Consider the following 71,731-nt stretch of genomic DNA (forward strand, 5'->3'; position numbering starts at 1 on the left):
ATCCCTGTGCATAGGATAGCTGACCCTAATAAACTGGGTATTATGCTGCAGGCTGCCTTTTGGTGTGTTGTGTGTGTGTGTGTGTGTGTGTGTGTGTGTGTGTGTGTGTGTGTGTGACATTCCTTGTGTGGTGAGTGCTGTCAGGATGTGCCCTTGCATTTCAAAGTTTATCACTAAGCCACTATTTACTAGTTTAGCTGTTCACTAGTTTCTGCAGCGCCCCCCCCCACGTGACAAGCATTTATCATCTGCTGTTCAATAGCTAGAGGTGGGCAGAAGATCTCTGAGTGATTTGCAAATGGATTAAGCAATTGGCTTCCAATTGTCTAAAAAGCTTGCCCTACCCTCAAACTAAAAGAAGAAGAAGAAGACTGGGGTGGGGGTGGAGAGAGAAACCAGGAGTGAGTTTCTGCATTAATTTAAAGGATTTGTGATCTTGGTTGCTGGTATTGATCAGAAAGTCCTGCTCTGAGCATGTGCACGACTTAGTTCTAAGCGTTTGTCCGCTGCCTGAGCATTTTGCACCTGGCTCCCGTGGGTGGATCTCCAGAGTTTTAGTGGCAACAGGGAAAAAAGCAGATCCCGCAAGCCTGAAGTCTGCCCAACCCCTGCAGTAAGTAGCCTAGCCGTTTTCTTTTACTTCTATTGTTGGAGGGTTTTGGAGCGGGCGGGCGGTGCTTTTGCAAATCCTCTGCTAGGAATGTGTTCAGGAGCAGGCAGAAGAGGAGGGGGCGTGCCTGAGATTCAAGGTGGCGTCCTGCCCTGCTTGCCTATGGCAGCCTTCGTCAACGTGGCGCCCTCCAGATGTTTCCGACTACAACGCTCATCAGCCCTAGATCTGGAGGGCACCGGGTTGGCAAAGGCAGAGTTAAGGCTTAGCTGTGTTTTTATATGCCCCATTCAGAGGTTATCCAGATTGTGAAGAGCCTTGCACCCGGAGAGGAATACATACGGAGCACCAACGTAGTAAGCTTTTTTTTTCCACAGAAAAGGGGCCAACGGTAAGAACAGCCCAGTGCACATAGGATAATAGAATTTTTAGAGCTGGGAGGCACCCAGGGGTCATCTAGTCCAACCCCCTGCAATGCAGGAACATAAACCTTACCGGAAGGAGCATTGGCCCCTGATTTAGAGGTCTAAGAATTGCACAGGTGAATTTTTAACATGTATGAGCACAATCTCGGAGCAGAAAAGCCTCTCCAGCAGAAGCCGCCTGTCAGGCGAGGAGGGGGCGGCGCCTCCTCTCTCCAAGCGGCCACCGAGGTAATGCCAGTAAGCAGCCGCTAGGGGGAGCGTGGTGGAAACGAAACGCCGCGCATAGTAACTTCGCTGAATTGTCAAACATTGTCACGGTTAAAGGGGCTGAAGAGAGACAGTGATCGCTCAGGTAATGTGAGAGCCGCAGACTTTCTCCTCCTCGTTATTTCCGGGCATTCCGATTAGTCTCGTTTGAAATGGTTTAATTCAGACTTGCTTGGGAGCCTCTTCCCCCCCACCCCTGCGCCCATCTTGCCTTTTTAACGTTTTTCTAGCCGCTCTTAATAATAGTAATAATAATAACAACAACAAATAAAATCCGATCCAGGCTGCAGAAGACGGTGGGATAACTTCGAATAAAGCAAAATCATTTTCCCACCGAAAGAGAGAATGATTAAAGCGTGGCCATAAATATCCTCGATGCTCCTGCTTGCAGTCTGGGCTAAGAGCTTTTGAAGCAGCGGGGGGGGGGGGGGCGGGGGCGCGAAGCCCAGGAGCATAATTTTGCAGAGAGAAAGTCCATTGAGACTGCAGTGCTGCTATACATGTCTGCTCAGCAACTGAGGCCTTTGAGTTCAATGGAACTTGCTCTCAGGTAAGTGTGGCTCTAGGATCGCACCCTGAATAGATCTGCTGTCAGGTTAATTACGAGGCTTGAAATGTGGCAAGGCGGATGTAAGGTTTCTCCTGACTCGTGCAGAATTTGCCTGGCCCTGCTTCAGAAACAGTTTGTGGACAACAGGGCTTTGGGGGAGGGGGGGGAGGAAGAGAAGCCTCTAGCGAATGTTTCAAATAACCACCACACTGTATTTCTAAATCATATTTGTTTTCAGTATGTTTGAATACCTGGAGCCAAAAGCAAACTTATGCAACTCAAAGACAATTTAAAAAATAAATAAATTAAGAGGGTTGACGAAGTAATCCACCCATTTTTATTTTATCAAAATGGTGGTGTTTGCCATACATTCTCTTTACTCTGTCTCCAAATTGTGCCAAACACTTTGTACTTTGGGGGGGGGGGGAAGCATGCTTAAGAGTTGCAATCCACTTAATCCTGAGAGTATGTCCCATTAAGATCAATAGGGCTTACTTCTGAGTAGGCATGTGGAGGATTGCACTGCCAAAGAAGTGAAATTTGCTTTAAAGGCTGTTGTTGTTGTTGTCTTGGCCTCATTGCTTGCCTCTAATTACTTCCTTTGAATGGGCTTAAACACCCCCCCCCTTTGTTTCCAAAGGATAGAACAGTATATGTTGAGGTAGAAAGGCTGCCTTTCAATACAGCTTGCAGCCCATCTAGGTGTGTTATTCATGTGATAAACTGTGTTAAAGGTTGTGCTAGTAAACAGATGTTTTTTGACAGCATTGGAGATTTCTGTCTAAAAAGAGCCATTGCAAGAGTGGCAGGAGCAGGAGGAGCTGGTGGCCTTGCACCCCTCTCAAATGCAGTTGCCCTCTTTTTGTTTCCCTTTGGGTACAGGCCTCAGAAAGCAATTCTACACAACACCAGGCAGAGGCCTTCAATTCCAAGAAATCTTTGGATCTCTTCCCCAACCCTTCCCCCAATCCCACAAGTACAGTACAGACACCCAGTAGTAGCTTTAACCCTTTTTGTTCAAATTGCTGTGTTTACTTATCAACCTTCCTTTTCTTTTTTAACTTCCTTGTTGTTTTTGCCAAAGCAGGCCCTGAGAGCGGCCTGGTCTTTTGCCCATTCTATTTTTATTCCACTGATTGTGACCAAAAGCAAGACTGCTGCTGAATCATGATCCTGGTTTTCTTACGGAGCATGTTTTTTAAAAGCATTTTATTTGACGATGTGATGGGAGGCGGGTGGATACTTAAGTTCCCTGGTCTTGAACATGTTATACTTGGAAGTCTAATCCCCCTCCCCGCCCACATAAATTTGTGTTGCTTACTTACCTATGTGGATCAAGGTGCCAGGCAGATTGAACAGATGCATTAGAATACTAAACTATCCTCCCTTTTAAATTAGCAATTCAAAGCCTATGATTGTATGCACACTTACTACTAGGGAGTAAATCCTATTAGTGGGGCTTACTTTTAAGTGAATATGCACAATACTGGCTGCATGTAGCAACCTTGCAAGTTAGGATTTTGTAGCTACACTGCCCATTCAGAGTGCCATCTGTTGCGCCTAGACAAAGTAGTGGGTGGACTGTAATCTGGTTTTGGGCCGCTGTCCTTAACACCAAAGAGGGAGTAAGTCTGTTGAACACCCTGAGACTTGCTTCTGAGTAAGCATGCATAGGATTGCACCACTGGGGGGAAAAATATTCTTGTAAATGTAACCCTGTGCATGTTTACTCAGAAGTCAACCCCACTGTATTCAGTTGTGTTTATTCACAGGTGAGTACATATAGGGTTAAGGATGCTTGGCTGAAAGCAAGCAGCACCTTACTTCTGAGTAAATGTACACTGTTAATAAGACAGAGAGCTATGTGGAATCTGTGTCGCAAAGAAGAAAGCAGGTCATAAATCTGTATTTCCAAATGCAGGCGGGTTGAGCTAAAGTCATGCATCCTGTTTTGGGATGACTTTATGCCTTTTGGGAACAGCTCATACTTCATATGAAATATCTTGCATTGCAGCTGGCATTGGAAATTTCCCATGTAAGTTGGAGAAGATGACCTCTTGTCATCACACTCTGTCCACCCTCAAACTCTATAAAAAGGAAAAAAAGGAGCTCAGAGGCTGGCCTGCCCACCAAATGCAAACTCACAGCTTTTTCTACCGTCTGTTTTAAGCCAACAAATCCGAGGACTTTGAATTGTGCTAGTGGGAAATGTTTCTGTCCATGTAGGCGGAAAGTTTGGGGATTTGGTTACACAAGTCCTTTGTCCCATGACATTTTGCCCAAAGCACCATTGAAATGTACAGCTTCACCTGGAGTAAATGGTAAGGGCTGTATTCTCGACCTCACTTACCTGGGAATCAGCCCCTTGCAATTCAATAGGACATACCTCTGAGTAGACAGGGTTAGGATTCGGCCCCACTGAACTCAATGTGACTCATTCCTGAGCATGCCTGGCTACTTCCCAGCTTTGAAAGGGCGAAAGTGGTGTTAATGTATTTATCAACTTTAAAGGCAACTCGAACACACGGGCCCCCAGGTGTTGAAGTAGTCAGAACCTTTGTCTCCTCTGCAAACCAAAAAAAAAGGTTGCCCTTGCCTAACCCAGGTATCTAAAGGGAAATAAGAAATAATTCACTTTAACTATGAGCTTGTTCGGAAACCTACTGGACACAGAGAGGCGTGTGTTGCAGTGTCACCCACTCCAGGTAAATATCTAGCTTGGGGGAGGAAATCTCATGTTTTCAGCCACTGTTATCTGTTGGGGTGGGGGTGGGGAATGCATGGAGGTTAATCTGCTTTTCCTGCTCTCTCGTTTGAAAACGTTGCAGTATAGAGACGGGAGCTGTTTTAGCTCTGGACGGTCACTTGACCCTCCACGTTACCGGTCTTGCGCGTGGTGCTTGTGAGCACAAGTGTGGGGGCAGAGGGCAGTCCTTTCAAGGGTCACCCCGTTTAAAGTGGGGCGGGGAGGCAGAGGGGGCGGGACACAAAAGCACCCCCTTGTTCTATAATCAGCACCTTAATGTAGCCAATTGTTTCAGGATTCCGTCGTGGAACGTTCCCGGGAGGGAAGCATTGTGACGTCAGCGCACCTACTAATCCTCCCTGCTGAGGGGGAGCCTGGAGCCATGAGGTCATCGCAGCGGCCACTGTAGCAGCGCCAGCAGCAGCTTCAGAGGCCGGCGGGGTTGGGGGGGAGGGGAGCCGGCCCGAGCAAGGCCGCCTGGGATCCCGCAGCCGCACTCCAGTTGCAACCCGAGGCTGCCGCCGCCGCCGCCGAGTTCCTCCGCAAAAGCATGGAGGAGGCCGACGCGAAGGAGCTGCAGGTCGGCTCCTGGCTACCCGTGCTGGTGGAGCAAATGGTCAACGACACCCTGGTGGTCACCTTGAGCTGCGGGGAGAGGCGCTTCACGGGGATCCTCCTGGATTGCACTAAAAAGTAGGCACGCGAATTGCTTTATTCTCCCATTTCCTCCCCCCTCGCCCCCTCCCCGCCACCGCCACTGCACGCGCAAAACTTCCAAAAACGCGGGGGAGGGGAGCGGGGATTGCAACGGAGAACTTTGCCTTCCCCGCCGGGGCCTGCTGCAGGGCGAGGGCAGAGCAGCTGGGCAGGAGGAGGGATTAGGCCATAATCTGATTAAAGAGTTAAAGTTGCATGGCACGTTGCAGTGGGGGAGGGGAGGAAAGTGCAGAGAGAGGGGGTGGGGCGGGGAGGTTGGCTTTTCTTGCCCCTTCTGAGCAGCAGGTTCTGGTTTCATTTTCTGTTCGAAATTCCTCGTGGAAGAAATATTTTCTCCTCTCTGAAAGCCAGTTTTCAGATTGGTGCAAAAGGCTTTCGGGTCCTCTGAAAAGGTTTCTGCAGTGAGCCATAATTTCTGTGGGTGCATGTTCTTTTTGAAAATGTACATCATGTAGTGGAGAAGCATTGCCTTCACCTTTCAAACCAGCAAACTTCTGTGTTTCCTATGTTGGAGGGAGGGGGGGTTGCCTCCAAATGTTGCAACTTTGCTAAAAGTTTTTTCCTCCTTTCCCCCCTGATAAAGCCCCACTTTGTGCTGCCTATGGGTGGCTGCTGGTGCAGCAACATGATAACCTCATGATGTCACATGTTGCCATAATTACAGACTTCTTTGTTCAAAAATATTGCACACTTCAGAAAGCCTTTATCTTGAGTTGAAACAGCCTCAGCTTGTCATTTTTCTTTCTTTCTGAATTTAGCAAAAGTACCGACATTGGAGAGAGTGTGTGTGTAGGAAGGAAACCTCATAGGTACATAATATAAAGGGGAGCAGCAAAGCCCTCCCCCCCTTCCCAATCTAGGGTTTATGTTTGGTGAAATCCCTGCAAATGAACAAAGGTTGGTGCTTTGTGTTTGTAGTAGAGAATAATGTTATCCACATGTATTATGTATAAAATTGCCTGCTTTGCAGGATTATCAAAAATGAAAGAATTTCATGTGCGTAATAAATAAAGCTCCTAATGGTTTGTTAAAGTGCACATATAAGGTCCTCTAATAAAGGAGTCTTGTCTTGACCAAACCAAAGCTGGAAAAGCAACCGATGATAGAAAATTGAGCTTAACCATGTTATTGAAACACTCCTTTCTAAATAACCTGAAATGGCACTGATTCTCTCTCCCTTGTGCACACATTCTTTTGTCCTAAAATAGCCAAAACCTCTTTGGAATACACCCACTACCCCAAACTGCAAATCGAGAGTCTCTACAGCAGGGATCACAGGGCACTCCTCAAATATGGGCCATTCTGTTTTCTGATGAGAAATTGTAAATAAACACCTGCCACTTCTGGAGGCCCCAAATTCATTTTCTGTAATAAGGACTTGATCTTGGTGACAGCTTCGCTGTTCCCCCACCCACAGGCAGTGTGCAGCCATTAGCCTTTGACAATTATCCTGCAGGCGTTATCTCATAATTAGATATGCCAGCAGCCATTAATAGAAATGGCATGTGATTTTAACATACAGCTTCATGTGCATTCCACCCCACCTCCGCAGTGAATATTTTTCATTATTTTCAGCATGTAAACATGCACTCCATGACCAAACAATGTAAAATTTGCTTCATCGGGAGACACTATATTCAGTCTAATGGTGGGTTTCTGTGGCTCTTCTCCCCCCTTCCCCACCTTTCTCATTGTCCAGGTAGCTAAGTTACTGCTTCTGATATTGTCAAACTAGCCACAGAAATGCTTGCATTATGTGTCCAGCCATTGCTGCAGCTGTATTGATTTCTTCCTGGCACCTGAGACTCTGAAGCAAATTAACATGGGCCACAGTGCACTGGGATTTTTTTTGCGTGCAATCCCTGTTGGAACACATTGGAAGGCAGGGGCTCTCTCACCAAAGCCCCTTGAGTTTCCACCAGACAACCAAATGAGCAGTTTTCATGTTTGTTTGTACATTGTGTTGCTTCTTTGCCATTCTGCCTTCTCCTCTGTATAGGCAGTTCTAGCCCTTTGAATGTTGGTTTCTGAGGTTCACTCTTTTTCTCTCCTGGCTGTTGCATTATTTCACGTTACACCACCTCCCTTTTTAAAAAACATTTTTTTTTTAGCACAAAGCACACTACTGTAACCCACTCAGTTTAAGCTTGCTATTTAACTTGGTGCAGAATTAAGGCTAAATAGTTTGATAGCATTGCATCCCCTGTACCCGGGGCCTGTGGGCTCTTGATTGCCCTCCAGCCCTTCTTCTGGCTCATGGGACTTTCCCAAGGCCACACCCCTTAACTCGTTCTGCTTTGCACCCTCCTTGAGTGTTCTTGCCTAGCTGGGATGTGTCCTTATGCTGTGATCATGCTACTTGCTTGGATGGTTGGAGGTCAGAGACGGATGTCCGTTTGTAGAAACCAGCTTAATGTACAAAGCTAATACAGTGGTACCTCGAGTTACAAACGCCTCATGTTGCAAACGCTTCAGGTTACAAACTCCGCTAACCTGGAAGAGTTACCTCAAGTTGAGAACTTTGCCCCAGGATGAGAACGGAAATCATGTGCAGGTGGCGCAGTGGCAGCGAGAGGCCTCATTAGCGAAAGCACGTCTCTAATTAAGAACAGTTTCAGGTTAAGAAACGACCTCCGGAACTAATTAAGTTTGTAACTAGAGGTACCACTGTATTCATGTTCACTGCTCTGCCTTTGGCCCTGCACACCAGTGGCATGTGCCCCTCCTGCACAGAATTTGGCCCTCAGACTGAATAACATTCCCTAAAAAGGTAAAGGGACCCCTGACTGTTAGGGCCAGTCACGGACGACTCTGGGGTTGCGGCACTCATCTCGTTTTATTGGCTGAGGGAGCCGGCGTACAGCTTCCTGGTCATGTGACCAGCATGACTAAGCCGCTTCTGGCAAACCAGAGCAGCGCACGGAAACGCCGTTTACCTTCCTGCTGGAGCGGTACCTATTTATCTACTTGCACTGCGTGCTTTCGAACTGCTAAGTTGGCAGGAGCAGGGACTGAGCAACGGGAGCTCACCCCGTTGCGGGGATTCAAACCACCGACCTTCCAACCCACAGCGCCACCCGCATCCCAACATTCCCTATCCTTGTGCTAAAGGCTACATTCAACCCATATTTTATGGGCTTCATATACTTATATGTATATGAAATGGCAATAAATCAAAGCCTGGCTATTGGTGTATGTACCTGGTGCAGTGTACTGTTGTCTGACTTGCCACACTTCTCAAGCCAGGTGCCTTTGTTATAATCTTTTCAGTCTTTTTAACTCCTCCGTGTTGCATCTGCTTGCTTGCTTGAGCTTATTCGATATAAATAAATGTCTTCCCCAAAATAACAGGGCAAGATCGAGGGGTCTCTGTAATTTTCTTGCCTTGGCTAGATGACAGTTTTCCCTTAGCAGACTTTCCTGGGTAAAGGCAATGTAAACCAGCCGTTTTGGGTTGCTTTTTAATGCAAGGCTTAAATAGCTTATCTATTGTTTTCTTTTCCAAACCTCCCAGGCAGTTCAAAAGCTTGGTGCCTATCCATTTGGAGCACAGTTCCTGGCCCCATCCCCCACCCTCTTCCTCGTCCTCCTTTTCCTCCTCCTGGTTTGTTTAACCTCTTTCTACTCTTTCTTTTCAATAGGACTAAGATACTTCATATTCAGTTTGATATACTTCTTTCCAGCTATCTAAAATGCTTCCAGAATTGCCTTGCCATCTGTTGCAGGTTGATTTATTTGACCGGTTTAACATAATTGCCCTTTTCATACACTCCCTGGTCAAACCGAGAGCTTTAAAGTTGTTACCTGAAAGATTTCTTTGAAGGGGCATCCTGGAGAAGAGCGTAAGATATTGACAGTGCAGTCCTCCTACCCATGTCCACTCAGAAGTAAGCCCCATGGAGTTCAGTAGGCATTACTCCCAAGTAAATGTGCATAGGAGTGCAGAATGGCTGCGTAAGGAAAGAACCCAAAATAAGTAAAAGCCGCAGTATCTTGCTAGACTAGAGAGCAAAAAGGATAGGTGAGAGACGAAGGAAAAGAATTGCATGTGGAAATCAATGCGATTGGAAACGGTAAGGATAGCCAAAGCTGTGTAAAAGATGTAACAAGATACTAGAAGAATTAAACGCCCAAGGAAGGATGCAGAAATATGACCATAAAGAACAGATCTGGGAGAGGGAAGGAAGCCCTCGTCTCTGCACAGAGAAGTTATGGCCTGAATGCTGCTTCATGAGGGTTGGGAAAGAGAAGAGCGGCTTCTCTTTTCAAATGACTGATGTGCGCTGGAGTTTCTAATTTGCACTTATCAAGAGGTTGAAATCGAAAGGGGGAGGGGAGTGGACCTCAGAAAGCAGCTGGACTTCCAGCTCAACCATTTGACTTCCTGATTTATTGTGGCAGACAAATCTGCATGTCCTTTTGCTGTTTTCCTACATTGTTAGATTCAGTATCTGAATGCCTGTATGTTTTACAGTAATTTTTTAAAGAAATGAAACTCTGCTTATATTGCAGCTAAGTATCCACAAATGATGGGGTTGGCTTACCACTTTGTTATTGTTCTGAGGTCCCCCGTCCCTCTCTTGGCACATAGAGAAAACAAGGGGGGGGTGTCTCTCATTTGTGCTGCTGAGGAAGGTAAGAAAGGAGAGGTTTCTCCTGTGTGGAAGAGACTCCTGGCGTTTCTTATATTCTCCAAGCAGCACAGCAAATGGAATCTCTGTGGAGGATATCTGTGTGCTGCTCTCTGTCCTGCTCAACAGAAAGCTGGGGACGCAATCCCTGGCAAGCTGTTGAATGGATTTGCAGTCGCTTGAACATTGGTTGTCCACACAGAGGCATGTTGAGCCCGTTTTACAATGCACCCAGCTGCTTTGCCCTTCACCCACCTGCAACAGTAAATATTCTGCCTATGGGGTTAAATTTTGGATAAAAGTAGGTGTGCTGCCCATCCCTTTCTTTAGCCTTGTTTTGACAAGTATTTGCTTTGGGCAGGAATAATATGATAACAGGGAGGGTTTTTTTCTGGTTCCCAATTGTTTATTTATTTATTTTTCTAAAAAAAGGTTCTGCAATTTTTTGACCAACTACTAAGTTACAATTTTTTGTTGCTCTCCATCTCTATGAAACCACAGATTGTAAATACTTCTGCCTCCCCTCCCCTCCCCTCCCCTCCTGCCATCTACAGTGGTACCTCGGAAGTTGAACAGAATCCGTTCCGGAAGTCCGTTCAACTTCCAAAACATTCGGAAATAAAGGCTTCCAAAGAACGTTCGCAAACCAGAACACTCACTTCTGGGTTTGCGGCGTTCAAGAACCAAAATGGATGAGTACCAAGGTGTTCGACCACCAAGGTATGACTGTATCTATCTATTGATCGATTGATCTATGCAGTTTGTTTACTTCATTTTGCATCTCAGCAAGTAAGTATTGTGAATAAACTTGCAGACTGATCCTGTGTGCCTTTTCTTGGAAGGAAGTATTACTGGGTTCTGTAGGACGTACTGCCCAAGTCAGTTTGCATAAGACTGTAGCTTTATTGGGGCGCTATCAGTGTTTTGTGAAATGTAGCAACTTAGGTTGCAGAGAACCGAGTGAGGTGGAGTGAGAATGGGGAGGAGGGTAGCAACAGGACAGATGAGACATGGATAACATACTATAGTAGGAGGAAAAGCCCTGAGGGTTTGGAATGGCAGAACAAAGGGCTGAAAACTTCTGCCAGTTGAAAGGGATTCTTGGGAGCAGGTACTCAAGAGTTGAATGGAGCTGTTTAAAAGCTGATGAAGGTACATCTTCCTAACTCACTCACCTCTGCTCCAATGAAGTTGTTGCAAAGATGAAATAAATCTCATTGCTCCTTCCAGGCTGTATTTAAGGATGCAAATGTGGTAAATAGGTTTATACGGCACACAAGTATAGATGCTGTGCATATGAATCTACCAGTTGCTAGAAGGCTACATCCTAGAGTTGGAGGGAGCCTTGTAGGCCTCCTGCTCCGTCTCCCCATGTTCAGTGCAAGAAATTCAGGATCCAGCCCTCCGTCCGTTCAGCCTCTGGTTGAAGGCCTTGCGTGATGGGGAAAACTCACCAGTCCTCAAAGTAACTGGTTCCACTGGCAAGCTGCTCTTCTCTTAAATGCCAAAAATCTACCCCCCGTTTAACATAAGCCCAGTACAACATCTCTGTAATGCAAGCATTGCAAGTGTACATATTAACACAGGGACTGATGTGCCCCAAACCCAACACGTTCTGCTCGCTTTGGTGATCTCCAGGGTGTGAGCATATTGGCCCAGAAAGGCAACTGGGTATTTCCAATATGTAGAGACCCTGATGTTTGGAAAGATGGAGGGCACAAGGAGAAAGGGATAACAGAGGACGAGATGGTTGGATAGTGTTCTCGAAGCTACCAGCATGAGTTTGACTAAACTGTGGGAGGCATGGAAGACCGAAGTGCTTGGCGTGCTCTGGTCCATGGGGTCACGAAGAGTCGGACACGACTAAACGACTAAACAACAACAACAGCCTTCTGTGCTGTTTCAGCAGATACTTCCATCATTGAAGAACTGTGTTGGGAGAAGATCGGCAGGTGGTCTTAAGGGCTTTCAAGGTTTCATCCCTCTCTGTTAGCGTGTGATGGCCTGGGAATCCGATTCAGAAGCCGAATTGGAGGAACTCCAGCCTGCACAAGAGTCCCCGCCTCCAGGGCCGGCTGAGCTGGGGCAGGGCCTTGACTCTGAGGCACCTGCACCTGTGCCGGATCCTCAGGAGCAGGCACCAGGTGAATCTACTCTGGCTCCGGAGGGGATTGAGGACACATTGCCTATAGGTGCACCTCTCCCAGCCCTGTCAGGGGAAGGCGAGTCTCCCCCTGGGTCCAGTAACCCTCCAGCCTCTCCTGAGCTGCAGAGGCTCAGGGCAGAGAGGCGAAGGGAACTGGTTTCTCCCAGGAGGAGTGCTCGCCTTAAGGCCAGAAGAGGCGGGTCACCTGGGGGCCGGGACCGCCCCTGGCCTCAGAGAAGATAAAGGCCAGTCAGCCCGGTCCCAGGTTGCAGGAGCAACGTCGTTGAAGAGCTGTTTCGGCCAGCACCCAGTCCTGTTCCTCCAGAGTTCCTGTCCTTGCCTGGCTCCTCGCTTTGGACCCTGCTTCGCCCGTGGAGGACTGTCTGCCGACCCTCGACTCAGGTCCTGGACCTCACCCCACGGTAACCTCCCCCCGGGACCAGCACATAGTGCTAAGAATGGATGGTTGAGAGAAAGAAAGAGAGGAGAGCCAAGGCCCAACTGTTTTGAATTTCCAGGGACCAGTCTGAAGCACTTGCTCCAATGAGGAGAATGAATCTGAGTATGGGATTCTTTCCCAGTTAAAGGGTGTCTTGTTCCAAGCCAGCTTGGTCTCTGGAACATCTTTATTTTGACATTAAGCGCACCGAACAAAACGCAAAATGGAGGCCAGGCCAAGAAGAAGGGAGCAGGTGTTAGGAAAGTGAAAGCCTGCTATTTTAAAGAGGTAGTTAACAGCTGCTTATTGAATTGTCATGCTTAGCAGTGCCCATGCTTGTGTTAGTCATTCATGGAGCAGAGGGAAGTGCCCTTTGGAAAGTCTGGGCTTAGTTATTTAGAAGGCTTAGTCATCTGGCAGGTAGGAGTTCAGATGTGCCCTTGTTCAAGTCTTTCCTGTAGCTATTTAGCTTTGCAGGGATTTGCCTTTGCCCTCTGCCACCCCTTGGCAGCTAACGTTTGGAAGAATAATATTGACTCCATCACAAGATAAAGTCTCTGCAGTCTCTCAGATATTGGGGGGAGGGGCATTTGTACAGGAGAATTTATGAGAAAGATACTTAACTCTCTGCTCACCAGTTCTTTCATGAGATACATCTGTGTTTGGTGGTGCTTGTCCCCCATCCCACTGGATTTACCACCTGTTACCACCAACTTAAGGACTGAACAAATAAAAACCGCCTTTGCGAGGGAGAATCAGCAGTTGATGTAAAGGCTAAGGCCTCTTCTTCCACCAGACAACTCTCCCCTGCGAATGTATAGGATAACACATCATTGGAAACCCTATATACTCTGTGCCCCTAGATTTCAATATATGGCGTGTATACTTCGATGAGAAAAATGAGGCTGTTAATTCAAGGCAGTGTAAGATGTACTAAATAAAGGACTCTGAAACAGAGCTGGAAAAGTATCTCAAATTCATAGTGTCAGTGTGGCAAATTTTGTAGGTTCCAGCCTTGAGGAGGGCTGTGGAGTAACTTGGGGTCGCACTTGCACTGAAATGAATGTTTCGCCACAGATCTTTTTGTATCGTTGTCTCCCAGGTTGACGCTCATTTTGTGGCATTTGCCTGATAAAAGGCAACTAAGTTTCACTCTGTATCTAATGATGTCATCTGAGGTTACATTATTTATATGTATAAAAAAAATTAAAAATTGTCCAGTAGCACCTTAGAGATCAACTTAGTTTGTTCTTGGTATAAGCTTTCGTGTGCATGCACACTTCTTCAGATACCATGTAAATTATTTATATGGTCTCTCTTTCTCTTTCTGGTGTGTAAATTAATTGGCTTTGTTTCCCAATATCGCTGTCTTCTAGGTAAACACGATACAGAATTGGGGAAATAGTGTCCTCGTTGTGATGGCAAACTGCTTTTCATGTTTGTTTGTTTTTATAACAAAAAAGCTAGGTTCGAGTGGAAACTTAAAATCGCAATGAGCTAAATGTCTCATTTTACACGTCTATTTTTAACCATATTCTCCCACCCTTATTCTGCTCCTTAAACACATCTACCCACCCACACTTGCCCAGCCACCGTCACAGATGATGCTCTCTGACTTATTCTAGACACTGATTCCACTGTCAGTGGAAGAGGACTGAGCATTGCTTGTCCTGGGATTCTGATGCTCAGCCCAGCACAGCTTTGCCTCAGCATTAGGATCAGGCAGCTGGAGGCGTGTTAAATACCAGGGCGTATTTGTTCAGCTCTAAGGGCCTAATGGAAAATGTTGTTTTGATGCTGGGCCTCAGCTGACTAAGGTATTTCTTGGCTGCATAGAATGGGCACACCTTCATGAATTTTGCATAAACTAAACTGCATGCGTTTTGCGCATATATACCAAGGCACAGCTGATAACGCATGGTTGTGGCTTTGATGGAAATTGGCCTCTATCCGTAGCATCCAGTATTTTGTATAATGTATCGGAATGCCCTGGTGTTCTCCTTCTTGATTTGTGTTCTAATAGAATTGTGGAGTTGGAAAGGGACCCCAATGATCAACCCCTTACAATGCAGGAATCCTAGATAAAGAATTCCTGATAGATGCCTACCCAACTTCTGTTTAAAAACCTCCAGTGAAGGAGAGCCCACCTCCTTGCGAGGGAGTCCACTCTGCTGTTGAAACACCTCTTAACATCAGAAATGATGATGATGATGATGATAATAATAATTTATTATTTATACCCCGCCCATCTGACTGGGTTTCCCCAGGCACTCTGGGTGGCTCCCAACAGAATAAAAAAGCAATAAAATATCAAACATTAAAAACTTCCCTAAACAGGGCTGCCCTCATATGTCTTCTGGAAAGTTCTTCCTCATGTTTATTCAGAATCTCCTTTTTTGTAATTTTAGTCACCAGAGCAGCAGAAAGCAAGCTTGCTCCATCTTCCATGTGACAGCCCTTCAGATATTTTAGTCTCAACTTTCCTTTAAAATAAAATAAAATATTTCCCTGCCGAAAGGTTCATTAGAACAATCTGTCTAATGAAGTGAAATATCAAGCCAGTGAGCATGCTACTTATTAATTTCTTTTTTGAGGTAGGAGGTTCTGATTATAATTATTATAATAAAAAAATATAATTTATACCTCGCCCATCTGGCTGGGTTTTCCCAGCCACTCTGGGCAGCTCCCAACAGAATATTAGAAACACGATAAAACATCGAACATTAAAACCTTCCCTAAACAGGGTTGCCTTCAGATGTCTTCTAAAAGTCAGATAGTTGTTTATTTCCTTGACATCTGATGGGAGGGCGTTTCACAAGGCAGGCGCCACTACCGAGAAGGCCCTCTGCCTGGTTCCCTGTAACCTCACTTCTCGCAGGGAGGGAACCTCCAGAATGCCCTTGGAGCTGGACCTCAGTGTCTGGGCTGAATGATGGGGGTGGAGACGCTCCTTCAGGTAAACTGGGCCGAGGCCGTTTAGGGCTTTAAAGGTCAGCACCAACACTTTGAGTTGTGCTTGGAAACGTACTGGGAGCCAATGTAGGTCTTTCAGGACCGGTGTTATATGGTCTCGGCGGCCACTCCCAGTCAGCAGTCTGGTTGCCGCTGATTGAGTGTGTTTGTCTCCCTGCTGGGAATGTGTGTGAGGTGAGTGCCCTATCCCTTTACCCCATATAACCCAGGCTGTCCCCATGTTGTTGACCTACAACTCCCATGATTCCTGACTTCTGTCCACGCTGCTAGGGGCTGATGGTAACTGTGGCCTAAAACAGCTGGAGGACATCAGGTGCTCTAGAAGACTGTCTCATCCTACTTCCAATTTGGATTGTGCAAATTGGTCTTTGTAAAGCTTGAGTGCTTGGGGTTTTGTCAGTCAGTACTCAGTCACACACAAATAAGATTTTATGGATGTGTGTGGCCTGTCCTGGCTGCAGTATAGCATGCCCATTCTGGTAACTGGCTCCTCTGAGCATAGAGAAGGAATAGTAGATGTTGAACATCTTCATATTTGATGGGAAAGGAGGCTTGGCAGGTCTATGTTTACCCAGAAGTTTTAAGGAGATGCCTTCTCAACAGCAAGGAGATATCGTTTTGGTTACGTGTGTTAATGGCAACTTTCTTGAAGGAAGCAGCAACAGCCTCCTCTCTGCAAAGCACCACTTTAATTCAAAAATCTCTGTTAAGATCGGGGCAATAATATCCTCTTGGGATTAAAATAGTTCTGGCTGAAGTATTCTTCTCTCCCCCTCCCAGGGCATACTGAGGAACAATTGAGGGTATTGTCCTCTTTTATACTACTGACACTTTCAGAAGTAGACCAGTGCTGTAAGGAGTACAATTGCTGTCTCTGAACATTTACTTGCTGTCCCAAATATAAAGCCAGAGATGGCAACACTGGGGGGGGGGGGAATAATGAATGGGATTCTGAACCAAGAAAACACACATTCTCTACTGTAGAAATCAGATTTGCTCAGTTCTGGCTTCAGTTTTTATTTTGCCAAATGAAAGCTTTGCAAAGGAAATACCCCCCCCCCCCCAAATAAGGGACCAGTGAAAGATTTGACAGGGAACACACTAAATATATGGAAAAGAAGAGACTGAAGTTATGTTTCAGGTTGTGCTTTGTGCTGCAGTGAAGATTCGAAAAGTGATCATTTAAAAAAAAATATTTTGGAAAATGAAAGTTAAGATCTTCATGAAGTAGAATTATTCCATAGGTTCAGTGAACCTTTTGGGTGAAGTTGGTATACTTGTTCCTAGTCCAAGGGCACTAATAAGATCCTATCTGGAAAACCTTTTCATTCGGTGGATGGAAGCAGCTTATAAATGCCAAGGAACAGATGCACAGACCATGCCCTTCCATTGAAATGAATGGAGCTGCTTGCTTGCATCTCTGTAAGCATTTGAGCTCGTGAATTGAATGGCACCCTGCTAATCAGAAGTAAAAAAATACCTGAAATAGCCAAGGCACTAGACTGCAGTTTTGGATGGCAAATAAGGTTTGATAACTTTCAAAAAGACGGTTCTGCATTGCTTTCGTACTTTTCTTTGCGCCCATCAAGGTTGACTAGAAATTTTGTAAAAGCAGCTTTGCATCCCTGGGGAGTTTGTGGAAGCCAGGTATCATTGATTCAAAAAGAACCCAAGTGCCAACATTAGGGTTTTTTGTAGGTTGTTGTTTTTTTTAAAAAATGACCTTGCACTTGAGGCCATATAATGTATCTTAGTAGACTAATTTCCAGGTGGCACTTTTATGGAGACCTGTGACCCATGTTGTATGCAAATCTTTTCCCCAGGCACAGAAACGGCACTCTGGAGTGCTATTGCTGCCTGGATTTGACCCCTAAATTGCAGACCTGAGTACAAAGTGGTTGGTGCAGTCTCCCACGCAAGAGAGCTGAGTCTTCAAAAGCTGGCTGCCAATATTACTTCAGTCTCCTCTACGCTAGACTTCAGTCAGCCAAATGTCGTGCTGGCCTTTTTTCTGGTGTCCTGCTGCTATTGCAACAGCTCGGGAGTTCTTTTCTGTAACATATATATACTTTCTGTATACAGTGATACCTCGGGTTAAGTACTTAATTCGTTCTGGTAGTCCGTTCTTAACCTGAAACTGTTCTTAACCTGAAGCACCACTTTAGCTAATGGGGCCTCCTGCTGCTGCTGCGCCACCGCCACGCGATTTCTGTTCTCATCCTGAAGCAAAGTTCTTAACCCGAGGTACTATTTCTGGGTTCGCGGAGTCTATAACCTGAAGTGTATGTAACCTGAAGCGTATGTAACCCGAGGTACCACTGTAAATGGATTGATTGTAGAAATATAAATGAGAATGGTAAATACTTGATTTAGGCCTGCAACTGGACCAAAGACATTTTGATAGCTCTCTGAAATATAGATTTATCAAAAATGAGTAGAAACAAGATTTCTGAAACAAGAGGAATGCTTTTTTCTTTTTTTAATGATGTACACATGCTGAGTGTCTGGCTAGGACTGGGCAGACCTGGGTTCAAATCCTTATTATGTTGTCTAGCCACCTGGATGATCTTGGCTAGTTCATCACTGCTCATACTGACCTACTTCACAGAGTTGACATGGGGATAAAATGGGTGGAGAACAACGTATGCTTCCCTGAGCTTCTGGGGGAAAGGTGGTGTGTAAATGTAAGGAAAAGAATAAATTTTAGAGTCCCTCCTTTGTGAGTGAGAAATAAAAATGCTTCCCTCCAAGATTACGTGCAACCATGTACCTTTTTCATGGATTAAGCCCCCCCCCCCCAATTAATTGACTGATCAATTAAGCAGAAGCAAGTGAAAACAGCATGCTCTTTAATTCTGGGATTTAAGCTTAGAGCTTTTCCAGTTAAACTGGAATTCGGGAGGAGTGGCAGAGTGAATTAAAAGAACAATAAAGGATTGGATCAGGAAATGCCATCTCAACCTTGTTCCATGAATTCATTTGATTAGGTGTACATAGCCTAAGCACCTGCAACATGTACAGATTTCCATGTGATCAGTAATCTGCAATTTCTTAGGGTTCTAGGTCATTCGGAGAGAGCCATGCCTGTACAAGTGCTGTACACATGCATGCACACACCCACCCCACACAGGTTAGTGTAGACAATTGGGAGAACGAACTGAAGCCAGGAGCAGGGACAGCCATTGCGATCTTGATTCTCTTCACCTCCCTATTTGTTTTGAGATTGCTGTGTATTAAATTGAACAATGTTTTGCACTGTTTGAGAGTTGGGGGCTTGTCTCTCTGTGTTTGTTGGCTTTGGCTCTAAGAGACTTGCTGCCAGTAGGTTTGAACCCTTGGGCAGTTCCACCAGACATAGTGAAGTGAAATTAATTTCAAACAGGCCACCTCCTGACTTGAGTATTTTGGATCCGGTCAGATAATTTCCTGTAGAAATTTAGGCACATGATGGCCTCTCCCCTCTGCAAGGCCAAAGGACCTGTGAAGGTGATCTGCCCTTGGAGGCTAATGGCTTCTGATGGGATTCCTGAATGTTCTTGTGGATTTACTGGCAATCCTGTCTAAGCTCTGTTTACTCTCTGGAATAGAGGTAGATTGCGTGGTTGACACGATCCTGCCCTCTTCCACTATGCAGAGCACTGAGAACTTGGTATATACAACTGAACTGCAGTTGCATTATAAAAGCATGACTTTAGTTTTCTCTTTGTTCTGCGTTGCTTTTAAGAATAGTGTTTTTGTATTTTATCTTCTATTGCACTGTGCATGGCTCAGAGATTGTTAGTTATTGGGTAGATGAAGAAATTGCAAGAAGTAAATGATTCCTTTAACTTATTACAACCAGAGTGGCGGCCATTTTGGAAGCCACTTGAGACAAAGGTGGAACATGAAGGAAAATGGTACATGGTGTTGAGTTGAGGAGCTTCTGAGTAAAAGGTTAGATGGTGACTCACCATCTCTAAAAGAAGATTAGTCAGTTGGTCACATTTAGGCCACATGCCAAACTAAAGAACATTGTACTTTGGCCATATTTACAACATCCCACCTGCCCTCCTACCTTTGCATCTAAACCTTTGACATTTAACGTGAAACAGGAAGGCCTTCAAAGTGGGAGCTTTTAGAGCAAGATAAGTTGCCAAATGAGAAAATTAATGGGTTTAGAGCAATTTGAAATGCCACACATTCTGGCTGCTTAAATCTCATTTGTAGGCCTATGTATATTAATAATTTGGTGGTTAATGGGTAGAATAATTATATATATATTTGTTTTGTTTTTTAACTTCAGGGCAAAAGTAGAAGTTATATTCAGATCTGTGCCATGCACAGATTATAGAGTACAGTGGTACCTCGGAAGCCGAATCCATTCCGGAAGTCTGTTTGACTTCCAAAACATTCGGAAACCAAGGCACGGCTTCCGACTGCCCATAGGAAGCTCCTGCAACCAATCGGAAGCCGCGTAAGCTGCATTAGATGTTCGGGTTCCAAAGAACGTTTGCAAACTGGAACACTCACTTCTAGGTTTGCGGTGTTTGGGAGCCAAGACCTTCGACTTGCAAGGTACGACTGTACAGTGGTACCTCAGGTTACATACGCTTCAGGTTACAGCCTCCGCTAACCCAGAAATAGTGCTTCAGGTTAAGAAATCTGCTTCAGGATAAAAACAGAAATCGTGCTCTGGCGGCGCGGCAGCAGCAGGAGGCCCCATTAGCTAAAGTGGTTCTTCAAGTTAAGAACAGTTTCAGGTTTGGAATTGGCAGAAATGACTGGCAGAATCCGAGACCAGGGAGAAGAGTCGGTGAAAGAAGACTGGAAGAAATTTAAAGACTATTTACAGAAATATTGTAAAATTAAGGAATTTTAGAAGGATGTTGGATAGAAACTAAGTGGTTTCCAGCTGTAATGCTTTAAGAGGTACGAAAAAAGGTTTACAAATGGGTAAAAGCTTAATGGTAAGGATTTGCTGAACTAACAAACTGAACTGGAATACAAAAAAGGGAGGTACGAGGAGGTCCGGGGAAATAAGTGTAAGGAAGATATGTTATGGAAAATTAACGTGTTTTTAACTGTTTTTATTTTGTATGTTTCTTTTTATTCTTCATTTTTTTGTTATATCTTAAAAACTTTATTCTTTTTTGTGTGTTTTGTATTGTCTTGTATTTTTATTTTTTGTTTTTGTGTTCTTTGAAACTTTAATAAATATCATTTTTTTTTTAAAAAAGAACAGTTTCAGGTTAAGTACGGACCTCTGGAACGAATTAAGTACTTAACCCGAGGTACCACTGTATATGGCTTTGCACCAGGCTGTTGAAAATCCTAACTTTCAGTATATCGTTTCTTTAACTCCTTTAACTTATCATTGTAGTGGCTGTTAACATCCATGCCATTTCAGCTTTGGGGATGGCAAGAGGTTCCTTTTGGGCAGTTTGACACAATTTGATACCCCCAAAGCCCCCTGCTCCCTGCTGTGGCACTGTGCTGTTCAGGAAGGACTCTTGACCATTCAGAGAGGCTTTGAGTGGGTTGTAGGGGGACAGGAGAGAGGTGAAAGAGGAGTTTACTTGGTCTTCAGATCCAAGTTGCAGACAACAGTTGCCACCAACCTACTGAACATTAAACACTTTTACCCTAATCCTCCTTGATGCCTTTAAAACCTGCCTTCTCCTCAAGCGGATGAGATAACTGACCGGCTGCTTTAAAATAATTTTTTCATCTCTAAGCATTTTTCTGACCTTCATCAAAAGCCTGCTTCTAAACAAATATTCAGCAGTCTCGGTTGCTTCAAGCTTTTGCTTGCTATTAAGGGCTTTACTTGAAAGAAGATAATACCAAAAAAAAGGTTTATTTTATAAGCCTTATTTTCAACAGTCTGGGTTTATTTCCTGTGGGCTAATCTAGTCTAAATGTGGGGGAGGTGAGCGACATCAAATAGACAAAGGTATGTTTTTCATTCTAATGAAACGGACCCATGTTTGTCCGTCCTCAGTTTACTCATTAATGATATGATATAAACAGGAATTGCATTTTAAAAGGCTGGGTATCTGGAATGTAGAGCATGAACTGAAATGACTGTTGCCCTTACTTCTCATTGTCTTCATAAATTACAAAGAGAGAACACCCATTCCTCTTAGGATGGTACTTATGACCCCCTCGCTGCTCCCATGATGCTGAAATAGTGGGGAGAGAACACTGCCGTCACTCAGATTTGGCTTTGTGATGGTGCCACATAGCCAATGAGGTTGGCCTATATAATGCCTTTGCTCTGATTTGGCTTCAGAAGTCAGAGCTTACTGCCCTCGAGACTGGTGAGGGCAGCAAATCACACCAGGTCTGTGGTCCTGGCAGCAGCAGCAGCAGCAAACAGGCCACAGAAAAGAGAAGTAAGGTTCAATTTCCGTGTCTTCTCCCCGATCCTCCTCTAACATCCCAATCTACCTGTCGCCTTTTGAGCCAGAGAGTTCACTAGAAAACTTTCTGCTCCACCCTTACGTGGCCTGAGAACAGCTAGTTCATTTCTTTCAGGTGCAATATAATTTACAAACTTCAGGATTCCTCATGGGAGCTGAGTAACAGGAAAAGAGCCAGTATGTTCCTTGGGAACCAGTTACTCAGAAATGCTGGGGCACCTAGAAGAACAACTGGTTAATTGCTTGTGTAATGAGTAATGAGTTTTGTGTCTGGTGCAGAAGTCCATCATCAAATTAATGCCCCAATAAATAAGATGTCACAGTCCTTGCTGTCTTCAGTTTAAAAGCTTTTTTCTTCATGGTTTTTTTTTTTTTTTTTTGGTACCTATATATTTAATCCCAACAATCTTCACTCTTCACTCTTGCTTCTTTCTCCACATTCTTTTGTATGTGTGAGCATGCTTCACCACAGGTTGGAATTATTCATATGCAGTTTGTCCCTACACTCGAGTAGGTCCCTGGCAGAGACACATGCCCGATTGGCATGTTCTCTCCCTCCTGGTCGATCGTTCGGGAGCTTCAAAAGCTTTCTTCAGCCCGAACATCACAGCGACTGATGCCAACAGACACCAGCACACTTAGGGATCTGCAGAGTTTGCGCACCTTGCATGACAGACCTCAGCAACTCAGCATTTTGGCTAATCTACTTTATTTACATATAAACACACACGGAGCACTGCAACATGGCTCCCTCTCTCTCTAGCATCAGACAGCAAAGAGAAAAAGAACAAAGGGCGATAGTCCCACTTCATGGAACACAGTAACACAAACATCCTGTCTCCGTCACTTCCCACTCTGTGGAGTCAAAACATATACCGTCATGTGATAAACAACAATCCCATAACTGCAGTCATGGAGCAGGAATACTAACAAGAAGTAGCTTTGTCACCTGGCACCGTAATGACTGCTGTGTAAAGAGGACCACTTTTCCTTGAGAGTTCCCAAGCAACTCTAAGGTGTTTTTTTTTTGGGGGGGGGGAGGCCCACAGCATAAAAGTCTATCTTGAGAACCTGATAGCTATGCGCAATTCACCCTTCCTGCATTGTGCTTGCTTTTCATTGGAACTTTTTAGTGTGCAACACATAGTGTTGGAAATTAGCCAGGCGCATTTTGCACCTGACTATTGTCCACTTTCAACCAAGTGAAGATGCCTGGGTGCCAGATTGGTCCCGGACACCTCCACCATCTGGAGGTGCATTCCTTGGGATAATTGGATCTTGGCTGTTTTCACATGCTAATACCCCATCCTGTAGAATTCTATCACTTATATTTTATCTGCACAATCAAAGAGTGAATTTCAGGAACCAAAATGCTTTTTCTGTGCAGCCTGAGCAGGAGCGGTGAAAAATGTTATAGTTAACTATTGTAGCTTGTCTTCACTTACCATACCCCACTGCCCTGCTCACAGTTGTGAAGAATATTCTTAATGTTATGTATGGTCCGTGTCACCATTAAGAAAAAAAAGGTAGGAATTGGCTAACATATATGTAGACTGCCCCTGGATAAAGTGACTTTTCTTTTAAGTTCTCAAAGCTCTTAACCTAGCTCAAGCTTGTCATCTGAACTAGCCAGATGTCACAGTTGGTCCATCATTTGAAAAATAAAACTTTAGAGCTGCCGGGCCCCAAAATGGTAACTAGACATTCCACTTTGGCGACTATAACCTAGGAACCATTTGGCTCCTAGCTTATATACCTGAGTTTCTAACACTGGCCACACATGAGAGGAATCTTTAGTGCACGGCTTTGCTTAGGCACTCCATACAAAGAGCAAAACTACCTTTCTAAAGTGGTAGGTGATATTCTTCAGAGTTGTAAGATAAAAAGGACGCTTTCAAATTCTGCTGTGGAGAAATATTTTAAAACTGTTCTCTCTGTAATTTTTAGGGATGGTTAAATTGATCCTGATCTTGTGTTTCTCTCCCCCCCTCCCCCACCTTTTGTTCCCTACCCACGTTGCTCTAGGTCTGGGTTGTTTTGTGTTCCGCCAGCTTCATTACCAAAGACAGATGAGCCTCTGGATAAAACTTGCACTAACGGGACGTCTGAAGACAGGCAGTCCATACAGCTGGAGACTGGGCAGTGGCCTTTGGACGAAAAGCCTTCCAAAGTCAATGGCGAGGAACAAGTTCCCCCCCTCTTGCCTCCACCACCGTCAGGCAATGTTCTTCCTTACCCTCCCTATTTTGAGGGAGCCCCCTTCCCCCCTCCGTTGTGGCTAAGGTGCTCATATAATCAGTGGGTGCCTCAGCCCCCTCCAAGGACTATAAAAAGGACAAAGCGACGCTTGTCCCGCAATAGAGACCCTGGCCGGCTCATCATGAGCACCATTAGGCTGAGACCTAGGCGAGTGCTCTGTGAGAAGTGCAAGAACACCCTGAGCCCAGAGGAGGGGAACAAGGCCAGGCAGAACACAAAAACCAGGAGGAAGCTGAGCATCGAGGACAAGGAGCAAAAGAGGCACAGCGAGTCCGACTACGGAGAGAAAAGAGGCAAAAGAGAAAAACGGGAGGAGGAGAAGTTCCCTAGGGAGTTGATGCACCGGACTCCGGTTATAAAAATATCTTACAGCACCCCACAAGGTAAAGGGGAGGTGGTGAAAATCCCCTCCCGGGTTCATGGCTCAGGGAAGCTGTTTTGTCCTCAGAGCAGAGGGGAGGACCAAGAGGAGACCAGAGACTCGGAAGAGGATCGGGAAACCAAATGTTTTGTGGATAAGTCTGCGGGCGGTCAGCTTGCTTCCATTCCAAAGTTAAAGTTAACCAGGCCTGTGCATTCCAGTGCAGATGTTCCACCTCCCAAGATCAGGCTGAAACCCCATCGGATCAACGAAGGGGACAATGTTTCAATCTACAAAGCGGAACTTATCGACCAGATGAATGTCCTTCCCGGTCACAGAGAGTCTCGTGCTGCTTCTTTTTATACCGATGAGTCTGCGGATAGAAGTTTAGCCGAGATGTCTTCAGGGAGCTCCTGTGAAGACGACGACTTCAAAAGGTTTCCCCAAGGTAAAGATGGACACGATAACTTGGCTTTCCTTATGAATTACCGCAAGAGGAAAGCGGATTCTTCTAGCTTATCGGTGTGTAGCAATGACAGCCTAGACGAATCCAAATCTTCTAGCTCGGAAGTAACATCGCCAGACATGTGTGACTTTTTACCTGGTGACGATGCGTCCGTCTCTTCGTCCTCGAAAGATGAGCGAAAGATTGTGCCCCCATTAACAGTTCGACTGCACACGCAAAGTGTCGCAAAGTGTATCACTGAAGATGGAAGGACTATTTCAGTCGGGGATATTGTTTGGGGCAAAATCCATGGCTTCCCCTGGTGGCCGGCCCGTGTGCTCGACATAAATGTCAGCCAGAAGGAGAATGGAGACCCTTCCTGGCAAGAAGCAAAAGTTTCATGGTTTGGTTCTCCAACGACATCTTTCTTGTCTCTCTCAAAACTCTCCCCTTTCTCTGAATATTTCAAACTGCGATTTAATCGTAAGAAGAAAGGGATGTATCGGAAAGCTATAACAGAAGCTGCCAAGGCAGTGGAACACCTGACCCCAGAAATAAGAGACCTCTTAACGCAGTTTGAAACATAATTTTGGCTTCAGTTGCAGGTAAGTGCATTTGGGAGATGGCACGTGCATTACACAAGCTGATTTAAGCACCTGTGTGATTGGAGTTTGTTTTTCAGAGTTTTTAAAAGTGAGAGGGATGGACTGCTTCAGTGGGAATTAATCAAAGGGGCTGTATAGTACACTATTAAAAGTGTGTGCATTTTGGGGGTATCTTGCACTGTGATATAAAAGTTTGGGTATATTAAGGGCATAGTCTTGGTCATTACCAAGTCACCCCAGAGTATCTTTTCCATCTTTTGAAATGTGACTGGAAAGTTTGGAGTTAGAGCTTTTTTGGGGGGGAGGGGTGTTAAGTCATCATTTGTTAGACAGCTTGCCAAATACACTTATAGAAAGACAACTGTAAATTGGTCTTATATGGGTCTTGTTGTTCCTCATGACAAATAAGAACTTGAGAAAAACTTCCCGGATCAGCCAGAGGCCTCTGTAGTGCGGCGTCTTGTTTTCACACTGGCCAATGAGATGCTGACAGGAAGCCTGCAAGCAGAACCTGAACACACAACAGCACTCCCTACAAATCGCTTTGCATTGATGAGATGCATATGATAGAAAATATAATTTAGGGAATTCCTCTGTGTGGCCTGGAGTGTTTAGTTTGGGGTCTTTTTTAAACAATGACAACTGGGAATGAAGTTACGGAAAGTACCATCTAGATACCCTGTATTTCTGTGGCATCATCATCAATAAACTGTTTTTCTGTTGGGTAGCTTTTTCCTCAAAACTTGATGAAATTGTGCTCACACACTTGGGGGGGACGCACTAATGGTGCTCCCCCACCCAGCTCATGCCTCCATGTAGACACTTGCCCGCCTGTCTCATTCCTGCCCTCTGTTATATTCTTTGCTGTAGTAAGGATTGCTAATCCTTTAGCTTGTCAGAGCTTGTTACTTCCCTCCTTTTTTGAAATCCAGGTAGGGAAAACCTGAATACCGGATGTTTGTAGGCCATCAGTATTGCATGACATTGTCTCTGTTTTCTGCAGTTTGAGAAATGCAGGCGATCTTGGGTGTGATCTGCTGTCTGTTAGCTCCAACTTTGTTTAAAAGATGCAACATTTGGAATGTGCTGGCAGGACCTGCACGATGCTTGATTTCTCACATGAGGTGTTGGAGACCAGGCCTGCTTAGAAACAAGACCAGCTATCCTGGAAACCCTGTTTATAAAGCCTTAAAACGTGAGAGCCAGCGGTGTCAGTTCCATGGAGAATGACAGGGAGTTGGCACATGCTCAGTGCATTCCTCTTCATCATTTCTTCACATGCTACAGGACTTGACCCTGGTAATGAAAACAGATTCTGGGAAACCAAACTGCCATTTTGGAAGGGACTTCTATGCCCTTATTTTCCCCCCTTGGGTGTCTTCCTGCTCTCCACCTTCGTATTCATCCTGCTGCCATGGCTTGTTATTTCTCTTCAGCAGCTGTCCATTGTCGCCAGAATTCAGGTAGTGAGTTCAGAAGAAATTGTTCCAAACCAACTAAGCAGGTCTCTGCAAACTGAATTCCTATCTGGGCGTGCATTATTATTAATGCAGAATTTGGGCTTGGTTTTCATGCATTTTTTTCTTAACCCATTTTATATTCTAGCCCCAAACTTACTTAACCAAGGGGCTGCAGGGAATGCTATATTGTTTTCTTTCATCATTTCTCACTTCAGTCATTAGGCTCTGCAAGTCTACATTACCTGTTAAAAAAGAAAAGGATGGTGTATGTGTGTGTGTCCTTATTCTCTTACATCATATGTTTGCTAAATTGCCAGCATTAAATGGCTGCTATGAAATATTTCTATAAAATTGTCTCAAAAAGAGATTTTTATGTATTATGCATCCTGTTGGAGAAGCTTCTTAGCCTCTCTCTTTTTTCGCATTCTTTCAGCATATCTTCCAAAATACTTTTTTTCAGTAATAAACTTAGTGAATAAACTTAAGGAAAATGTAGTCCGCTCGATTAAAAATTTTTTTTTTTCTTTAAGTGGTGTACAAATATTTTCAATTTTATTTGTACACCACTTATATGGACAGTTGCAATCCATTTAAAGGCAAAGGTAAAACCAGCAACTTCTTAAAATGGATATTGGTAATTAAATTATATGTCTGGGTCGGCACATTCACTGTGAGCATTGAGTACACTTGAGGATTCCCCTGCCACCAGCCTATCTAACCTAACGTGCAAAATGGCTGAAGCTTTGCTGCAGTAATTGCGGATTGTGCCTATTTATGGTTCCCCCCCCCCACCTGTGGCATCTGGAAACTGATTTCTAAGCCATAGTCGTTGCAAGTTGCTCTTGAGCCATGTGGGTCTCTGCACTTCTCTCTTGCTTCCTCTTCCACCTAATGCACAGACCCTCTTTTGCAGCCTCTTGGTGCATTAGCTGCCAGGCAACTGGCAGATATCAGCTGGTTCATCCTGTCGGCTAGTTTTCTTCATAGCTTACTCAGCATAAAGAATATGGCTCTGTGGTCCAGCAAGGATTTCTCTGCTGAAAGCAATCCAATTTATTTGAGGTACATGTTAAAGTTTCCCCTTCCCCTTCTGTGTCTTGCTGAGTTAGACCAGGTTACTCAAGGTAGGAACAGTAACAACTGGAAACTCCAGGTTGGGGAAAATAAATATAAGGTAGGAGAAGGGGTACTTAACCCCACCTCCTGGCTTCCCACCCAGCGTTCAAAACTCCCATTGTTCTAGGTGCGTTTTACGACAGGGAATTTCATTAATGCGAGCAGTTTCTGAGCTCTGGGCGCAATACTGCGCCTAAGATTTCAGATTAAAACTGCCACTGCTGGAAGGAAAAGAGGAGCCTTTTCTGTGTCCCTACTTCGAGCCACTTTCTGAAGACTAGAGAAGGGACCCTAATAAGAATATTAGGAGGGGTAAGGCAGAGGGGGTGCATGTCTTTGTTTTTTACAGTCTACAGATGAGGACTAGACCATGTGAAAAATGAACATAGGATGTTAGCTGCAGTTCATTCATTTTCAGCTTTGTATTCTTGTTATAAAAAAGTGTGCCTAGGCACTTGGTTGTGGTGCCCATAACCTAGGTTTAAGGTGCCGTTTAGCTGCTAGCTTTCATATCTCAGTTTCCAACACGATTCTCACCCCCACCCTATGGAGAGAGAAATTGTGTGGGTGATGCAAGTATGTGGGCAGGGTGCAATCGTCCCATCCACATGGTTGTTCTCACACATCCCTGCTGAAGTTATCCTGTAAGCAGCCTGATTCTGCGCAGGTTGACTCTGATGTAACTCCCACTTTGCTCAGTGAGCTTTCTTCCACTAGCTTCCAGGTGAAAGTCACCATTGATTTTTTTTTTCTTTAAAAAGAAAATCAAATTTATCCACAACCACAGCAGCTCCTGAAGGAAGTGGAGAAGGGAAAGCATTGCTGTGGAAGCTGCTTTAGATGGGATGGCTTCACTTTGGAGGAGCTTCAGCTTCTGAACAGCAGTTAATCTGTTATGCTTTGGTATTTGGGCTTTGTCTGAAGAAGATAACCACCTCTCTAGCAGCTTTCTCTCTTTCAGTCATTGAACGCAACCAAAGACCCCAACTTCATCATCCGCTGTGCCTCCCCCTGCCCCCCACCCCACCCAGAAAAATCATCTCCTTTTGTTCTCTAGTTTCAGTTATCTCAGATCCGTAAAACTTTGCTGGTCAACTGTTTTGTTCAGCCAAACCAGTCAATTCAGCAAAAACCATTCCCTCAGAAGTTGTTTCAAGGGCTACCGAAGATGACCGAGAGTTGGATGGAGAAAATAAGTGTCTGCGTGAAAGGGGGGAATGAACAATTCTGCTGGATGAATGCAAGGAAATTGAGGAAGTTCCGGAGGAGATCACTTCATGTAAATTGAAGGGCTTCTCTTCAATTTAGCGAAGGCTGGGCCTCTGACCGCATATCTTAATTCTAAGGGATTTTCTCTAACTGCAGGCGGTAATAGTGCTGAAATAAAAGTGCTAATGTAATTTGGTTTTTTTTATCATTTTCCCCCCTGTAGAGGGCTATTGTTGTAGGGGATCAGATGCAGTCTTTTCAAACTGGTTTTCAAGCGATAAGACTGGAAAGAAAATGCTTAGTGGGAAGTCAGGGTAATAACTGCAGTTATCTGCCCTAGAAATAGATAATCTATGATGACCAGCTGCACTCTGGTAGTGTGGAGCCCTGCTGTTAAGCAGCCACTAAATGTAATGTGTAACTGTCAGAGGCTAATAAGAATGCAGCGGCTAATAAGAATGCAGGGCTGCATAACGAAGAAAGGCCAATTAGTGTTTTAGCAGGTGGCCAAACAAAATTTATGGTCGACTGATTCGGCGTTTGGTTTTTGTTTTTGCAGTCTTGGTCACAGATCTGCAGTCACTGAATAAAATGCTTACGAGAAGTGCAAGCTTTCTTTTATTATAGCCCTATGATTTTCCCCCTCCTTCCCTTTTGGTGCTCTGTAGCGTCGCCAATATGACACCAACATACGATGGCCTCTGTGCTGGTGGAGCTTTTGTCCTGTTTCCATATTTCTGAGGATAGAACCCTATACTAGCTCACATGGGGGCAAGTCCAATTGAACTCAGTGGGGCCTACTTCTAAGTAGGTATTATAGGATTGTACTCTCAGAAATGTTCTTAGTTTGGGTTGTCTTTTTTTTTTTTTTGAGCAGTGCTACTCCTGTCTAGCTTTTGGGATCGTGAGAAGTATAATACAAGTGAGATGAGTGAAATTGAAGTTGTCAAGACCAAAAGCCTGGTTTCCTTGAGGAGATAAATCAGTGATCTTGGCTTTATTGGGTGGGTAGCTGGGGGGTTACAAATGCCCATGCTGAAGTTCATTAAGAAACAAAAATAATGGGAATTGTTGAAGAGAGATACTGTCATTGTCCCTTGACAGTGGGTCATCTAGTAAAGGTAAAGGACGGTTAAGTCCAGTCAAAGGCGACTATGGGGTTGCGGCGCTCATCTCGTTTTCAGGCCAAGGGAGCCGGCGTTTGTCCACAGGCCGCTTTCTGGGTCATGTGGCCAGCATGACTAAACCACTTCTGGCACAATGTAACACCATGATGGAAACCAGAACACACAGAAATGCAGTTTACCTTCCCACCACAGTGGTACCTATCTTTCTACTTGCACTGACGTGCTCTTGAACTGCTAGGTTGGCAGGAGCTGGGACAGAACAACAGGAGCTCACCCCATTGCAGGGATTCGAACTGCCGACCTTCTGATCGGCAAGTCCAAGAGGTTCAGTGGTTTATACCACAGCACCACCACTCTCTCCTCATCTAGTCCAACCCCCTGTAGTGCAGGAATCTCAGCTACAGCATCCATAAGAGATTGCCATCCAGCCTCTGCTTAAAAACATCCAAGGAACCCATCAGTGAGCAAGGTGTTCCTTGTTGTGCCCTTGTGGTTTGAACTGGAGCATGCTGGGCAGCTTGGAGAGTATGAAGAGAGCATGGAGAGTATGAACTAGAGTGCATCTAGCAGTCTAGCTCTGCTGTAGCGCATTGCAGGAAAAGATTGGTAAGCAAGCTGTCAGCCAAAGACGTTTCTCTGCTATCGCTGGTCCTTCTCACTGAGGAACCTGATAAGTTTCCAAGAAGCCATTGGGTTCTCTGGGAAACAGTTTAGAAAACCAAGCTCTGAAGTGTAGGTACAGTGGTGCCTCGCAAGACGAAATTAATTCGTTCCGCAAGTCTCTTCGTCTTGCGAGTTTTTCGTCTTGCGATGCACGGTTTCCCATAGGAATGCATTGAAAATCAATCAATGCGTTCCTAGGGAAACCGCCTTCAGACCAGGTCCGGGGACAGTCTGTCCCCGGACCTCTTCTGAAGGCTGGGGGGGGGGGGACAAGGGCTTTTCTTCCCACCCCCAGCATTTTAAAAAACCCCAGGACAGCGGAGGACTTCTCCGCTGTCCAGGCGATCTTAAAATGCTGGCGGGCGGCATTTTAAAATCGCCCCGGACAGCGGAGGACTTCTCCGCTGTCCGGGGCGATTTAAAAGCCCCTGGGAAGGCAGGCAGGGGGGACAAAGACTTTCGCCCCCCACCCGCCTTCAGAAGGTGTTCCCGCCCCCCGCCCCGCTTCGGAACAGTGTTACGAAGTGGGGCGGCTGGGGCAGGTGTTCCGGCCCCCCCGCCCCGCTTCGGAACAGCGTTCCAAAGTGGGGCGGCTGGGGCAGGTGTTCCCGGCCCCCCGCCCCGCTTCGGAACAGCGTTCCAAAGTGGGGCGGCTGGGGCAGGTGTTCCCGCCCCCCGCCCCGCTTCGGAACAGCATTTTAAAATGCTGGGGGTCGGGAGCGAAGCGTTCGCTCCCGACCCCCAGCATTTTAAAATCTCCCCGGGACAGCAGAGACTTCTCTGCTGTCCCGGGGAGATTTTTAAATGCTGGGGGTCGGCAGCGAACGCTTCGCTCCCGACCCCCAGCATTTTAAGATCGCCCGGGGCAGGCGGGGGGGAAGGCAGGCGGGGGGGAGCAAAGACTTTTGCCCCCCGCCGGCCTTCAGAAGAGGTCCTCTTCTGAAGGCCGGCTGTGGGCGAAAGTCTTTGCTCCCGACCGCCAGCATTTCCCTATGGGCTTTCGTCTTGCGATGCAAGCCCATAGGGAAATTCGTCTTGCGAAGCGCCTCCAAAACAGAAAACCCTTTCGTCTTGCGGGTTTTCCGTCTTGCGAGGCATTCGTCTTGCGGGGCACCACTGTACATATTGCTAAACACAGCTAGCCTTGGAGAGTCTCATGTGACTTGTATGTTCTCTGTGGCCACAGTTTTTCTTTATGTATTTGGTCCAGAACTCAATAAGTATTTTGTGTGATTTACGGTGCAAGTGCAGTTGATGTGCTCCAAGCTTGTTGGATCTTCTTCGTTCTTGGTGGTGGTGGTTTCACTACAAAACCAAGGTTCACTAACCAGAGCAGCTCAGCATTTGGAATCAAGGAATAGGATTCCTCTGAGTTCAGCCCAGGAAACTTGTTTTCGGCACCAGAATGGAACTTGCAGTCCTTTGACACAGAAAACCCACTCCTCTTTTTCTCCTAAGATTTCGTTGTTTCAGCAGTCTAATTTAGAGAGTGGGATCCTTTTTGTTGTTGCTTTAACAACTGGGAGTTAGCTCACCTACTGCAAATCTACCTTCTGCCAGTCCCTGATTTAGTAATGTAATTATTCTTTTCTTGGGTTTTTTTTATTATAAACTGAAATGAATCATGAACTCTGGGGCTAGATTTCTTTTTCTTTTTAGAAGTGGTGTTATCTGGTGTATCTTGCAGCCGCAGGGCTTGTCTCCAAGAATATGGTCACCCAAAATTGTTCTTTTGTTGTCAAAAACAATGGTCTTTAGCTTTTGATTGTAATATTTGGACTCGATCCATCTCTGTGGATTTATGAAAGAGGCACTTGTTTCAGGAAGAAACCTCTTTACTTAAGGCATCAAAAAATGTAGAGTTATTTATTAAACTTCTGTAGATGTTGAAAAGCTGGGGAAAGTTACATAATCACTAGTACATTTATTCATCATTCAGTCTCAGGGTGGGTTAAAATCATTTAAGACAAAATGTTCAAACAGATCCAAACATCTCTAAAATCAGCTCTTAAGAGATACAGATGTTTTGTGGTTGGACACTGGACAACCTCAGCAACAACGAAAGGCAAAATGAAAATTCAGTGGCCACTGGTTCTAAAAGGAGTACATTGTTATTATTTTATTTTTTAAATTTCTATTCCCCCCCCCCCACTTCCTCCCAAAAGAGCTCAGGGTGGCAAACACAGCAGTGATTAAACAATACAATTAAAAATAAAATAAGAACATCTAAAAACAATTAAAATCATGTAAAATAATCACATGCTCTTACAGCCAACAATTTCAAAGTTGCCAGGAACAGTATCTCTCAACCATCAAATGCTTGAAATGTTTTCAATTTTTTTAACATTTTGACAAATTTAATTCCATTTCTAAAACAGCAGGTGTGTCTGGCAAGAATTATTCCACTATTAAGGTAACTTCATCCTAAGTGTTTTGAAGGCTTCTTTTCAGTTGTCAGCACAAGCTGATATTCCATTTGAGGATTACCATAACTTACTTCGATGCGCGTGCTGCTGCTGCTTCCTTTTTGTGAAATTCTCGAGAAATAAGAAATCTCTATTGCTCTACAGTGTAAATTCTTTCCGGAAATGGATCTTGTCAGCTCTCCCTCCCTGTTTCTCAAGCTGGTTATGCTTTAAAATTCCAAAGTATTTAATATTTTATAAAGTATGTTATGTGCATTTTGTTCCGTTCCTAACAAGCAGCACAATTCTGTATCAGTCTACTCAAAAATAAGTCCCGTTGAATTCAATAGGGGTTTCTCCTAGGAAAGTAGGTATGTGACTGCAGCCTTATCTGTGATGTGGTGTGCTGCAAAACATGCTCAGCATTGCTCAGTAAAACAAATCTTCAAATGGGGGATAGACGATCTGGCCTCCTCCGGATATTGTTGGGTCTGCAGTTCCCTTCCGCCTCAGACCGCTTGGCCATCAGGACTGTTGGAAATTGTAGTCCAGTAATATTTGAATGGCACAAGATTGCCTACCCCGATATAAAAATGAATGACAGGAAGAAATATGTGTGAACTTACCAGTGTAAGCAGAGAGGGAGGGGAGAGTTTTTGAGGGACTGCATCATGGGACAGGGAATGCTAAGGGCCAAAGTCATGTCTATCATAGGGCTGGATTGACAGACGGATCTTCAAGCATGTTTGCAGATGTATAACAAAATCTGAAGTAATACATGCAAAGAGCAGAAGGCCTGTGTTCATGTGTCACACTAAACCAGGGAAGAGGCACCTGTGGCTCTTCAGAGATTGCTGGACTACAAATCCCATCATCATTGACCATGCTAGCTGGTACTGATGAGAGCTGGGAGTCCCAGCAGTATCTGAAGAGCTGCCAGCTCCCCAACACCAAAACATGGTTTAGCAAGATGTGTGTGAGCAGATTTGATTAGTCAGATTGTTGTTATTCTTTTTTTAAATACAAAAAAACTGTAAAGGTAAACGGACCCCTGACCACTAGGTCCAGTCGTGACTGACTCTGGGGTTGTGGCGCTCATCTCACTTTATTGGCCGAGGGAGCCGGCGTACAGCTTCTGGATCATGTGGCCAGCATGACTAAGCTACTTCTGGCAAACCAGAGCAGCGCACGGAAATGCCGTTTACCTTCCCACCAGAGCGGTACCTATTTATCTACTTGCACTTTGACGTGCTTTCGAATTGCTAGGTTGGCAGGAGCAGGGACCGAGCAACAGGAGCTCACCCCATCGCGGGGATTCGAACCGCAGACCTTCTGATCAGCAAGTCCTAGGCTCTGTGGTTTAACCCACAGCGCCACCCACGTCCCACCCACAACCCACTGTAGTGTGTGGTTTTTCGTTTAGCTATGGTTCTTCCTTTAGACTGAGCAGCTTCGTAGAGTCCCTGTGCCTTCTCTCAAGTTTGCTGCGACCAATTTAGACTGTGAAGTCCCGCGCTATATTTGGACCGGTAGCTGTGTGTACATTTCTGGTGACAATTCTGGTTTGAGTGCGCAGTGCCACTTTCAGTAACCTCTCCCTTTTTCACTTTCTTCAAGGTAACAGAAGATAAGACCACAGCTGTCCTAGAGTTTCACAAAGTCTGTAAACATCCTGACACACACTTCCCTGGGAGAATCTTAAGGTTTCCGTGCTCGTGGCAGCAGGATGAGTTTTCGGACTGGCCCGCAGCTCATAATCTGTGAAAGTTATAACAAGCACCTGGACTGCTTAGTAAAAAGCCCTCCACGGGCTAGTCTGACCAAAAGTCACAAAGCTACTTAACACGAGAGAAGCAACCTTGGCGAGTGCTTTTTCAGTGGACTTGGGGGGGAAATGAAATGCAACACTTCGGAATGTATTTATTACCTATGAAATGTTAGCTGCTCTTGATAATTCCCCTGTTCCTCTCCCCCTTCCCCTACACGCGCACAAACACACACACAAAAACACACACACACTGCTGCTTCTGCTGCTTCTATGTAACAAGATCTCTCTCACACTCTTGTTTTTGATTTTAACACCACAAAACTGTTTACTCCTATTATGTACACTTCTGCAAGGGAAATGCAATAGAATGGAACCGGTGTAGTCTTAAGTTAAAAATGGACTCACTTTTGCGTCTATTAAACTTCGGAAAAATAAGCAACACATCATCCCTGGGTGGCTTTTATTCAAAACAACAGGCCATGGCCTCCTTTGTCAGCTTTTGCATGTGGAATCTTGTCAAGCTTCCCTTCTCATCACAGCTTTGGCCGTCCCAAGTAAAGAGCTAGACCAGGGTGGTGGGGAACCTGAAGCCTTCCAGATGAGGGCCTGCATAGCTCAGTTGATTAGAGCGCGGTGCTGAAAACACAAGGGTTGCAGGTTCAATTCCCATATGGGACAGCTGCATATTCCTGCATTGCAGGGGGTTGGACTAATAATAATAATAATAATAATTTTATTTGTATCCCACAGCTAACATAATAAAAACAACACAATAAGCCTAAAAACAGACATCAATTAGTTAAAATACATCTTAAAAGTAATTCAGACAGGTTAAAATCCAGGCAGGTGGCAATTATCAGGGTGGAATTGAGAGTGGTTAATAATTGACTAGATGATCCTTGCCAACATCACCTTGCCAAGAAAGGTCCGTATAGTTAAAGCCATGGTTTTCCCAGTAGTGATGTATGGAAGTGAGAGCTGGACCATAAAGAAGGCTGATCGCCGAAGAATTGATGCTTTTGAATTATGCTGCTGGAGGAGACTCTTGAGAGTCCCATGGACTGCAAGAAGATCAAACGTATCCATTCTTAAGGAAATCAGCCCTGAGTGCTCACTGGAAGGACAGATCCTGAAGCTGAGACTCCAGTACTTTGGCCACCTCATGAGAAGAGAAGACTCCCTGGAAAAGACCCTGATGTTGGGAAAGATGGAGGGCACAAGGAGAAGGGGACAACAGAGGACGAGATGGTTGGACAGTGTTCTCGAAGCTATACCAGCATGAGCCTGACCAAACTGCGGGAGGCAGTGGAAGACAGGAGTGCCTGGCGTGCTCTGGTCCATGGGGTCACGAAGAGTCGGACACGACTAAACAACTAAACAACAACAACAACAATAAATGTTGTGGTCCACCAGCACCTGCGGGTTCCCCATCCCTGAGCTAGGACATCTGGGCCCTTAAAATTTTTATGTGCCTGAGGCTCCTCTCTGGATTGTGGTTTCCCTACATGTAATTTTATCTGTAGAGATGTCTTGTTGTAGTTTGACATCTGTGTCTTCCGCATGATATAGGCATGCATCCATCTATGCAGTCTATATTTAGTCATTCCTGCTTTTTGGCTTCACCCAGGGACAGTGCTCTGTGCAAACACTGCAAATGCACAGAAAAGGGTGTATTGCTGCAGAGGCAGGCATGACAAGCACATCATACATTCGGCTTTCAGAAACTTCTGATAACCAATGCACACTTCTATTTCCTCCTGTGTAACGCGTTCCTCATCACTTCATTCTTGCACCTAAAAGGTCTGCTTTACAGATGGTTCTGCACCAAGTCCCCGTTCTGAGAGTCTCCTTGACTGGAAGGAGGCAAGCCCACAACCTGTGGCTGCTGCATCTCTGTGAAAGACAATCCTCCTTTGACTGTGAGTAATTCTTCTGTCTCATTCAGGAGCAATTGAATGATCTGGTCATTTGCAAACAATGGAAACAATGGAATTGCTTGCCCTTGGAGTAGGTGACGCATTGTGGATAGCTGTTTGCAGCCTTACCAGGAAGTAAGTAAGCCCCACTTGCTTACTCGGAAGGCTTACTTTTGAATAGACATGTGTAGCATTGCAATGTGTCAGTAACTTAATGTCCTTGCCCACACAGGGCTGTAGCTAGGGGGTGGTGAGGAAGGCTCCTGCCAGGGGCACAGGCGAGGGGGCCCTCCCCGCAAAATATGTCTATAAATAAAAATATTAATTATTGCCTCATAATGAAAGGTTTTTAATAGAGGGTCTTTATTTGATATGTGTGAGGTGAAGTGCATGAGGAATTGGGTGGGTGGGTGGGTTGGAGGAGATACGGAAAGAAGAGCTAATTTGTCTGTGGCTAGGGGGCGCAATCTGGACGGTTCTGCCAGGGGCACAAGATGACCTAGTTACGGCTCTGTGCCCACATGGCGCATAGTTTTGGGGAAATACTGGTTTGAAGGCTGCCAAACATATTTAAAACCTCAGAAGGAAGAATCTATGGGTTCTAGAACCACTAGTGGCTCACATGCAAAGTTGCATTCGGATATGAAAGAGGTATCTCTTTCATTGTTGCATATTAACTGACGTCTGCATTTTTGGAATCCAGCTCTGGTGTGTACAGTATTAAGTTTTCAGAACCGCCTGTTCTTTTGCTGGCAGGGAATGCTTCTTGAGCAAGCAGCCTGGTCTCTGCAAATAGCGTTCCAGGGGGGGAAAAGTCAATTTTTAAAACTCTGAAGGGAATGGTAAAAAAGACTCAAATCTATTGTGGGTTATAAAAGCTATAGACACTGTGTTCCATTTTGGCAAATGGTGCAAAATGTACTTCTTCCCCACCCACCTGACTGTGATGCCATGTAGGTGTTGCACGCCACCTCAATCTCCAAGCTGTGTAAGATCCGAAGGGTCCAGGGTTTGTGTTTCCTTTGAGAATGAGTGAATGACTGGGGTCTTTATGATATATGGTTTGTTTACACATATATACAACCTGAGCCTAGGATAGAGGGGCTCAAAGCATTAACACCCCAAAAAGGTCTGACTTCTCCCATAGCCACAGCCTTGGATCCCAGCAGAAATTAGTCCCCCCCCCTCTCTCTCTCTCTCTGTCTCTCTCTCTGTCTCTCTCTCTCTGCCTTTCCAGCCCAATACTTTTGCATCCAACTTCTAGCTTGCATCACTCAGGCCTACAGCCTACCCCACCCCAAACTCATAGTGTAAGATCAGCCTGAATATGAAGATATCCTAGTCAAATTAAGTTAAATGCCATCTTGCAGAAGCTTGGAAGTTGAGAGGTGCGCAAACAGGCTGCAGAAATATTTGCTCAGCTGAGTAAACTTTCCCAGCTGCTCAAGTTCTGACAAACTGAAGTTAATTTTTTTTTTTAAGAAGAAGGTTGGAAACAGGTTGGTTTCTGAAGTCTTCCAAGTGCTTTAAGACTTTCAGAGAAACTTTACATTACTGGGTTGTTAATAATTCCAGAAAGGTTTATGAAACTTGACATGGTGTTCATGTAAATAGACCTTAGGTTGCTTGGAAGTGAACTAAAATGTGTAGCCACTTCTCTCAATAGTTTTTATATTCCCCTTCCCCATGGGAGTGACTTTGGAGCACACAAAAATCTAATATGTGAACTGCCAACAATTCCTGTGGCCTCTGAATCTGGAAAAATGGATTGGCTTCACTGCAGGAAATATTACTGATGACATCTGTTGTCTGCGCTTGGCACATTACATTTCCCCCATGTCCTCATGAATGGCCAAGATTGCTCTTTAAGACGTTCTGTATTGTGCAAACTTGTCCCCTTAATTTTTTTTTTTTAAATCATGTAATTTTATTGTAAATGTTTTGCTTTATGTTTCTCAAGGCAGAGTCTGTACTGTATACGATGGTGTTTACAACCATTGGTGTTTACAACCATTGATTCTATACTTGAATTTTGCATTTCATGGGTTCCACAGATCAAAACGAAATAGGGGTAACTGTCTCTTTTCCATCTTTCTGTGTCCCTATCTGATCCCTCCATGGCCTGACTGTAAAAATCACACAATTTCTTGAAGGTACAGGTAGGTGAAGCGACTATTGAAGCAGAGAAAGGGTCTCGTTTCTCTTTCAACATAATGATAATTTAAGGGACGCTGTTCGGCCTGTGGAAATGAGAAATTATCCTTCCCTTACAGCTCACAGAAAGGGTTTGGCTATGCGATCACTGTTTTCGCACAATAAGTGCTTATTTGTGTCCCTTTTGGGTTTCTTAAAAAAAGGAAAACTGGATTGTTAGACCACAGTGTATGAAAGCCATGTTGGAAAGAACAGCCAGCGGGACCCCTACCAATTTCCCCCTATCCTGCTGCGAAAGAACAAAAACAAGTGGTGTGAAGTATGTGTTAGTGTTACATATGTTCAGGTAAAACAGAAATTCATATGAGAAAAGAGGCATTTTATTTTCTAAATATGTTTCAGACAGAGGAAGGAGGCCCACCTTTCAGTCTTTCTCTTGGAACACTGGATTGGTAATTTGAGAGCTAGGATTGGACAACACACAATAAAATCCTCCCCATGTGCTTTAATGGTTATTGGCAGCGTGTCTCACCAAGGAACTGATAAAGTAGCTAGATGATAAGATTTTGGGGCTAATAATTAACATATATTCAAAGGGCATGCCCCAGGAAGAAAATCTCTGGCTGAATTATTTCTATGCCACTCATCAAATTTATGTGCATTTCTTGATATATCTTTATATTCAGATTATTTGAGCCAGTTTCACATATTAAAAAATGCAAAATAGGTGTGTGTGTGTGTGTGTGTGTGTGTGTGTGTACACACACACACACACACACACACACACACACACTAGTGCAAATGTAGATCAAAAGGGCCTGTCAAACCACCAGGGGAGTATATTATACATTGTGAGTAATTCTGATCACTTTAAAGAGAGAGACTGGGCTGAACTTGTTTTCTACACTTCCCATCAATGGCATCTGCACCCACCCCTTCCAATGAGCCATAATCCCCAGATTCTCAACTTTCACATAGAAGAAAGAACAAGTTTCTAACATGTAGAGCCTGAAATATGAGACAAAATGAACAGGTACTATTCTCCATAATCTCCCTGTCCCCCTTCAGTGTTCTACTTTGTCCCTGCTCCCCTGAAAAAATACTTCCCACCTTTAGGCTAGCACCAGTTGTAGCCATTCCCCGAGGCTTCATGCGTTTTCACCCAACAACGGTTTCATATTATTTTATTTTACTATGTTTTGTATCCTGCCATTCCTCCAAGGAGTATCCATAGTTATCTCCCTCTCTTAGCACTGCAGTGGTCCATGAGGAAGGCTGGCTGAGAGACCAGGGCGCAACTGGAGATTTGAACCTATGTCTCCCTTGTCCTACTAACCAAAGTGTGGAGGGACTTGGGAGCCTCCAGAAGTTGCTGGACTCCCTCCCCCTCTCCCATCAGCCCTAACCAGTATGGCCAGTGATGAGGGATCCTGGGAGTTGTATTCCAGCAATGGGCAGCACCTGCCCTAACCACTACATTGGCTCCAAAGAAAACTCGCCTGCTTGCTCAACCAGTTTTGTGATCCAGGGAAGCCAAGACTCAGCAAAGCTCCCTTAAGAGCAGCAAGCCTTGTTTGTAGCAGCTGCATTTTGCCGAAGCAAAAGAAGGACGTGTCCATTGACCCTTAAATACCTACAGCTGTCGTTCAATTTGCACAACTTACTTCTAAAAGGGGAGAAGCCGCTTTTTGTTTTCATAGGGAAATCCTGGCTTGACGTGGCAAAACCCCCGGGTAATAAAAATTCATGATTTCAGCATGCCTGCTTCAGGTGTATCATTTGTAATGATGCCGCTGCTGCATTTCGGCCAGGTTCTCATGTGTTTCGGAGGGATCGGTAGCTTGTGTTGATTGAACTTGGGAAACGGGTCAGTTGACACATCATGGAGATTTAGATTTGTAGTTTTGACTCAATGGCTTGCTTAAGAACGAAAGAAGTGCCTTGCTGGATCAAATCAAAGGCCTATCTAGTCCAGCATCTGCTTCTCACAGTGGCCAACTGGATGCCTGAGGAAAGCCCTCAGGCAGCACCATTAGTGCTGCTGCTATTATTATTATTATTATTAATAATAATAATAATATCCCACCTATCTGCTTGGGTTTCCCCAGCCACTCTGGGCAGCTTCCAGCAATATCTAGCTAGCTAGCTAGCTAGCTAGCTAGCTAGCTAATGTCATTAAAAACTTCCCTGATGTCTTCTAAAAGTCAGATAGTTGTTTATTTCCTTCACATCTGATGGGAGGGCGTTCCACAGGGTGGGCGCTACTGCCGAGAAGGCCCTCTGCCTGGTTCGCTGTAACTTTACTTCTTGCAGTGTGTGAACCGCCAGAAGACCCTCGGAGGAGGACCTCTGTGTCTGGGCTGAATGATGGAGGTGGAGACGCTTCTTCAGGTATACTGGGCCGAGGCCGTTTAGGGCTTTAAAGGTCAGTGCCAACACTTTGAATTGTGCTCGGAAACATACTGGGAGCCAGTGAAGATCCTTTAGGACCGGTGTTATATGGTTTCGATGACCACTGCCAGTCTAGCTGCCACATTTTGGGTTAGTTGTAGTTTCTGAGTTGCCTTCAAAAGTAGTCCCACGTAGAGCGCATTGCAGTAATCCAAGCAGGAGATAACCAGAGCATGCACCACTCTGGTGAGACAATTTCTGGGCAGGTAGGGTCTCTCCACCTGTGATTCCCAGCAACTGGTATTCAGAGGCATACTAAAATAGCTCAGTCGGCAGAGTATGACTCTTAATCCCAGGCTTGTGGGCGAAAGATTTTTGCATTGCAGGAACTAGATGACCCCTGTGGCCCCTTCCAAGTCTACAATTCGATGATTCAAGCACTTGGCCTTGGTTTGGAAGCCACCCATGCCTCAGACTGCTGCCATTTTCCTCATAGGGAAAGATGTGGCCACATGCAGCCAACTTTGCAGCTGCTGTCTGGTTAACCTCTGACCCACTGAAAGTACTGATTCTGATCTTTTAACACCCTTTGCAGCCTGGAGGGTAGCAAACTTTAAAGCATGTTTCTTTGCGTAAATTCTGGCATTGAGATAATCTGTTAGGGGTGCCGCTATGCCTTCCATCTTTATGAGAGATTAAAACAGCAGCAGCGGCAAGGAGTCAGTCTTTTACAACTCCAGCCCTAGGGCTGTGGGATGACTGCTACGTGTATAAATTCACATCTCTCTTGCCCTTGAGGTAGTGGTGGGGAAGGTGTTTATTTGTAAAGGCATCTAGATAGGCTACAAGAGGGTTGGCATGCTTGCTAGATGGGATGTTAAAAGGCCTAAAGTCCCCCCCCCCCAATTACTTTAACTGAAACTGACAATATACATGGGGGTGGGGATCTAATGTGAAACCAGTGGAACAAGTTAATCGTGAAGTCAAATGGCCTGTTGCTTTCAGTGGGACAAGTCCCAGCCAATTTTAAGTGAATTAGGGTTCAAAATGGTGTGTGTTTTGTTTTGTTTTTTAAAAAATGTTTTATTGGTTGCTGCTGTGAGTAGAGAAGTTGGTTTTAAATAAAATGCTGTTGGGTTTACAGAAGCTATCTTCTATCTAAGACCCAAACAAAGAGGATGAGAAAAGTATCTAGTCACAAATATTCTTTAGAAATTCTGTGGGGGTGGGGTGGTTAATTTTTAAATAGTATAATGAACAGAACCAACCCTCGTTACGAACTAATAATTTTTAACGGTAAGGAATGCGATACGAAAATGCACTGGGAAGTGTGGGATAACAAGGTCATATAATTTCCCGGCAAACCAATTGGAATAAATGCCCAACAAGTAGCAGGCACTGTATAACCTCTCTACAAATTTTGTGCAAAGCAAGTCAGGACGAATGCTCAGTTAAGAGGTTTTCTGGAAGTGACCTCCCTCTCCTGAAATAATATGAATTGCTTATTTGGTTTTTACACTGTGTGTATTTTCAGCCACAGTTGATTATTTCAGAGCTGCTAGGGATTGGATCACAAGCCAGGTGTGCCTGAGCAGCACTGCACAATGAATACACTGCCAACTTGCATAAAATGGTGGTAATTATATTTTAAAACACCCACTTACAATCGCAGTGGGCAACTCTAGACCCATGTATCAATTGCTAATTAACCCTGTGTCTTGCGTACAATGGAAGCAATTGGTTTTGCTTCCTGCTTCACTGCACACCTCATGCATATGTTAATTGCCCTCGCCCTGTTACTCATCATCTGCTTAATTTGCCCTATCTCAGAAACTTATTTACCTTGAAAATGTATATTAGAACTATGTTTCTCACTCTCTGTGCCTTCAGAGATACTGGATTCAGAGAAGGAAAGGAAAATAAGAGAGGGCATACACAGGAAAAGGGAAATGCTGGCTTATTGAAGAGCAGCAAAGCACACAAGACCCAGTGTGCAAGGAGAAAAGAAGACCAGGAAGACCAGAATGAGCTACTGCCTTATTATACAGAAGTTTAGGTATGAGGATGCTCTGCTTTTGATGGGTCAATGCAGCTAAAGAAGCAAGGAGATCAGTTTCTTCCTTGGTACACTGTTAGGATTATATGACTCAGCCGCACACTCTCCAAATTTCTCCCAAATACGGATGCCCAACAGCAGCCCTCTATTATGAGCTGCAGTAGGAAGAAACACTTACCTTCCTAGGTAATCCCAGAGAAACATGAAACTTGGTATAGCAGAACTCTTACTTCCAGAAGGAGAACTAGCATGTTCTTCAAAACTTTTCAAAGAATATAAGGAATGATTCATATTCTGTAATACGCCTAAGCAATCTTATTGCCATGTGTTTATATATGTAAATGATGAGGCAGGAAGGCAACGCATATGCAGCTTCAAAATATCATGGATACTTGTTTTCTTATGTGTAGCTGAGTACTCTGAAGCAGCCCTGAAACCCTTGGGATTATGTGGTTGTGTTCCAGCCGGAAAACACCCTCGGAATCTGGAATGTGTCATAGATGTGCATATGGCTGGTAGGAAACATCTCATTTCCCATAAGAGCTTCTGTGTCCTAGAACGATTTTGGCAACATCCTGATAAAAGTATGCCATCTTGTTTCTGGGGATCTCAGCACCTCAATTCTTTCTAGAGTTTCAGCAGGGCATTTACTGAAAAATGTCATGGGAGGTTAAAAAGCAGGGTTCTTGAGTGCAACATCGAAAAGCCGGGGCTAAAACTGAATTAAATACTGCTCACAATAGTCACTTGATGTTTCTTAACTCTGTCTCCACCCAAGACTCCACATTCAGGAAAGGATTTGATATGACTTACGTGTAGCTCTGCACTTGATAAGAACAACTATGGCTGTAAATCTGATTCACCCTTGTTTAAATATTTATCCATTTCCTCCAGTGCAGAAAATTATTATATACTTCAGTTAATTAGGTCTACGGATTAGTACTGAACAGTGGATTATGATTGTCTGCTCATACAATGGGAACACACTGCATTTCAATTTATTTTTCCATGTCTACACTTCATGGGGATATCATTAGCATTTTTCTTATTATATCCAAGAAATGGGTCCTGTGGTTTCTTATTCCAGCTACTGTATGTTGTCACAGTCCAGAGAAATATAGACCAAAGAGACTAATGTGAGATGAGTTGGCAAATGTGAAATGCATTCTTGGCCAATAGGTCATTTCCTGCTCAAGGAATGTACTCCTAACATATCTCTTTCGTTGAACTTTTATGGTAGGCTGAGTTTCTCTCTGTAGTGACTCTTAACTGTCCACAGACAGGAATGCTTAACATTCCAAGCAAGGTGTTGAGAAAGAATGGCCAGTTACAATATCTTTAATCTACCTGGTGCAAAATTGCAGTCTGCTAAAAAAGCAACAACACCCCCCCCCCCCAAATAAACACAGAACATGCAAAAATTATGGAAGACTGATGTTCGCTTTCAGATTCCCAGGAAGCTGGAAACTTTTGTGATTCTGGTTCTTTTGAGTTAGCCTTTATGATTTTAACAGATAAATCTATGTCATATGCTTGAAGCAGTCCTGCATAGGCAGAGAAATAGAGACTTAGCCCTGCTATTAGGATTCATCTCAGGAAAAGGTGGAGGCATGCTACATAAACATTATATTTCTAATTTAGTAGCATGAACCTAGTGCTGGGTAGAGGGCTGTCCCAAGACATTTTGGCACCTGAAGCAAACCACAAAATGCTGTACACACACACACACACTCCAGGAAAGAAGGGGGGAAATGAAAATCTACATCAGGTACAAGAGGGGGAATAATGATTTACACTGGGAACGAAGATGGGAGGAAACCAGAACTTCTCCTCTTCTCCAAGGGGACACTGTAGAGGTGGCATGGGGGGGGGCTGCCTCCAAGGAGGATCAGTCCCAGTTCACAAAGGAAAAGCATGCCACTTGCTAACTCCTGCAAGAGTCACCTGTGCAATCCCAAGAGCTGATAAACAAAGAGAGTGGGAGTTCAGCATCATGCCTGGTGCAGAGCTTGGCTCAATGTAGCTCAGGGGCAGAGCACATGCTCGGCATACAGAAGGTCCCAGGTTCAATCCCTGACTTCCCAAGGTCGGATTTGGTTTTTGGAGCATATGCTAACAGAATCTGAACTGATGGAATAAGGGGGGAAAGAGATCGCAACTGTATTCAAATAAATGGGTGCGGAAGACGAAAGAAGGCTTTGGTCCAGGGCACTCTGGTCAGAGCTAAGCATTACGTAAACAAAATCCCCCCCCTTTCTTTCTTTCTTTCTTTCTTTCCTTCCTTCTTTCCTTGCTGTCTTGACAAGACAGCAGCCTCATTACCTTGCAAGTGGATCTGTGCAATGGACAGGGCTTCTGGGGAAACTGGAATTCCAAATGCAGTCTCTAATTAAATATTGTATTTGTGTTTATCACTTTTTACAAAAGCATTAAAAACTTCATGCATAGGATTAGACGCACTGTTAAACTTTTGCAATAGGAATCCAGGATTAGACCTTTCTGAGCGCTCTTTTTCCGAAAAGGAACCATAGAAAAGACATGCCTAAAATACAAATTTTTTTGCTGTCCTTTTAAAAAAGAAAAAGAAATGTGTTTCAGTTTGGAGTCTCTGAAAAATAGAATGTGATCAAAAGCAGAGAGATGGGTTCTCTTTCTCTGCTCCCCCCCTTCTTTGTTTTTCAACTCTCCTGCTTCCCTTGCCCATAATTCACTTATTTGGTTCTTATGATCTGATGCTTTCTAATAATGGAGCTGGCCAGATAATCCCTCTTTTTCTGTTTCCTTATTTCCCTAGATAATGCTTCATCATGCTTCACAGCAAAGTAGGAATTTTAAGCATGGCTTTCCATTTTTACTCAGCACTTCCACTGTCCTGTGATGTGTTGGCAACAGCCAGCACGAACTACCAGAGGTCGCAAGGATGGCTCGGCAGCTGCTGTTGACGCTTTTATTTGCTTAACCAGGCATTTCTGAAGTTTCTCAGATGATGCATTTCCAAGATGACCTGAGAGATGAGATGGGGCACTAGCCAGTCTCGGTTTCAATGCTTTCGGTCCCTTGAAAACTAGGGTGTTAGCTGTTGCAGAGAACAATAAGCCCATTTCTGCCAAAGATTTGCACTGTTATGCGGCCAACTTTTCAGCAGACTGAGAAATGAGGCCGCATTTAAGATTTCCCACCAGTGGGAGGTATATGCCACCAATCTGTATTGGATGTAGTGTAAGACAAAGGAGAGCTGCAAAGTTAGCTGGATCTGTGCTAATGTGGTCTCTTGAAAGGAAGAGAGAGAGAAAAAACTTGGCTCAAATTTCCATTGCAAAACACTTTCCCCCCAGAGCTGAGAATTGAAAAGGATCTGATTAAAATATATCAGATTGACTATATTTTCATGACAGCAATGAGGCGGGCAATTTGTTTCCTTCCCCCATCTTTAATGAGCACCATTTAGACAGCTTTGTACTCACTTTTTGGCACAGCTTTTGGATCCATAGGATAGACTCGGAAGCAGCCTTGTTTCTGTTATAAGAATTTTCATTTTGTGGATAGTTATTTCACCATAGCTGTGACCATACCTCAGTTATTCTCCTGACTGCAGGCTCATCTTCCTCAATACAATTCTCTTATACTGAATGAAGAAAAGAGAAAGGTTCTGCAAATGTGTGTCGTGTGGCAATTGTCTCCTGCCCGAAACTATACCCTCCAACATTGCCCTGAAACACTCAAGACCCCTGAGGTTCTCCATCTCTGCTTCCCCTTGCCTCAACAGTATTATCTCTCCTTCTCTGGCTCACTTTACGACACATATTATGCTTTAAATGGTAGTGGCCCAGGGGCAATGGCAGCCGTGGCACAGCTAAATCCTAGGCAGCCTTATGGCTGGTGAAAGAAGGGGGCAGCAGAAAGTACCATCTGGCAATGATAACTGAGGCCTACATCAATGTCTGAAACCTTGCCCAGTGCACAGCCTTAGTGTATAATCCATGCCGTTTGTGCCCTGAGGCCCCTTTGAGGTATTGACTTTAGAACTAGTTCCACAGAGAGTTACCCTGAAAAGACAATAGACCGTTGGGGAAGAACGTGATTATCCATAAACTCGTCTTTATTTTCAGCTTGCTTTATGGCTCAATCTCCAGAAGTAGTCCCTCATGGCGTAGTGTTGTTGTTTTTTCTAAAGGAGAAGAAAAGGATGGCGAAGCAAATTGAAGGGTTGTTATTATAGGATACGTGACTTATTTTAAAACACCCTCCTTCTTCTGTTCTCTTGCATGCAGCACAGCTTACAGAGAAACAGTGGGAGATGGCCAAATAAATCGATAGCTTGCCTCGTCTTCTACCTTTCATTGCTGTGTGTCAGCAACAAAGCCACCATTCAGGCGCAAACATCTGCCTTGGTCTGCTCCCCCCGAGTAATTCCAAAAACAATGGCCAAGCGCCCTTCATTGATCATTATTGACAAGCCCTTATTACAGAACTGTGGAAGGCTTGCATTACTTCACTTCAAACTGCATATGTCTTCTTGGGGGGTTTCAGTGGGTGCAGAATAGGTACATTTCAGAACTTGTCTGTGTGTATGTGTACATATACATGAACACGTCCAGTTTTGTACATACTTTTAGGCATACATTTATTTGTTTTCTTAACAATTATTTTCTTGGCTTTTAAACAACTACAATAGCCATTAAACACTTATCCAGCAGCACATCTAATGGTGTTTGTTTTATCCATCGTCTCTAAACATACACTTACACATTCCACATTCAAACATATTATTTAACGTAACCCCTCCACTGAGAATGTTGACCGGTTGGTATAAGAAGGCCTTGATTTTGTTCATTAACAGAAATAAAAGGAGTCCATGTTTCTTGGAAGGTGTCGTTATTCATTATACCTTTATCTGTGTTTCAATTCTAACCCATGAAGACGCATGCCATAATACATTGGTTAGTCCTTAAGGTGCTACATTTTTTGACCTGGTCAAGAATGCCTTGCAGTTACTATTCCCCCTCCCAAAGCCACAATTCCCAGAGTCCCCTGTGAAGAGGGGTTGACTGTGAAACTGCTCCGGGAATTACAGCTCAGGAAGGGGAATAAAGGTCTCTTAACAACGCATGAGGCCCAAAAATTAACTACAGCTCCCAGAATTCTTTAAGGGAGGCCATGGCTGTTCAGAGTGGCATTACAGTGCTGTAAATGTATAGTGTGAACATGGCCCTCATTATGTTTTAGTTCCCTCCAGAATAGTTTGCCAAAAGCGCTCTGTGAGGCGGTCGTCGTTGCTGCACTATGTCCCTGTGGTGACGAATTCCATACGATACCAGTGGTTTTTTTTCCTGGGAGGACGCAGGGGGATGCATACCCCTAAACATTTTGTGAATCTTTGTACTTTTGTCCATTTACTGTATTTTTCCCAATTTGAACTATAAAATGGTGGTTTTCTTGAGTCAAAATGAGAGTACCCCTAAACATTATTTTTTTAAGAAACAAAGCACTGGGTATAACTATATGCTTTGTGAAGAAGTACTTGTCTCTGTCAAGCCTAATTGATAAAGAAGAGGCCAAATGTAAACTATTTTCATGGACCCATCGCTGCCTTGTGCTTGCTGTGCCTTGAGAAGCGAGCTTAGCTGTGAAGGGAGGAACTGAGAGCTCAAGTGTGAGGAAAGCAGAGGCTGAATGTAAAGAGATTGAGCTTTGAACAGTGAGCTTCTACTTCTATTCAGTAACGTTGCCGAACTGCTTCTTTCAGTACAGTGGGGCCCCTTTTAAATGTAACTTTAAATTTAATCAGCTTGAAGATCAGCACCACCACATTAACAGCACTTCTGAACGGAGAGGTCTGTGGACTGTGAGCTTCATTTTAGGCGGTTCATGTTGTGTCTGCACTAAATATCCACACTGATTGGCAATTGTATTTTTATTGCTTCTTTTATTATTCCATATTGTAATTTGAACTCTACGGAATTCAAGTTACGATAAGAGAAACGAAAGAAGCAATAAGCATATGAATTAATAAATCATGCAGCATCTAGCGTGGCGCACTACAATTGATACAACAGGCAGAAAAATCATTATGTGGTCCACCAAGACCCTCAGCAGTTTTCAAGTGGTCTGAGGGGGAGGAGTTTGGTTAGCACTGTGTTGAAATGCAGAGGGTGTGGTGTTTTAACTCTCCAATGTGGAGACTATGTTCAGCATTAAAAAAGAGAAGAAAAAACCTGGTGTCTCCAAACCTTCCTGTTTACCAAAATAACCATTTGTATTCCCATTTCATGCAGCTGGTTGTACCGTTCTGTGTTGCTTTCCAATTTATCTTAGCAGAGCTGGCCTGTCAAAGATAAAGCACTGGCAGATTGGTCTTCTCCACCTCGGAAAGGGACATCTTTATCATCCTATTTTTTTAATTGTGTTTCCTCTTAATAGCATTTCTGATCCGCTCCTTCCTTGCACCAGGAAAACAATCTGTTGGTCCTGGTAGTTCAAAAACGAGCTCCCCTCCCCTCGGCCCCCTGTGCCATTTCTACTGCAATGTCTTGCTTTTCCTTTACATGAAATGCATTAGGTAGGAATGCAACATCCAGCTTTTCCTGGTTGGCAAAACAATTAAGAGGCCAGGCAGGGAGAATAAAGCAGTGGCTGTAGATAGTGTTGACCAGGAGAAGGCAACCTAAGGCCCGTGGGCCAGATGCAGCCCAATCGCCTTCTCAATTCGGCCCGCAGACAGTCCAGGAATCAGCATGTTTTTACATGAGTAGAATGTGTCCTTTTATTTGAAATGCATCTTGGGTTATTTGTGTGGCCTGCCTGGTGTTTTTACATGAGTAGAATATGTGCTTTAATTTAAAATGCATTTCTGGGTTATTTGTGGGGCATAGGAATTCGTTCATTCCCCCCCCCCCAAAAAAAATATAGTCCGGCCCCCCACAAGGTCTGAGGGACGGTGGACCAGCCCACAGCTGAAAAAGTTTGCTGACCCCTGGTGTTGACTGTGTTCTCCTTGCTGATAAAAGACTTAGCCAAAAAAAAATTGAACTGCTGGTTCTTAAAAAAAAAAAAAAAGCATTATAGAAGGAGTGGATTTTTATGGGGCTGGGTGGGGAAGAAATCCATAGTAGAGAGGATGCACATTGTTTTGTATGGAATGCTGACTTGGTTTGTATGTATGTGTGTGTGTGTGTGTGTGTAAGAGAGAGAGAGAGAGAGAGAGAGAGAGAGAGAGAGAGAGAGCTATTTATTTCTAGTCTGTATAAAACGTACAACTAAAAAACAACAATAGACAAACCACAAGTTAGGACAAAAATGTGCATAGAACGAAGATACCGCCCCCCCCCCAAAAAAAAACATTTGCCACAAAACCAATAGAATCCTCCACAGCTATGCTGTAAAGCTAAAGTCTGTTATGAAACACGCAGAAAATTTGGGCATAATAAAGTTGTTGGGGCCTAAAGAGCAGCAGAATTGGTGCCAGGAGATCTTTTCTGCAGAGGGCATTCCACAGATGTGGTGCTACAACCAAAAATATCCTCTCTTTGGTCAACATTGCTCTTGCCTCAGGTAGCGGAGCTCATTGCCCTTCAGGTGAAGAAGCAAGAGCCAAGGTCTGTTCATGCGAGAGGCCCAAGTTGTGGGACTCCCTCCCTAGAAGAGGTTCAGTTGACTCCATCTCTCCCTTAAGCTTCAGGTGAGCTGCTGAGACCTTTTCACTAAACCAAGTTTCTTGTGTGGGTTTAGGTTCTGTGTCCTTATCACAAAAATAGTCTGGCCTTACTGTTAGGAAGGGACGCGGGTGGTGCTGTGGGTTGACCACAGAGCCTAGGACTTGCCGATCAGAAGGTCAGCGGTTCGAATCTCCGTGACGGGATGAGCTCCCGTTGCTCGGTCCCTGCTCCTGCCAACCTAGCAGTTTAAACATAGCACGTCAAAATGCAACCTAGCACGTCAAAATGCAAGTAGATAAATAGGTACCGCTCCAGTGGGAAGGTAAATGGCTTTTCCATGCGCTGCTCTGGTTCGCCAGAAGCGGCTTAGTCATGCTGTCCACATGACCCAGAAGCTGTACGCCAGCTCCCTTGGCCAGTAAAGCAAGATGAGCACCGCAACCCCAGAGTCAGCCACAACTGGACCTAATGGTCGGGGTCCCTTTACCTTACTGTTAGGAAAGCAATCATCAGAACCATTCATTAACCAATAATAAAAAATAAACAAAACCTCAACCTCCCCCTAGTCCAAAAATCTTTCACAACAAGCCAACAATTTCTCTCCTTCTGAAGTTCTCCGGAACAAGTTTCTTTCTGCAAAAACAAGCACAGTGTTCTCTGCTTCCCACTCAGGCTATATCCTGTGTATTCCAAAGATATCTTGCCATTCCAGTAATATGGGGAAAACAACCTCCAGGAACAATGTCCTCCTCCCTGTCTGCCTACTGCTCCCCGCATCTCTCCCTTTTCAGACACTTCCTGAAAACATCCCCTGCTCTAAACAATATTCTTCCTCGAAAATTTCAGTCCCCTGTAAAACCCCTGTTTGATTGCCAACAGCTCTTAAAAGAAAAGAAAAGACCCAAGATATATCATGCCTAAATAGCCACACAAGAGAGTAATAAACTAGCCATGAAATATACATGCTACAACACTGCACACAATTAGACTGCTTACAGTTTTAAGCCATAAAGCTGACTGAAGTCAATGGAATTGAAGCATCACAAGGTGACGCCATTCCATAGGGTACATTTAGTTATGGAAATCATTTGCTACTTCAATATCACAGACAATGGCTTGGCACGGAGCAGCAGCAATAGCTCAGAGCAACAAATGACAGAACGGAAAACCAAGAGTTCACTATGAGCAAACTCTGCTTTGCCAAAGCGGCGATCATACAGTGGTACCTCGGGTTAAGAACTTAATTCATTCTGGAGGTCTGTTCTTAACCTGAAACTGTTCTTAACCTGAGGTACCACTTTAGCTAATGGGGCCTCTCTCTGCCGCCGTGCTGCCGCCACGCAATTTCTGTTCTCATCTTGAAGCAAAGTTCTTAACCCAAGGTACTATTTCTGGGTTAGCGGAGTCGGTAACCTGAAGTAAAATACTGACTGGTTAAGAAAGGCTGGGCAAATATGTAGATCCCAAAAATGGATTTCAGCAGGTCAACCGGAAAAAGCATTTGACCGAGCCCTCATTATGCTATCAAATTCCAGCACCCCCAATTGATGAGAATAACTCATTTTAATGAATAAAACAATATGTAATCAGAACACACTGAAATTCAAATTAGTAACTGGATAGCCTCCCCAAATTTCTTTCCTCAGCACAAAATATATAATTATTCTAATTCGCTGTTATATGTTTGTTCAGTAATCTAAATGTGTTTTGTAATGTCTAAATATTCCTATGACATCAGCTCACATCTGCAGCTCTATGTAGGGGAAATGCAGTAAAACTAAAGGCAGATTTCTGGTCCCTATTTTTGTTTTTCTTTCTGTTTATCTGGAATGGACAAAAGGGCAAGGACAAGCTTGAAGTGAAACTTCTAACAGTAAGCAAAAGCTAAACCTTTTCGATTCTGTGGTGGATGGATGAACATACAGGCCATGTCCTGTTTTCTGAGAAAATCTATAGGGTGCAACCCTATGCATGCTTACCTGTGAGTAATCTGTACTGTATACTATGGGACATCCTTCTGAGGAAACATGCACAGGAATACATATTGCGTGTATCCCAGGACTCTTGGACTGTTTCATTTCTCCTTTCAAAAGCTTGTCCCAGCTCAGAAAGCTTAAAAACTGCAAATCTCTACTCCCCCCCCCCCCAAATCTAGAGGGTTGTTTGTTTCTAAAAAAATAGTTGTGGAAGCCAATCAGGTCTTCAATATTATTCTTTTTCGGTGGTTAGGGTGTCAGACTGTGACCTGGGAGACCACTTGGCCACGAAGCTCAAAGGGTGACCTTGGGTCACACAATCACTGCCTCTCAGTCCAATTTACCTCACAGGGTTGTTGTGGGGATTATATGAGGGAGTGAAGGACCGTGTACATCAGGCATCCCCAAGCTCGGTCCTCTAGCTGTTTTGGGACTACAACTCCCATCATCCCTAGCTAACAGGACCAGTGGTCGGGGATGATGGGAATTGTAGTCCCAAAACAGCTGGAGGGCTGAGTTTGGGGGTGTCTGGTGTACACCATGAGCTCCTTGGAGAAAAAGGTGGGATATAATGCAATAAATGAAAGTTATTATTATCATCATTAATGTGATTTAGCTCCTGGCAATTTGCTGCTATTGTGAACAAGTAAATAGTCCACTGACTGAATTTCACCGAGTACCTGCTTTCGGAGGGGGCATTTAAAGATAGTTATAACTTTTAATGAGGCATTAATGCAGCAAACAAGCCTATTATGGCTGGAAAGTCCCAGTTAACTGCAAAGTCAACAGAGTCAGCTGTGACAGTTGGCTATAGCAGCTGAATCACCAAGACCAAGCCGATCGTCTCCATGGCTGCCGAGTGAAACAGACTCTGTCAAGCAGAGGAATTACAGGCCGCCTGGCTCAACCTGCTGCTCAGACTTGTCTGAGGCTTGTGTACCGATGCAAGGCATTCTGGGTAGCTGAGAGTGTGTTCATGCTGAAATCTGAAGAGTTACTGGGCAGAAGGGTCAATGACTCCCCCCCACTCCCCTCCACTGGCCGTGTGTGTGTGTGTGTGTGTGTGTGTGTGTGTGTGTGTTTGCTTGTTTGCTTGCTTCCTGCCTCAGCTGGCTTCCAGTTCTGGCAAAGAAAAAGCTGGAAACATGACTCGTCTCCAAACCTCATCTGAAATATCAGCACTGCAATATTGCTGATGGTTCAGGGGTTATTGTGCAGAGTTTTGCTGCTGTTCATCAAACACCTAGAAAGGACCTGCATTGTGCAAATAGCACTGTGGGAGCAGGTGCCTGCCTGGGCTGTGTCCAAGTGTGCTTTCTCCCTCTAACTGACAATGAGGGCAGAATTTGTCACAGTGCTGCTCTGTTTTGAGGTAGAATGGGCAGGCACCTAGTCTGCATGTGGGTGCTCTCTTTCTCCCTCCCACCATTCCAGTGATGACGTGACAAGGACTCTGGTGTTTGAGCCAGCAACCTTACGGTACAAGTTTGGAAATTAGCATTGTTCGCTACCTGGAGCCATGTGTGTTCCAGTCCCAGAATCCTCCTCTGATGCAGAAGGAGAAAGGGGTGTGTGTTGCATTGGCCCCTGCAATTGGTAGGCAGTATGACTCCTCTGCAAGCGGCCAGGCCATTTGCTGTTGTCTAGTCGACACAGCAGTGCTCCACTGTGGGTGCCAGGGAAAGACCTCAAAAGTGCCATTGTGTCATTGGGCAGCACTTTGGCAACTCCTGCTATAAGGTATAGGATTTTAAAGCCTGGGATGGGCAGAAGGGGTGCAGACCACTTCTTTTTGATGGCACTCTTGGGATAATACAGTGTAAGCTCACTGTATACAAGTTGTACTAGTGACAATAAAGTATTTCAACAGCAAAGCTATAGTTGGGGGCAGCAGTTATAGGAATGGAAGAACATACACTAGTGGCCAAAATTGTGGAAACCTTTTGGAAAAAGTGTGTTTCCGAGGTTTGATGGCTCATAGCACCTGATTGGCTCTCTGAACACTCATGCTCATTGGCGACGTTCAAATGAAGAAAAGCTGCTTCATATCAGCCTAAGCAAGTTGGGCTTCCTTTTTCTGGTTGTTTTGGCCACTAGTGTAGGCGGGTTCATGCTGCATTTTCAGCATGGTCATGCTGTTTTATAGGCATTCAGCAAAACCCCATCACAGCTTGTGTTAGGATAGTCCTGTATAAAAGAGGACAGGCTTCCTGCTCTTTTAAGAGCTTGGAATGTGTTTCAGCAAGTGCGCTTTATATGACAAATTTCATGAGCTGAATGTTTTACAGAACCATTGAAGCCTTGCTCCTTTTTGCATCTATTTGGCCACTGAGACATAGGAAATTGCCATATGCAGTTAGACCATTGGTCCTTCTAGCTCAGTAGGGTCTGTTAGAATTCCTGCTCCATGATTGCAGTCATGGGATTTCTCTATCACATGACGGTGTGTGTTTTGACTCCACAGAGTGGGAAGTGACGGAGACAGGATGTTTGTGCTACTGTGTTTCGTGATGTGGGACTATTGTCCTTTGTTCTTTTTCTCTTTGCTGTCTGATGCTAGAGAGAGAGGGAGCCATGTTGCAGTGCTCCATGTGTGTTTATATGTAAATAAAGTAGATTAGCCAAAATGCTGAGTTGCTGAGGTCTGTCATGCAAGGTGCGCAAACTCTGTGGATCCCTAAGTGTGCCGGTGTCGGTTGGCATTGGTCGCTGTGATGTTCGGGCTGAAGAAAGCTTTTAAAGCTCCCAAACGATCGACCAGGAGGGAGAGAACATGCCAGTCGGACATGTGTCTCTGCCAGGGTCCTACTCGAGTGTAGGCTGAACTCCTACCTGGAAATGATTGAACCTGCAAACTTTCTGCATGCAAAAGTTGATGCTGCGTCACTGAGCCGAGGCCGTTCCATACATTGTACTTTCAAAACAGCCAGCTATTTATCATCTTAATGCAGAATCTGTGAAGGCCCTGGATTCCTAGAAGCTTGTGGTATAGCAGGCTACTTCTAGTTACCAATACCAAGACAGAGTAAGAGTTGGGTATTTCATCTAAGGAACAATGTTTCCGCAAAAACCGTGTGTGTTTATATACCTATTGGAGAAGGAGTGCAAAGTTATTGTCAGGGTGCTGCGGTGTATGGTTTGGTAAAGAAACAAGCCTTTTGTTTAACTCACTCATATTATGGGATGGATGTCACTTGCAGGACTCACAATCCAGGGTACACTGGCAGATGCAAAGTGCAAAATAGCCCTAAGGGGGCAGCTCGTTGGGCTGTCTTTTGCTCCTTGTGATTTGTTTGTTTTCTCTCTCTCCCTCCCTCCCTACCTAGAGAGTAAGAGACAACTGCATTCCACAGGTCTAAAAATAAAGTTAATAAATCAGAGCACTAGCAACACTAACGTTTGTTCAAGGAGTCCGTCCAGCAGCTTATTGTTTGCTTTTCAAAAGGAAGATTTATTATTATTATTATTATTCAGCAAAGCCACAGTGTGCATAGTTTCAGCCTGCTTCTCAGACACCAAAAATGAAGCCCATTGTTCCTTTGGAGAGTGTGGTCAGACTCGGTCATCTTCTTTGTGTGCCTGTCTCATGGGTTTCCTGTCTCCCTGTGGTTCTGCTCCCTCCTTTCATGTAATATTAAAGCTCCCTTCTATGAGATATTATCAATTTACAATAACGAGTCTTAAAAAACACAACAAAAATAGACCCTAAAACCTGATCTTACTAGATTTTTTTTATTTTATGTGTTTGAAAGACTGCTTTCAGAGCTACAGTTTATTCTATTGCCTGATTCATTGTCACATATAAGAGGATGAAAGGATTAAAGGGCATGTTGACAAGTAGGAGATGGAAACCTCGGGCTGGCAGAGATTACTACTTGGGCTTTAGAACAGACTGATTTGTGGGGTGGGGAGGAGGTCACCTGCAGTTGGCTCCAGACACACTTGCTTTGCTTTGCGCTCCATGACGACAACATTCCCATGGAACTGAAAAGATTTTGCCTACCACCACCTTTGTGACCAGATAGTGGCTGCCCATTTTCCTCGTTGGAGACTTCTGGGCACCACCACAAATAAGAATGCAGACCCTCCAAGTTTCCCTATTTCCAGGGAAAGCCCCCGATTTACAGAAGCCATTCTGGTTTCTGATTTGATCCCAGATGGTCCCGCTTTAACTTAGCATGTCCCTGTTTTCATCAGAAAAATGCTGAAACCTATGGAATAGGTTCTCCCCAGAGCTTTTTTTTCAGTTGGAACTCGCTGGAATTCAGTTCTGGCACCTCTCAGGTGGGCACCATTGACATTCTAAGAGAACGAGGAGTTCCCTGTGAGTTCCAGCACCTTTTCCTGGAAAAATAGCACTGGACATCCCTATTTTCAAGAAATGTTGGAGGGTATGAGAACATAAGAAGTGTATAAGTCCGAATCAGATAAGTTCTGGAGATGTAATGAGGTACGTTTTATCATATGTGGTGGACGTGTAAAAGGGTAAAAGAGTTTTGGGAAATGATCTATAATGAATTGAAAAAAATGTTTAAAAGTACCTTTCAAAAAAACCAGAGTCCTTTTCATTGGGGACAATTCAGAGAGAAATTCCCAGGTGTCAGAAAAAGACTATGTATGCTACTACAGCAGCCTGTGTTTTGTTAGCCCAAAAATGGAAAACAAGCAAGGTCCCAACCAAAGAAGAATGGCAACTTAAACTGATGGAATATGCACAGGTTGCAGATTTAACATATAGAATAATAGAACAAGAAGAACGTACGTTTAAAGAAGACTGGAAAATGTTTACTGAAAATTGTGGGTGAAAATTGTGTTTAAAAACGCATTAAGATTAATTCAACAGTGTAAATAAGTTTTGATGGATGTAACAATGGATTCCTGAATGGTTTAGTTCATGTAAAATATGCAGGGATGTATGGTATGCAAAATGAAGTACGGAAAGAGAAGAACGGAAGCCATTGATCTAAGGTTGATTAAATGAATATTAAATATAATATGAATTTAATGTAAATTAGAAAAATTAATAAACATTAAAAAAGAACATAAGAAGTGCCTTGCTGGATCAAAACAAGGGGATGTCTAGTCCAGCACACCGACACCAGCCAGATGCCCATGGAAAACCTGTAAGCAGAACCAGAACATGACAGCGCTCTCTCCACCTCAGCTTTCCCCAGTAATCCAGGAAACAGATTTTTCTGTCAGCATTGATTTTCACCTGGTTGGCTCCACCTTCACTTTAGAGAAAGGGCCAAGCTAGAAATTGCATGGCAATTGTGTTTCTTTAGTCGTGTCCGACTTGTGCCCTCCATCTTCCCCAACATCAGGGTCTTTTCCAGGGAGTCTTCTCTTCTCATGAGGTGGCCAAAGTATTGGAGTCTCAGCTTCAGGATCTGTCCTTCCAGTGAGCACTCAGGGCTGATTTCCTTAAGAATGGATAGGTTTGATCTTCTTGCAGTCCATGGGACTCTCAAGAGTCTCCTCGAGCACCATAAGCAATTAATCTAGCATTAATCTCCTAGTATTATTTGTAGTATTATTTTAAAGTAAAAAAGCAGTTACAAGATGCTACCCTATTGAGTTAAGAGACACAGGTATCATGAGCTGGCTGAGTCAGGATTATGAAGTTGGGTGGCTTGCCAAGGACATTGAGAAACCTGATACTAAGGATCCTAGGGAAGGACCAAGTGGTGGTGATGAGTTGCCACAACCAGCTTTCTCACTCAACCAATCACCGCGGGGATAGTCACAAGCCCCACCTCCCTCCCCAGAGCTGTTGGAGCCCATTTCTGACACACCCATAGTGACTGCCCATCTGTCAGGTAGTGGGCCTAGCCCTACCTCTCCAGAGAGGTTGCACTTGCCCTGTCCACCTGTCAGGAGGCAGAGACATCTCCTTTGTTACTTAGGGCCCAGAGATGCCACTGGAGGTGTGACCAGATGGAGCAGGTTTCGCCTTCTGTACTAGCATTTTGCATATGTATCACACTGATTTAAGCATTAAAAGCTTTAGGGCCTGGATTGCTCAGTCAATAGAGCTGTGGCCTCTTAATTTCAGGGTTATGGGTTTGAGCCCCATGTTGCGGAAAAGATTCCTGCACTGAAGGGGGTTGGACTAGGTGACCCTCATGGTCCCTTCCAACTCTGAGTTCGAATCCTTCAGCAACTGGAAGCCAGGGCAACTGGGGTGAGGGGACTGCTTCACTCCTTTCATTCCAGGCACTTCTCTACTTAAAATTGCCCTCCTTACTCATATTTCCGTCCCCGGGATGGAAACGCAGCCAGGAAGAGTGAAGGCACAGTCTTCCCAACCCGCTGTCCCTCCACTTAAGCTGACAGTGTCCTGCGGCTGATTTCCATTTTTTTAAAAAGCCAGGAAACTCTTACCTGCATCTGCCATGTAATGTCTGGCTTGGCCCTAACAAAGTGAAGTGTGAACCTGTCATGGATACTAGGTGATCTTAAAATAGATCCCAACATAAGAGAAAATATGTGCCGCCAGCCAATGAGATTTACAGCGACAGCTGGAAACTTGGAGGGGCTTCCGATTGAAGCAGAATGCTGGTTTTGCCTTCAGTTGGAGGCACTGGCAAGAGGAGGGGGGCAGAGGCCCAAATGCAAACCATTGCCCCCTCCACATCCTCAGGTTTGCAGGTTCCTCTTCACACTTTAGCATGTGTAGCCCAAGGTCTGTAGATGATTTCTAAGCATGCTCCATAGAATGTGCTTGGAAACCCTCTTTGGTCCTACACATGATGCATGCATTTCTGGGGGTGTTTGGGGCAGGGCAGGTTTTGCATCTGCCCTCCCCCCTCTGTGTTTTATGGCCAAAGCCTCAAGAGGGTTTCTGAGAGCAGGCAACTGTGACCTTCTCTGAGGCCAGGTTATTATGACACATTTCTTTCCTTTATTTGTTTTTAAAGCTCATCAGCCCCCTTCCTGCAAATTGCGCCCAAGGTGGCTTAGTATCGTCAAAACACCCTGTAAACACGTTAATCACAAAACAAATAATAGCAGCCAAACTAAAGCATGCTGAATAAAAGAGTAGTGCCATAAAAACACCTCTTTGTATCAAGTGTGGTGGAATCATTCCATCCTTTCCAGCGCAGAGACATGGCAAAATCTGCTGCCTGTTTAAGAGACTAACTGGAAGGAGTTGCGATCAGAGTCTCAGAGGAACATTGATCTTATGGTACAGCAGCAGCAGCTCATTCACAACTCAGATTCTTTTTTTCTCCAGTACACAGCTTGGGAATGACTGGGCTGGCTACTCTGAGGAGTGGGGAACCTTTGGCCTTCCGCATGTTGTTGGACTCCAAATCCCATCAGCCCCAGTCAGCATGGGCACTGGGCAGGGCAGGGATGATGGGAGCCAGGCATGCCAACTCCTAGGGGCAAAGGTGTCTTTAGCCCCCTCAGTATCTGCTGGCAGGGGGCCAGACCCCCTCGATGTTGAGGAAACGGAGAAGGCTGAGCAGAGGCTGAGTTCAGTGGCTGGCGTCTCCTGAGTGAGAGAGGAATCTGCTCCACACTGGGCCTCCTCCTGATAACGCAACGTCATGTTTACATGACATCACACACACGTGACAAGCACTGGGTGCATGACATCACACACATGCTCCATGCGCCGCCCCTCCCCTCAATCTTGGGCACAAGATGGCGCCTCTGATGGGAGCTGAAGCCCCACAGTACCTGGAGGGTCGCAGGTTCTCCACTCCTGTTTGAAGACTTCATGAAGGCTGAAGTGCTCACAGAGCACTTTCTGGGGAGCTTGCGCCTGATATCAGGTGATTGGCAGGTAGGTGACCCCGCCCACTTGGTCTGAGGAGGATGGATCCGTCAGCCAGATCCACTTCCATCCCTCTGTTTTAGGCCTTATTCAGAGGGCAGTCGGTTTCTGAATGCCATCTGCTGATGAAGAGGAATGGGGAAAACACTGCTGCACTTGGCTCCTGCTTGTGGGCTTCTCACAGGTATCCCATTGGCCACTGTGAGCACTGGTTGTCTGACTAGATGGGCCTGATCCAGCAGGACTCTTCTCATGTTGTTATTACTGGCAGTTAGGTTTGTTTCCTGGTTCCTGATTTTAAGGAAGATGCAAGGCCGCAGCTTTCCAGGGCTCATTGGGGGTGGCTGAGACAGGATGGCACCAACATTGTGCAGCACAGCCTATCAATTTTAATAAGTGCTAATCCCCTTTTGTCTTGATATCAAGTAATTAGAGTGGATCAAGGGAGCTCTCAGCTCCATCCTATCTAATATTAGAATGGAAGTTTCATGTCACAGTTGTTTTTTTAAAAAAAGCAGCTGTTGCCATGAGATTACTAAGACAGCTTTGTATTGCCATAGGAAGTGCCTCTGTCTTTGGCACCGTTTAACTCCTGCATGGCTCATTTACACTTCAGAGTTATGTGGAAATTGGCTAAGAATGGCATCAGCAATGCTAACTTGGCTGCAGTTGCAAACCTAAAATATCTCTTCCACCGCAGTTCCTCCAAATAACACCAGCGCAGCTCACAGAGAGTCGGGTGTGCTCAAGTCCCATTATTTTAGTGGTACTGAGGCACATCTGGTCTGTTCTAGTGCTGCAGACTTCACAGTTCCATACTGTGCAAAAAGCCTCCACAAAGAGCATCTCGTTTTCATGTCCTGGGCATAGTTTGCAGTGAAGTACTCATCTCAAGGCTGTGTGCAAAACTTTGGGTGAGATCACCACCAAGCCAGTTTGGATCTCAGATTCAAACATGCAATCTGCTTACAATGAAAGTCAGGGAACTGGTTATCAGCAGGGCAGCTGCTGCCCCCACAGAATGGTCCACATGATGCTTGTTACCCTTTGCCATCTACCAACTGTCCCCATACCTGGTGCCAGTAGCTTGAACTGCTGTGTCGGGACACTAGGTCCTTGTCTCCATTTGAAGCTGAATCTCTTGCATCTAGGTACACATACCTTGTACAAGCATGAACCCAACAGCTTTCTCTTGATGTTCCTCAGCAATGGCTATTCACAACACTACTCTTTCTTAACCTGGAAGTTCCATATCATCTTTATGACTACCTATATTATACAGTGGTACCTTGGTGCTTGAATGTTTTGACTCCCAAACAAATTGCCTCCCAAACGCCACAAACCCGGAAGTAAGTGTTCTGGTTTGCAAACGTTTTTTGGAAGCTGAATGTCCGATGCGGCTTGGGAGTACAGAAAGCTCCTGCAGCCAATTGGAAGCCGTGCCTTGGTTTTTGAATGGTTTCGGGAGTCGAACGGACTCCCGGAATGGATTCTGGTAAGTATAATATAATATAATATAATATAATATAATATAATATAATAATATCTCCAGTGCTATTTTTCTAGAAAAAGAGGTGCTGGAACCCAACATGAACACCTCCCTTGTTGTCTTATAATGGCAATGGTGCCCACCTGAGAGGTGCTGGAACTGAGTTCTGGCCAGTTCCCGCTGGGGAAAAAAGTGCTGTATATTTCTATTGCATTTATATCTCACCTTTTTTCTCCCAGGAGCCCAAGGTGGTGTACATGGTTCTCCCCATCTTCATTTAATCCTAACAACAACCCTGTGAGGTAGGTTAGGCTGAGAGGCAGTGATTGGCCCAGGGTCATTAATCACTGTATCAGATCTACAAGTAGCCATATTACTGCATCAAAATGCCAAGTAGCTCCAGCTCCCCGACCCCTTATTCATACCCTTTTGTGTGTATATGTTTATCACTTGTAGCCAGGGCAGTCCTGACTCTCATTTCATTCCGAAGACATTTTTGTAAATAGAAAATGGGCTTGTGAAGCTCAATAAACATTTCTGGATAGCCAGGGTCCAGTTCGGCCCTGCCTTGAGCTGTGAAGCTAAAATAAACACAACTAAACTTACATAGCCATGTTTGATTTTCCGTGACTCAAATCTCAATTTAAAAACGCATCGCAAAGCAAGATCACTGCGGCAGTATGTACCGAATAGCATAAAAGCTGTCAATGTTATAAGGCTCAAATCATAAAATGAGCTTAGTGTTTTTGGGTTAGGAAATCGCACAATAGTTTGGGGTATGATCTGGCATTTTGGGCCCAGAGCTTAAAACATGTCTTAAAGTTTGGTTACCATATGCTGTTCTGTGAAGAGACAACCCAAATTTGGTTGTCACGTTCCCTTTGCCCAGGATCCAGATAATATGTGCAGAGGAGGAAGAATCACTCATGCCTTAATTTGTATATTGGCAGTGCTGATATACAAATCTCACTGCCGACAGAGAGAAACTGGCATACAGTATAAATAGCAATTTGTATTTTCCAAGGTAAAAAACCTGCTGCTCTGGCAACAATAAAGAAAACGCCAGCTTCTGGTTCTGTTCCCTCCCACATTCACATATAGATTTTTTTTAAAATAAAAAAAATGGATCTAGTGTTGACAGATTGAAATGGAATAAATGAAGGAGCTGGAAGAGCTAATGAAGAACCCTTGAAAAAAAAATGAGATGCTTGAGACTTGCTTGATAGTCTGTCACTCAAGGGCACTATGGTCATTTAACAGGAATAAAGGAGGCTGCCTTATACCAAGGCAGATCATAGGCCCACCTAGCTTAGCACTGTCTGCACTGACTGGCAGCCTCTCTTCCAGGATTTCCAACAGGGGTGTCTCCCAGTCTTGCCTGGAGGTCCTAGGGATTGAAGCTTGGGGCTTCTGCATTTAAGCAGCTGTGTCTCTATCATCAATCCCTTCCTGACAGGATGCAAAAAAATAAAGCGATGTGGTCAGAAAGTGACCACATATGCATGTGCCTCTTTGTAAGCAGAGGCTATTCAGGTGTTATTATGAAACGTGTGTTTTGCAAAGCACCTCAGACATCCTCTGCATGCTGTGCACTTGATATTCACATGTGGCCATTCTGACATTTTGATCCATTCCCCAGCTGCTCCCTCCAGATGCCTTGAGGCAGTTTTGGGATGGATGAGGGCAAAGAAGCTGGATCTTAATCCAGACAAGGTGAAGGCACTGGGGGTAGGAAAACTGGCTGATCTGGTTGGAAACCTTTGGATGAGGCTGTAGCCCCCCAGTGGGAGTTGTAGTCCACCACCACCTGGTGGTGGCAAACGGTGCTTCTCGTCGAACTGTACCATGAATAATAATAACAACAATAATAGTAATAGTAATAATATTTTATTATTTGTATCCTGCCCATCTAACTGGGTTGCCACAGCTACTCTGGGTGGCTTCCAACGCATATAAAAACATAATAAAACAGTAAACATTTTTCTTCAAAAAACTTCCAATGTCTTCTGAAGGTTGTATAGTTTCTTAACTCCTTGGCATATGACAGGAGGGCATTCCACAGGGAGGGTGCCACCACTGAGAAGGCTCTGTGCCTGGTTCCCTGTAACTTCCCTTCTTGCCGTGAGGGAACAGCCAGAAGGCCCTTGGAGCTGGACCTCAGTGTCTGGGCTGAATGATGGGGTTGGAGATGCTCCTTCAGGTATGCATGGCCAAAAGCCAGTTAGGGCTTTAAAGGTCAGCACCAACACTTTGAATTGTGCTTGGAAATGTACTGGGAGCCGATGTAGGTCTTTCAGGACTGGTGTCATTTGGTCCTGAAATAGTTATATTGCTTTTATACTTGTTTGACTGCCATGTGTGGGGAACTCCTGATACTATTAGTCTACAGTTCTCATCAGACCTGGTCATTGGCCATACTGGCTGATTCTCCCCAAGATTCCTTGGGGAGAGGGAATTCCTGTGAAACCAGTTTAAATCTTTAGAGATTTACTTTCTTAGCCACCATTCCATCTTCATCATATTATTGTCACCTAGCCAAGAACACTCTCCCAGCAATGCCGTCAGCAATTGCAACAGCATCAAGCATGTCACAATTTCCAAACACCACACTCTTATGCACTCTGTCCTAGAAAAGTCTTCTTCATTTATGGACATCACCTCATGAGATGCCACAAATATTTCCATTTATGGCTCAGATATTACCTTGTCCCTGTTCACAAACTGCTGGCTTCCAAAACAGCCAGCAATGTTTGCTTTATTCTGCAGTGTGGAAAGATACATAACCAGTACGTAGGAATATGTACCTTCAGTATTTAAAACAAAACCAACATAGCATCTGTGCTGAAATATCCCCCTGTTCCTCCCCACACATCACCCTCTTTTGTAACAGAGAGCAAAAATATCCTTTGCTTACCTAGTAAGTAGGTCACGACTGGACCTAATGGTCAGGGGTCCCTTTACCTTTACCTAGTAAGAGGCTAGCAACAAGGCTTGAGGCACTAACTGTGATGGGAAACCTGTGATTTTTCAGGTGTTGCTGGAGATGATGGAGCCATAATCCCTGACCATTGTCTATACTTGCTGGGGCAGATGGGTGTTGGAGGCCAACAACAGCTGGAGGACCACAGGTACTGCACTGCTGCACTAAATCAAGAGGAATGTGTTGATTCCAGCCCCACATCCATGGCCCAGTTAATGCAATGGCTGCATAATAATTTCAGCTACGTCTCTCCTGAAGCCTGGAACATTTTAAGTTACACATGTCTGTGTTTTGCTAATTTTCCTCTGCTGACCTCACGACTAGAAAGAAAAGGTGCTGTTGTTGTTGTTGTTTTAAAAAAGGATGCTTACATCACCATATAGCAAATAAAGACCACCATTTGGATGACACACAGGCAGCATTCTGCACTGATTAATGGAGTACTCGTAAAATATACAACACACCATTGCTTACATTTCTGAAAATGAATAGTGGAAGTTTGAAATCTGCCTGAGAAGTTTTACAGTCCATCGTTATAATCTTAGATCTTAAGCATGCTTGTATTTAGCAGCTCAGTGGTCATAGAGATACATGCTGGGTTTTAAAAATAAACCAACAAATCATGTATTTTACAAAGAGACACCAACCTTTTTTATGATCTTTGTCCTGTGCCTGTAACAGCACTGCAAAAAAAAAAAAGCATCACCAAAAAAGGAAGTCACCGATTTGCATAAGTTTCTCGATGTGCTAATTTCTATGTATCTGTGCAAATTTAGAAATAATGTTGGTAATTTAAATAGAAATGCAATACCTATCCCTGTAGTAGTGAAGATCATGACCAAAGAAGCTGACAGGAAGTATGAGCCAACAGGGAGCCTGGACTCTGAGCTTTCGTATTTTTAAAAAGCAGGTCAGCTGGACAATCAGACATCAAACGAACAAAGCAAAACATGGAGGCAGCATTCTAAGGCAGATACAGAGAAGCGACTCTTGATAAGGATGCTTAATCACTGTTGCTAAGCAATCAGAGGGAGGAATGCTGATCACCCTGCCTGGCTTTCGGGGATGCAGGGTGGCCTCCCAGAGCAGCAGAAGAAACAGGAGAAGCTCCTTGTTGCTGCTGATAGCCTGACACTGGATGGAGGAGGAGTCTGCCTGTGCACTGGAGTGTGTTAGTTTAAGCAGCTCCCTCCATGTCCACACTACATATATCATTCACCCCACAAGTGTGCAGTATAAAACACAATTGGCCGGCTTTGGTATGTCCTACTCAGAAGCCAGGCAATTTCATAACTTGCTAACCAGTTATGCCTTAACAAAGATAATCTAATCACAAGGGTGGAGTTTATACATGGATTGCAGGAGGCGAAGGAGGAAGTGTCTGGGTTTCCATTGGTCACCAGATGATTAGGCAATTGGCCAGCCCAATACATTCTTGCTGGCTGACCAAAGAAATCCACCGCCCCAGTCAAGGCACATAGTATAGCACCCAAAGTTAGGTGAAGTCATTCTGGTGCCTGAGGCAGAAAATCCCGTAAGCAGCAGCAATACTATAGTAATATAATGAACCAACAATATTTTTGCTGCCCTTTTATGACACTCCAGATCAGCAGCCTGAGGTGGCTGGCTCACACTGCCAAATGGCCAAAAGACCTATCCCTGAAGCACTCCCTCTTTCCTGATCAGTAATGAATGGCTTCTCTGGCATGGTTCCTGCCAGCTCACACCAATGGGTGATCCTTCGCACCAGCAGCTGATAGTGTGGCTGGACACCTGCACTGGGCTTCTGCTGCTGGGATAATGCACGGACCGTCTTGTGTTTGTATAACCATCAAGTGTACCTCAACATTTCACATGTGGACGTGAGAACGTATAAATCCCTTCTGGCAGAAGGTGTTTGCAGAAATAAGCTATATTATGGGTCAACATGTGGAATGTACCCCAAGTTTGGGATTGTTAACTATTTTTTAAAGAAGGGACACCTGACCTTTATTATAAAGAACTAAATGTTTTTCTTCTAGTAGTGGCACAAAATTGGAACATCTGTGGATTTCTCACTGGAAACAATGTACTGTATGGTCTATTGCTGTATCAGAAAAAGTAACCAAGAGATTACATGCATAGAATAATACAAGTGATGTAGACAATTTTGTTGGAACATGCCATCCTTCTATAAAATACCGTATTTTTCACCCTATAGGACGCACTTTTTCCCCTCCAAAAATGAAGGGGAAATGTGTGTGCGTCCTATGGGGCGAATGCAGGCTTTCGCTGAAGCTATCCACAAGCCTTGCAAGCCCGGCGGGAGTTCCCATGGGCTCGCAAAGCTTGCGGGCAGCAGCCTGCAGCCCACAAGCTCGGGGGACAGCGGGGAGGCGCAGCGCGCCTTCCTGCTGTTCCCCGACCTGGTTTGGAGGCTGGTGCTGGGGAGAAGCGCGCTTCTCCCCAGCGCCAGCCCCACAAGCTCGGGGGACAGCGGGGAGGCGAAGCGCCGCCCTCCCACTGTTCCCCGACCTGGTTTGGATTCCCCAACCTGGTTTTGGGGGGGAAATAAAGGAAAAAAAATTTTCCTTTATCCCCCCCCCCAAAAAAAACTAGGTGCGTCCTATGGGCCGGTGCGCCCTATGGGACGAAAAATACGGTACTTTACTGATAACTCTGAAGAATGGCAACTAACGAAATCACAGATTGGGTTTGGCAAACTTAACTAGATTGATCTGTCCTGGAAAGGGGAGTGGGCGAGCTGGGATTTTGTTTTTGTATCTTTTTCTCTTTTTTGTAAATGTTATACAGTGTATAGGAAATCAATAAAACTATATTTTAAAAAACCCAATCAAGTGTACCTTATGTGGTTTTTTAAAAAAAATAAGTTAAAAAAAAGACGCAACATCAATTTTACAATACAAATGTAAGTGGAGAACAATCTTACTTTCATTTCTTGAGTAAAAAAAAATTCCCGAGAAGAAAAAACTGAGGAGTAAACCTCACACAAATCCAGAGTGGAGTCCCTAAAACGGCTTGATGGTGTCTTGTACAGGGGGGTACAAGGGGGGTGCAAGGGTGTGGTCTGCCCTGGGTGTCACCCTGACGTGGGGTGACAAAAAGGTGGGCGGCACTCGTCACTGTGGGGCCTGCAGCGTGCACGAGCCACACGTCTCTGCACCCACAGGCTCCACACTGTCCGCTCGTGTCTCCCTCCAACTGTAGGGTGGCTGAGGCCCCGCTGCATGCCTGGCCCCTATGTGCGCCGCGTGCCACACCCCTGTGGGCACCATGTCCTGCCCCTATGAGCAGTTCGCCCCGCCCCTGGTCACACCGCCCAAATGCCTGAGAGGCCTGCTCCGCTGCTGGCCTTGTATGTCTTCTTCTGGCAACTCCTGCAGCCAAGTGGTGCCAAACATTGCTCTGCTTTCCTTTGGAGCATTTCAGTGAGGCCAAGATGGGGGTCTTGTTGCCTGGGCAGCCCAGGACCTCCATCCACACTGCCCCAGCTTGTGCCCCAGAAAGGTCACTTTGGTGCTACTAATGCAGTCGTTTGACTTCACCCCTCGAGGCGCACTCCATTCTCTCTCTCTCAAGACAGGCAGATACCAACAACAACATACTATATTACACTGAAACAATTAAACGTTTCTTTGATTGTACTTGAATCTTTCCATCACACTTGCCATCCTCTCTTGCCACACGAGTGTGGCATGCCATAGCCTTTGAGAAGCACTGGTTTAACATGAGATGACATTGCTTTGAAAGTGAAAATGGGGCTTGAGTGCTTCCATTTCCTTTTCTTGCGCGCACACACACACACACACACACACACACGGTTCTCTTCAAGTTGTCTTGCTCACTTTCAGCAGCAGATAGAAATCATGTACGAAAAGTATTTTTACCCTGGGAAAAAAAGATTTAAGCAAGATGAGCTTATTGCTAGCAAGTTCTTTTATTTCCCTTGAAGATAACAAGACTTTGTGTATTTCCTGCTGAAAGCTTAGCACAGTTCAAACATTGTGTTTGATGAATAATTCTAGTATACAGCCAAGTTAGGTTCCCTCCCCCCCTTCTGTGAGTTCCAAGGAGATCGCTCATGCCTTGCATTTTTCACAAATTATATTTCCAGGTCACTCCTAGTATGTGGCGTATTTTATGTTTATCAAGATCTGCCTCTTTCCAAATTTAAGCATGCAGAAGAAGGAAAGAATGTGAAAAATCCTGCCTCGCACAGTTTGTTTTTTTTAAAAAAATCGCCTCACCCAAGTCTTTGAGCAGTAGTATCTGCTCTGAGAACCGTCTGTGGAAGAGCAGAGAGGAAGTGAGTAAGCACTTTTTTTGTCAGAGTGCAGTTTGCTGAGCTGAACAGAAAAAGAAAGTGTCTTTAAAAAAAAAAAAAAAGTTAGCCAAACTCCATTGCCGAATATGGAGCAAAGTTTTATGCACAATACACTCCTATACCTGGGAATTAGCCCCACTGCACTGACTCAGAAGGAAGACTGGAAAAGATAAGGAAGGTCTATTTCATTGACTTAGCAGAGACACCAAATTATATGTATTTCCTACCATTATCTCCACCCTGTACAATACCTTTTCTAAAAAAGAAAAGCAGAGGTGACAGAAAGTGAAGGAGAGAGAGCAGATCAGGTGGTTGGATCTGTCAATTTTGGTTTCTCTCAGTAACACATTTTTCCCCTAGTCTTAAATTCTATGTGCCCCATTTCTGCAGAAGCCTGCAAACGTTAATAAATAATCATAATCATAAAGCCTGCCTGAGAATTTGTACACATTTCATGCACATTTTTTTTTCTAATCTGCATATCTGTGCATGGAATTTTGAGTGATAACAAACTTAAGTCACACTGATTTCATGACTGAAAACCATGTCTACTCAGAAGTATGTCGTATTGAATTCAATGGGACTCTTAGGAAAGGTGATTTAGGATTGTAGCCTAAATCTTATCCATTATCCTTTCCCAATGTACATGGATTTTAGGGTTTACCAGGTACGTAGAACACCTGCTTTTATGATGGAAGATGCATTACCTCTATAGATCAGAATGTCATCTTTAATGACAGACATTGGTCTGTTGTACTTACTGAGCAAGGCTCAACTGTAGTCATGGCAAATGTTGAAGCTGTCACATTGGCCTGCAAACCGGTTCAACAAGGCACAGTTATATGCCGTCTTCTGCAGGTAAATACTTCAGGAGCGCCAATTATATGTAGCCAGCATATAATAGGATTATGGAGTTTCAGAAAGGCCTTCTTGTTTGGAACAATTGCTGGCTGATAACGGAATTATCCACACATACACACCCATTCTGCAAACATTGGCATTTTGCACTGACCTTACAATGAGGATGAGAAAACGGGATATGCATTTGTTAAGCACATTCATTGCCCAAGTATTTTAACTATTTAATAAAGACGTTTGTCTCTGCCCTGGAAATGGAGTGCAGATCAGGGCGTGTTTTCCCATCTGGGTAAGGGTCTGTAATATCTTCCAGACGAAAGGAACAATCCTACACACAAGAAACAGGCATAAGGCAAGCCTAGTGTAAGTTAAGTCAGTGTAAAATACACCACATCCAAACACCCAAATGTTCAGGAGCAGGGCTACTGCTGGCTCACTCGGCCAAAGTCTGACAGAGGGAAAGCAAGCCTTTAAAATAAGAGTTTGAGTTACACTACTCTGTTTGCCGGGTGCCAGGTCACAAGACCGAGCTGAACGGGGTTAGGATCCAGTCCAAGTCTGCCTCCCCCCCCCCCCCGGTTCTTCCCCCCAAATGTCTCATTTTCAGGGTTTGTGCCAATTTAATAGCCACTGAACCAGGATGTGGGAGCTATAACAGCATATCTCCAGTTGAGCAGAGGATGAGGGAGTTAAGCCAGCATAGCTGTGCTGTGCTGTGAACCTCTAAGCTCAGCAAGAGATCCATTGGATCCTAACCCCACTCATCCTGGCAGATCTTGCTACAGGATTGCTCCCTAATACTGTTCCCAGCCACCTTGAGATC

At 44.6% G+C, this 71,731-nt stretch overlaps 1 protein-coding gene and 1 long non-coding RNA gene across 5 annotated transcripts; both read left to right on the top strand.

Moving 5' to 3' along the window:
- Nucleotides 1–389: 389 nt before the first annotated feature.
- PWWP2B (PWWP domain containing 2B) lies at nucleotides 390–35,762 on the top strand. Of its 4 annotated transcripts, none has more exons than XM_081007195.1 (4): nucleotides 390–613; nucleotides 4,894–5,291; nucleotides 23,931–25,575; nucleotides 35,173–35,762. In XM_081007195.1, the coding sequence occupies exons 2-3, from the start codon at nucleotides 5,149–5,151 to the stop codon at nucleotides 25,555–25,557; spliced, it is 1,770 nt and encodes a 589-aa protein (XP_080863321.1). In that variant the 5' UTR covers nucleotides 390–613; nucleotides 4,894–5,148; the 3' UTR covers nucleotides 25,558–25,575; nucleotides 35,173–35,762. The 4 variants fall into 4 exon arrangements, with proteins under 4 accessions (XP_080863321.1, XP_080863318.1, XP_080863320.1 ...); XM_081007192.1 differs by lacking the exon at nucleotides 390–613 and adding an exon at nucleotides 1,307–1,387; XM_081007194.1 differs by lacking the exon at nucleotides 390–613 and adding an exon at nucleotides 1,702–1,852.
- Nucleotides 35,763–41,531: 5,769 nt separating this feature from the next.
- On the top strand, nucleotides 41,532–48,024 carry LOC308477996. Its single transcript, XR_013986795.1, has 2 exons — nucleotides 41,532–44,355; nucleotides 46,635–48,024. It is a non-coding gene; the product is annotated as an uncharacterized lncRNA (long non-coding RNA).
- The last annotated feature ends 23,707 nt before the right edge of the window (nucleotides 48,025–71,731 follow it).

This window comes from Podarcis pityusensis (genome assembly GCF_964106645.2).
Source record: "Podarcis pityusensis genome assembly, chromosome: 5".
Lineage (NCBI taxonomy): Eukaryota > Metazoa > Chordata > Lepidosauria > Squamata > Lacertidae > Podarcis > Podarcis pityusensis.

Bases quoted from the DNA above. Each gene is read 5' to 3' on its own strand.
- PWWP2B (XM_081007195.1), top strand. From the start codon at position 5,149: ATGGAGGAGGCCGACGCGAAGGAGCTGCAGGTCGGCTCCTGGCTACCC. The intron at 5,292-23,930 runs GTAGGCACGCGA...ACGTTGCTCTAG, and splicing joins CTCCTGGATTGCACTAAAAA to GTCTGGGTTGTTTTGTGTTC.